This window comes from Cajanus cajan, chromosome 2 (genome assembly GCF_000230855.2).
Source record: "Cajanus cajan strain Asha chromosome 2, NIPB_CcT2T_4, whole genome shotgun sequence".
NCBI classification, from domain to species: Eukaryota; Viridiplantae; Streptophyta; class Magnoliopsida; order Fabales; family Fabaceae; genus Cajanus; species Cajanus cajan.
Window position 1 is genome coordinate 1207181 of NC_138518.1, and position 71698 is coordinate 1278878.

A 71698-nucleotide genomic window follows, 5' to 3' on the forward strand; every position below is an offset into this window, starting at 1 on the left:
ACAGAAACATTGTTTGTAGCCCGCGAAATACGGGCTGTGGCGGCTGTTCTGTCCCACCACTACAAAAATATGCTTTCATTTCTTAAATTTTAAAATTATTTAATTACATATTTAGTAACACATCTAAAACGTAATTTAAAATAAAAATTACATTTAAAACGTAAAATTTATAATTAATAATTTTTATTTTAATATAATTTACCACGTTTAAAATTTTAATCAAACACATACTAAGTAATCTTTTTCTTTCTTGTAAAATAGAAAATTTTATTTATTATTATTTTTTGTACATTTCGTTGTATGAGGTGTTATTTATTTTTAGAAAAAAAATAAGACGCTTTATGTCTTATTGTTATTTTGAAAGTAAAAATAATAAAATAAAAATGTATAATGTATTTTATAATAATAAAATAATTATAAATATTAGTTGAGAAGTAAAAAAAATAAAATTGTACTGCATATCTTTATTAATAGTTATAAACTCATTTCGCTCTCATAAGTCATATCCTCTCTGATTCTTATTCCTTTCCTTTCAGGATATTATGATCTTCATCTTTAGATATATATACATATAAAGTATATGTACGGCTTGCGAGTATTATTTTTATATTACTGTATTAAATAAGACTAAGTGCTTGAATAAGCATGTAGTATTTTTTTTTTATATATCTAAGTAAGAATTCTATTTTTTATGATTTAATAACTTTTTTATATGATGGTACATTTTTAACACTTACATAAGTTTAATTACTGAAAAAAATTAAATTTTTTACTTCTAAGTTAAAGTTTTAATGTATAACTCCTATAAAAAAATATTTTTGGATACTTATTAATAATAATAAAAATCAATTGAAATATAATATATTACAAAGTTTAATTTTTCATTGAATATTTTTAAATCTTTAACAAGTGTTTTGATTTATAAGAAAAACTTATGTAAAAAATAAAATTGATAAATACATAGTAATGGTATTAAATATAGTACTTTTTTATTCTGTTTCTAAATTCTTATTTTTTGAAAGAAAAAATAAAGTTGTCCAACCAGCTTAGAATATGCATTTGCGATAAATGGTATTGGTGGGGAGACCAAGCTTGCAAGTATTTTAATGTGTAAGAAAGAATTAAAGTTAGCATTGCATTAATTTAAAATTTATGAGGGTGTGGCAGAGACACAGAGGGCAATCATTATCATAGTATATAATGACACTAACAGCAACATGTCCTTCCTACACTCAACTCTCATCATTGTGACATGCCTTTCCCCTCACTTCCATGTAATAATAGATTAACATATTCATATTGTGTTTCTCTTAACTAAATTATTTTAATTCAAATTCTAATGATCTCCACTTTAAGTATAACATTGATGAATTAATAGTAAGAAATTGTTTCACTTAATCACCAATTTTCAATTCTTAACATATAATTATATTAAATATTTATAAAAAAAAAATATGTAATTTAGATATGTGATCAGGGTCATTGAATAAAATATACATATCCGATATTTGTGGTGGGTACTTCATTTTTATGCTTGAGTACCTCACACGTTGCTAGATTATTATTGTCTAGGTTCATGTAAAATTTTACCTAAAATATTAAATGAGAGAATTAAATAACATGCTAAAAATTTTACAAGCATTTTTTTTCCAAAGTTAACGTACACTTACATTATATATATGTCTTGTGGATATGTCATGGCAGTGTCTAGTGAGAGTACCAAAGCAGTTATGAGGGACCTATTGTATCAAAATATCAAAATGTATTGGCAATTCAATTCAATTCTAATCACACTAATTAGAAATATTTAATTTTAAGTAAGATTTTTATATCCACAGGGAAACTAAAACTATATAAGTTCGAGGTTTTTTATTTGGATGGTTTAGAGAAATTTGGGTCATAACCTTCCCAAAGCTAAAAATTAATTATGAAAACATGTATTATTCGAGTTAGGATAACCATTATCTTTTATTAAGTCACAGAAATGATCAAAATAATGGTTATTGCATACTACTAGATTTTTTTTTTAATTTAAGTTAATTAGGAAAACAAATGAGAGCATAAGCTAAACATTGTAAACATGTTGATGTTTTTTTCTTGAATAAAAAATTAAACTAGTTTTTTTTATCCACTCTAATTTTCTCTTTTTCCTGTCTGGACTGTTTGTTGTTTTTTGCTTATGCTGTAATCACAATTTATTTTTACTTTTATTTATTTTTTACTTATTCAAATTTCTTAACATTTACACTATATATTTATCATATTAGATGTGCCTCATACCTGGAGAAAAAAAACTCTTTATTCTTTAAAAACATTTCATTTCACAGTTATTACAAAATCTCAACCAAGTCAATCCAATTCATTTATGTTTTCTCCTACCCGATTGAAAACACTGAAAGGAGTAAAACATTAAAACAAAAAAATAAAAATTATTATTATTTTTTCATCTTAGTTGGTGGGCACGAGCATGTGTAACAGGGACACCCTTCATCTTTCTTCCCATCCATTGTAAAATTATTTTTTCAAGTTAAAATTTATTTTTAAAGTAATACATTTTAGTTTATTTTATTGGGTTATTTTGTTAATGGTGCAAAATGTCATCAACTTTTTAATGACAAGTCTTATATATAGTACGATAGTTATCTTTAGAAAAATTCAGTTATTGTCTAAGTTATGAATATTTAAGAGTCCTGGTATAGGTTGAGATCTTATTTTAAAGATAAAATCCTTAGTTTCACTAGTACACAATACATATTTTACGTCGATTATTAGAGAGTTTTTACGTCAGAAAAACGTTCGATATAGAAGCGGGAGACGTAAATTTACGTCGGGGCGCAAAAACCGACGTAAATTTACGTCGGACAACGTAAAAAAGTCATAAAAATTTAAAAGAAAAAAAGAAAAACAAGTGCAAGCAAAACGGGCCGTTCTGCTTAGAGAACGGGCCGTTCTGCTTGATAGACCCAGGCAGTGGGTTCTCCAAACCCGGACTTGGTCACTTCCTTCTGCAACTTCACAAACACGAAATGCAACACAAACATTATTACGAAAAAAACATCACAAAAAACACAAACTTGATAGAAGATGTTACCTCATAGAAAAACAGATGGATGTATGGTTAAGCCATTTCCATCAACACGCGAAGAAGAAATCAACGCAACTCCGAAAAAGAAAAACAGAAGAACGTGAAGATGATGAAGACAACCACGATTTGAGGAGGAGGCGGAGGGATGAGAAAGAAAAATCCACAACGCGCGGGAGAACGTGAAGATGAGGAAGAATGCCACGATTTGAAATCTATAGTGCGCGCACACCTTCATTTAAGGAGTTATTTACGTCGGACAAAGATGGGTCCGACGTAAATGAGATAATTTACGTCAGACAGCTAAAACAGCCGACGTAAATTATCTAATTTACGTTGAATAATTTCCGACATAAATGAAAAGACGTAATAGCTTCTTTTTCCACTAGTGTTTGTGTGATGATCGAATCACATGCAGTGCACTTGTTATTATGAGTATTAGTAATCTGACAAATGATGACATTTATAATGTGTTGTATGAATCATGAAAAATCCACAAGGTGATAAGTGGCAGCCAAACACTATTTTATTAGTGGAAATTGAGTAGGGACTCAAACAATGTTCAGCCTGCCTGAGGCTTAATATCAGAAGTATAAGAGAAGCTATTTGCTTGTAGGTTTGGTTGGTCAGAGCCAGTGTCATGCTTCATATCATAGTTGCACCCATAGATATGTTAGGTTACACTTTAAATATTTAGGCCAAATTTATTGTTTATTATAATTTTTTATACATGTTTAACATGATTTTTTTAAAACTTTGGTTTCATCTATAAATTGTTTAACATGTTTTTTTTTAAACTTTGGTTCTATCTATAAATTTATTTAAAAGTCTATTTTAGAGTAATGATATTAAATAAATAAATAAAATTATTTTTAAATAAACTAATAAATATATTTTAAGTATGTGGGCGTGATTTTTTTTAATTTAAGTGATAAAAACAAAAAAAAAAATTATTATTACAATTTAGAATTTAAAATAAAAATAAAAAATTAATGTAATATGAATGATTCATATATATATTCATACATATCTCGTAATGAAAGAAGATAAACTTATAACTTTTTCCTTCTTTTAAATATTGTATCTATTCTATTTGAAATAATTTAAATAATCAACCATTAAAATAAAACAAAAATATAATTATTAGAGTTTTTATTTTTGATCTTTTGATTTTGATGTGAACAAAGAATATAAAACATAATGAAGATGTTAAAATATTGATAATTTAATTTTTTGTATTATAAATTTATTTATTTAATTATATTGTTAATAATATAATATTTATATTTATTTTTTATTATATTATATAAATAAATAAATCATTTTATTAAATTTAAAAGATTTTTTATAAACTTAAACTTATTTTTTGTAAATAATTTTTTTAAAAAAATTTAAATCTGATTTTTTATCAAATAGATTAGACTTTAAATATAAATCTTTTTTCTTATATAACTTGATGTATTTTTATGAGAATTATTTTAGAGGTCAATATTTTTTTAGAGGCGTCTAATTTTATTTATTTATTTAATTTACTTTTTATTCATCATATTTTCTAATGTATTAAGTTTTAATATATATTTTAAAATAAATCAATAATAATTAAAATAACTTTTTGTCACATTATAAACTATTTATTTTATATTTAAAGTATAATATATATATATATATATATTTAAAAATATATTTTTATATAAATTTTAAATATAAATTAATTTTTATAATTAAATATAACATTCACATGTACTTATTATAAATTTTAATTATATAAAATAAATATTTAACCTGTAAAATATAAAGGCTACAATACCAGTTGTGCAATAAAAATTAAAAAATACAATAAAATATCAAGTATTCTTTTATAAAAATATAATTTATTATATTTCTTAATTTATATATAAATATCTTAAAAGAATACTCAATTTAACTTAAAACTAATATTTTAACCTGTGCATGTTTATTATATATAATATAATTAAAATTTATAATAAATTACATAGAAAAATATTATATTTAAATATATAAATTATATTTAAAATAAATATACATAAATATTTTTAAACATATAATTATATTTTAAAATTATAATAAATAATTTATATTATAATCTTTTTAACTATTTTTTAATAATTTATTTTAAAATATTAATATTTAATTAATAAGTAATTATAATAACTAAAAATATAAATAGATAAAAAATTATAAAAATTCTTATAAATCCTTTCATTAAAAAAAAAACATTTTTAAAAACACTTTCATACAAAATTAAGATTCATACTTAATATATAAATATTTATAAATAAATTTTAAATTTTAAATTTTAAATTAAACTAAACATATAAATATTTCTCAGTATGGAGTGTGATAATCGATAACAAAACATTATCAGCGAGAATCAAATCAAACTTTGCAAGTAAAGAACAAGAGAATAAAATGAATATAAAAAAAAAATAAAAAATGACGTTATGAGGTGCAAAACGAAGTCGTATCGCTTCCCTTTCATTCAGCGCTGGTATTTGTGCCCAAACAACACCACTCCCTAGAAACTAATTTAATAAATTAAAAAAAAAACTAAAATCAGGAAAATAAAAGGGGCAAAAGAGGAAATTCACCTGAAAAATCGAAAGGCGGGAAAAAGAGCCGTTGCTGGCCAAACCAACCAAACTTTGGCGCCAAAAGCACGCAGGTTCTCTGCCCGTAAAACCCCGGTCACCCCTTTCTTTCTCTCTCACTCCTTTCTTTCTTCTCCCCAAAACAAATACCCTTTTCTCATATTCCCTCTTCCTCCTCTCCTTCTTCCATTCCCACCAAAAAGTTCAAACCTTTTTCCCATTTCCTTCTTTTTTTTCAACATGGGCTTCTCCCACTCCGACCTCGAACCCGATTCCAAGAAGTGGGTCATCGCCGGAATCGCTCTCCGCCCGCTCAAGCCCATAAACACCAAGCGCGTTGGCGGCGAAGACGGCGACAACGGAGAGGCGCGCTCCACCACGCCCACGGCCAAGGAAGCCAGGATACCGGAGAAGCTGCCGTGCCCGCCGGCGCCCAGGAAGCGCCGCCCTTCGCGGTGCGGGAACACCGTCAGGGAGTTCTTCACTCCGCCGGATTTGGAAACGGTCTTCAAGTGCCATGTTCAGAAAGCCAAATGATTTCGCCTCATTCAGCTACCAAATGCATGTTAGAAGAAGAAAAGGGGTGTATAGTGTTTGCATTTGCTCATCAAATTTGACTTCTCTAAAGGAAGAGTTAGAAAAGGAGTAATTTCAGTTACTGATTAGTTACTCGTTTCAGCAGTGAGATACACAAGTACGAGGATGTGTTGGAGATGTTACATGCACATACATAGCAAATTATGTGTGTGTGTGTTTGTGTCAGGCCATGGAAATTACTTTGTTTATATTTTATTAGAGGAGTTGTGTTTTTGTTCTAAATGCTTGTTATTCCTCTTTCTTCTTTTCCTTGGATGAGGAACAAGAACTCGTGTATAAAGTTTCAAGGAAAAAAAATGATATTTAGAAGTTAGATAAGAGTATTAAGTAGTTTTTTTTTTAATATTTTTTTATTAGAGGTTATTATGTAGTTCTGTTTTTGGTTAATGAGAAGCTATGAGATGAATATTGAGATTTTGGCATATTTGGGTTACATGTACATGGCTGGTGTGTTGTTTCTGGGTTTGTGTGCTTTCTATGCGCTGTTTTCAGTTTTCACACTTTTGTGGTGCAATATTTAGCCTTTTGAAGAGGGTGTGGTTTTGTGCAGCTTTTGTTTCTGTTTTTGGGATGGGATGGTTGGTTTTCTACTTTTGTTGCTAAATCTACTTTTCGGTAATGGTGGTTGCGTTGAGGGAGAGAGAATGACTATACTATCTTGTTTCTTGTTAACTCAACTCTTCTCACAAGATAAAAATACATTGGCTACACAAACAAAATAGGGTAGATGATAAGATAAGCAAACCATATCCTACTGTTGAACTAAACAATTAATTACAACAGGATATGATAGTTATTCTGTTATATTCTAACATATCTTAGCCACCAACACAAGCTTTTAATTTCTTTTGAACCATGTTCACCCTTATGCCATTGGGAAATTTGGTGAACAGAAAAGTTGTTTAATCAATAAAGGCTGCATTGGATGGATTCTTCTCCTTCACCGGACATATGGATGTTTTTTTTTTTGTGTGTTGGATCTTTGTATTCAATCATGCAAGTGTCAAGCAATTCGGGTATTATTTGATAGAACATGTAATGGAATCCCTTCAGTATGTCATTTATTTGTAACACATGCCTTTTCTTTGTGATGTTTCTTCTAAGAGAGATCCTTCAACATTCTTAAGTCACATACTTGCCATATATGATTATTACCAAAATAGAGTATTGCACCTCTGAGAAGGGAGAAAATCCTTCTAAGATCGAGTTGCCTCTTTTTGTGAATACTCCTTGGTGGGTGAAAGGCAAGCTCACTTTTTCACTTTTCTTTTATACTTTTACCGCACACAAACTATTTCTTTTCTAGAATGATAGCAATATATTATGTATCATGATATTGATTTATGGCACTTGCTCAATGGCTTCTGTTCTCTTGCATTTCAGCTGTTGGTTATGATGTATTTGTGGACTTGTTGGAATATATTTCTCCAACACATGTAGTTAAGATAAGTATATCCTGGGAAAGTAAGAATATACCTTATGCATCAAGCATAAAGATTCAACATGTTGAAAAATATTTCACTGTCCTTATGAAGTTACCATGCAAGCATAAAGATTCGACATCATTGTGAGGTTGGTTTATATTTTACTTGTTACCTGTTCTGATTATGAGTCACACCTCAGTGCAATAATATGGTTTCTTGCTACCTTGTGATTTAATGGTTTAGAAGTTATAGTTGCATACATCTAACCCTTCCCAAGAACCACCACAGTAGAGTCTTATGACTGAGTTGCCCTTAATATGTTTGGTTTTCATGCATTTTATCCATTTTCAAATCTTTTTCATATAAATACGAATATTAAATGGCTGTTTTCTTGTTGGGAATCTGAACAATATTTCATTTATCTATTTGATTTATATTAATCTAAGGGGAACAATATTTTGGTCTACCCTTATCTTTGTAGGTCTCAAACTCTGAAATATTCTTCACTTTAATGCTACCATTGTTGGCTTAGCAGTTGATTCTAAAGGACCTGAAAATACTACTGAATTCTGAAATGTCTCATTATGCCTTGCTCTGAAAAAGGGCCATTTCCTGAAATATTTGGCGAAAGTGAAGTTTCAAATTTAAAAAGGAGACATTGTAATTCACATATATTGGTTAAGGCTGAGTTAAAGATTTTTTTAGAAGAAAAATTCAATATATTTTACCAACTATTTTTTTATGAAAATTAATTGTCAATAAAATTAACATGACATTAAAAAATTAAAATACATTGTATTACAAATGCGACAAAACGATACCCATAATAAGTCAAGTAAAGCCCAAGGGCCCAAACTATGTGATCACGTTGGGTATGAATGATCGTAGTTATGCTCCCTTGATGGGCTTGGTTGGTTTCCCAAAGAAACTAAAAAATTACTACAGATTTTTTTCTTTTATAAAAAAATTAGTAACAAAATTTAGTGAAAATAATATGCAAATTATTTTTTGTTGTAGTGAAGAAGGGTTGGATAGATTTCGTTCATTTATTACTCATAATAAAAAGGGTGAGCAAGGAAGTTTGTGAGGGGCCATATGTCTATCTAACCTCACTCTAGATTTTGACCCCAATAATTCACTAGATTTTGACTCATATTATAATTGTAATTTGCTATAAATTAAAAATTAAACATTATTTCTGAGTTCAATATTTGCATTAATTTTTTGTCATTTAAGCCTCATCCCTATCCAAATTTCCATTCTTAAGAAAATCTTCTTAAGGAAAAATGTTTATAAGAATTAAATTAAAAACTTGAGTTAATCTTTTGTATAACAATCGATCTATAATGTCCAATAACTATTGCTACATCAATAAATTTCTTTAATGTAAAAATAAAAGTTATAATATATACATTGAGTGAAAATTTACTTTTATGAAACAAATAATTATATATGCATATATTATACATTTTTATAGATAATATATATTATACATATTATATAATATTATTATTATTAATATTGATAAATTAAAATAAATAATATTATAAGTATATTAATATATTATTAATTTAAAAAATATTCTATAATTATATAATTATTGACCAAATTAAATTATATGAATTGAAAATTTCATTCATGTGTAAAAATATATTTATTATTATTAAATAAATAAAACTTAAATATAATACTAGTATTAGTATTGTTATTGATTATTGATAATTAATATCAATAACATTATTGAATATTTATAAAAAAAATAACAATTTAATAAATATAAATCAATATATATTCATATATTTTAAAAATATAAATATGTCATATATGATATTGTTTATATATGGTTATATTAAAATTGTAACGACCCGTCTTTGCCGTCATACTACGGAGAAACAACTAAAATTAATTGAAAATATATACTAAATAGTATACTATCAATCAATATAAGTAAAACTACAATCATCCAACAGTAATGACTCAACAGGCCATAAAATATATACAACTGTCTATAAAATAAATTCTACCACTAAGGGTAGTCAACAAAAATATAACTCTCCAACTCTTGCCATCAAGTGACCTCCATCATCTAACACCAATCTATTTGTCTTGCTCCCATACATCGTATGATCATTGCAGTCCAAACTACATGGAAACATGTAAGGATAAGCTAGTAAAAATAAACAACTCATATATATGAAATATACAACACAGGCAATTTTGCATCATTGTCATCATCTTCCTCAACTTGTTCAACATATAACACATAATACTTAAACAACATATGAATATAAAAGCAACCTGCAACACAACATCACTATCAACAATAACAACTTATTCATCATGCAACACACAACACATAGACAACACACAACTTTATAACAACTTCACAACATATCAACACATACAACTTATCAACACATATGCGTCGTCACACATTTCAACTCGGGGATCTCCTACAACACAGGATAAACAGTCTAAGTGGCTAGCTCCTACCAAACCGACAACACAAAACCTTTTTGGGCTTGTTAGGTAAACAACAAATTTGGATAAAAATCCACAACACGATAACGGTTTCCTAGACTTTGCCACTTAAATAAGGAAGTATAATACTATGTCAGGATATGACAGCTGGGTTTAGGCCTACCACGGCATTAGCTAGCTCAACTAAGCCACATATGGGATTAGCCTACTAACTATCCTCCAAATACTATAACTCTCCGATACTCGGTTAGGAACTAAGTTCCTGACTTCGTACTTTACTCGAATTGGCCGCTTGTAATCGGTATAGTTTGACCTGACCCCTATATTGTGGTCGCTTCATACACTTGTGCCTCAACCTTGCCCACACACGGGATCAACTAAGTCTTAGAGGAGAACAACACATCATCCACTCTAAGGGACAACTTTCCAAGGAGGGTTTTTCAATAAATTTGGCTCTTAGAGCACCACAACTATCTCAATCCACACAATGGGATGAACAAATTCGAAAACATCTCCTCTAATCCTAGTGATCAACAACTCATCATCACAGCACAATCAATGCAGTTTTTAACTTATTATCTCAACCAACTTTCAACTTGAACAACACAGTCAACTCACAACTATGTTTACTCATCATATTACAACATTCATCATTTTTCAACATTTTATCATATATATCAATACACAACAATTTCATCACATAATACAACTCATACTACATATTTTCAACGCATTTATCAAGCCAACTTACACATATAAACAACATACATCAACCTAAACACCAAAAACAACTTTCAACTTAACCAAATCACTTAGTGTGAAATGACAACCTTCACAAAAAATATCATAAATGAAGTTATACTACTCCTATCATTCTCATCCTTAGCTCAAATGAAAGATAATAAAATTTTATACAACTCTCATGAAGACATCAAGTCCTAATTCCATCATCTACTTTGTTAAAAAGTTTAAAAACCGCAACAACTACAACCAATGCTGACAGCTTGACCTATGTTCACTAAAATATCCATATTTGGAGTTATACTACTCCTATAATGCTAATCCTTATCTCATATGAAATATAAGAAGATTTCCTACAACTCTTATGAAGACATAAAGTCCTAATTATATCATCTAATTTGTTAAAAATTTTAAAAACCGCAACAACTAGCTTACATCCTGACAGCTTTACCTTTACTCACTAAAAAGGTCATAACTGAAGTTCCAGACCTCTTTTTTGGGTGATTTTTGTGCCATTGGAAAGATAACATCCAAGGCTACAACTTTCATGAAGACCCTAAGACCAAATTCAGTCATCTAGCCCCAGCACTGCAGCGCTCAATTCAGTGCTCCAGATTAAACTTTCTGCCCTTCCATGGCTTCCCACATGTTTTTCACTCAAAATCCATCAAAACTTGCAACCCAAAGGGACCCAACACCTGCACTTGCAAGAAAACAATTTTACCATCAACATGCAATTCATAAAACATCACAAACCCCACGTGCAACAAGAATCCTACCGAATCCATTAAATTTTTCAAACAACTCAAAACCCCTCTTTCTAATTCCACACAATCCAATTTAATCAACATGCAACCAGAAATTTGCTGCAATAATACAATATTTTATCCCAAAATAACAAATTCTAGCTTCCCTTATCTCGGAGGGAGAAGAATTTCGATTTCGAACTCCCAGGGAGGAGAAAAAGAAGAAGAAAAGAAATGAAATTACTTCGGGGAGGAAGATTAACTTTGTTGCTCTTCTTGATTCTCAACAGCTTCACCTTCCAAATCAAACACCAACACCCATGTTTCAGCCAAGAAAGGAAATGAGAAGAGAGTAATGGAAGGAAGGGAAAAAAATGAGAGAGAGAGACTATAACCTATTAAATATAAAATAAAGTTAAGTAAAGTATATTATATAATTCTTTCGACCTATAACCTATTAATTATGCATACTAAATATAAATTGTTATTGAAGTGATTTGTAAGAATTCTTTTAATTTTTATTTAATTTAATTTAATTTATTATAATTATTTATAGATTATGCATTAATATTTAAAAATAAATTATTAATAAACAAAAATAATTTTATACTATCCTATAAATTATTTATTATAAATTTAAAATATAATTTATATATTTAAAATATCTATTTATTTAAATTTTAAATATAATTTATATATTTAAATATAATATTTATTTATATTTAATTTACTATATATAATAAACAGGTTTGTATATTATACAAGACTAAACTATTAGTTCTATAAAATTGAAAATATATGATGTAAATATAATTTTGTTAAGTATTATATTTTGTTCTTTTCCTTCAAAAAAATATTTTGTTCTTTTAAAACCCAAACGACGGTGTTTTAGTTTGAAAATTAAAAAAAGAAAAAAAATTGAACGGTGAGAGAATGAAGCGAAGAAGCTTCGAGTCGCGTCCACAACATCTGTTAGCCACGAACGAAGGCCTCCGCCACACGCCGACGGCGTTCCACCTCCGCAGCCGCACAGCAGGTCAGTGCTTGATTCCGTTATAAATCTTTAATTTCCGTTGTAAATTACAAATTTTTAATCCTAGCTTGTTCATTTGTTGTTGTTGCCCTGTTGAGACAAACAAATCATGGACTTCTGTAGAACTTGTTTCATTTTTTGTTTAAAACTTACTAACAGGATTTCTATTTGGATGTTGAGTGACTTATTAGTTTAATTATTGGTTGAACCAAAATATGACAAATTAATTAGCTATACAGAAGTTTATTTCATTTTTTTGTTTTATTTTTTCTCTTCAACAAGTGCTTATGAAAAAATTTATCCAAACTAGCCTAATTTTATAACACGTTATATAATTGACAATTGGAACCAAATTTGTTTCTTGTGTATATTATTATTTATTTTGATTTTAATTAATTTAAAGAAAATAGAGATGGGTCATTGCTATTTGAGTGGGGATGCAGTTTTGTGTCCCACTGTCCCCTTCTTTTAATAGATTCTTGTAGTCATTGGCACGATACTCATTTGCAGGACTTGCATTTTCTTATATCAATTGGTGGAAACTATTTGTTTTTGGTTAGAGTTGGATAGGAACAGAGCATAAAACAACTATAGTACCCCGTCTCTCTTGGAAGTAGTAGAACTGTTGTTGGCTTTCTCGTGATCAATGGTGCCGATGAAGTCTCTCTCACTTCATTCTCATGCCTTGTCAAGGTAGATACTTCATGTTTAAATTCTCAATTAAGTTTTTGGGTACCATTTTTCTTTCTCATTGTATACTCAATTTCAAAATTTCTCCTTATTTTTTTCCTCTTATTAGTGTTTTCTTGTTGCTGTTACAGTTTTTCCGTAAGTGAAATTGGAACAAACCCAAGATGGGCGCCCTTCAAGTCCTCAAATTTTCTCTGTTGTTCCTCCAAGCCTCAAAGTTTAAGCAGATTTGTGTGTCTGAGTAGTCAAAACGGTGGCTTTAGAGAAAACTCTGGTGAAGTTGGTCGTGGAGATGCAGTGATAATTGTGGATCATGGTTCGCGTCGTAAAGAGTCCAATCTCTTGCTTAGTAAGCTAAACCCACCTGTTACAGCTCTGATTACGTTACTTGTGTATTGTTGATGCTTAGTAAGCTAAACCACTGTCATTGTGTTAACTTGGAACATGAATTTTTTTGGGGCATTGGGGGGAGGGTGTTTACTGAAATTGTTCAAGTACTAAGGAATCTTTTTATTTGATGTCTAAAACTTGTCTTATTTTGAATGTCAGATGACTTTGTGGAGATGTTTAAGCATAAAACCGGGTATGAGATTGTGGAGCCTGCTCATATGGTAATTTTCTGTAATCTGTTGAGTTTTTCATCATGTCAAGGACCGAAAGACCATATGAAGATAAAAAATGAAATCTGAATGATAGTAGATAGATAATTGAGCTGCTGTAGCCTATAAGCTAATTGACTATTTGTCATTTGACTCATTTCTTGCCTCAGTTTAAGGATATAGCTTCCTTGATCTTAAAAAAGCACCTGTGAGCATGAGAGCTAGTCTGGCATTATTTTAGCATTCTTAGAATTTTCCTTGGTTTGTTTAGCATGAACAATAAAAGCATGCTTATGATTTGCCTTCTTGAGGAAATATGGCCAAGCTTCTTACACTTTCTTTCACAATCTGACCTGGAATCTAGATTTGGCTGGTAGAGATAAGAGTAGTGACACAATTTTCTTTGTGCATCTGCCCATGTCTTTGCCTTTTCATTTCATGACTAAGTTGTAGCCATGGAGCAAATTCTTGATGCTTCGTAATTGTATTATACATTTGCAGGAATTAGCAGAACCATCAATAAGTGATGCTTTTCAATCTTGTGTTAAACAAGGTGCAAACCGTGTTATTATCAGTCCCTTTTTTCTCTCTCCTGGAAGGCATTGGAATCAGGTAGGTCTGCATTGAACACTGTCCTACTTTTCTATGAATTGTCAAAATGATTCTCTGACTTGATGAAGGTAGAAAGTAGGCAAAAATTTTAAACATCATTTTATGCAGGATATTCCTTCCTTAAGTGCAGAGGCAGCGAAGGAGCACCCAGGTGTGTCGTACATTGTAACTGCACCCCTTGGGTTACATGAGCTACTTGTGGTATGAATTCTATTACATTTGTTTAAACACTCACTAAAAGTTGTTCCATTTCCAAATTTCAAGTTTGATTGTATTTTTGTTGTCGTCAACTTTGGTTAGACTTATTATTCCTTAAAGATTAGTGAGACATGGATTTAAATCCCTTTGGATAAAGATTATTTCTTAAAGATTAATTTAACCTATGCCAAGTGCTCTGTAGGGGGCTGATTTTTTTATTTATTAACTCAAGCTTGGTGGGTCGGATTTTCTCAAGTTATAATATAACCCATGAATATGATAGTCGTCACATATTTGAAATGAAGGAAATAGCTGACTACACTAATTGAATGAGGATCTTAACTATCTCGTCTTTACATAGCTGTGGCTATAGGCTATAGCAATGGTTCATGTAGTTTTTTCCACTAGAAGCTTTTCGCATGCTGCTCATCCTCTACAACCATTCTCTCCTTTTTTTGGGGTGGCCAGTGGGAATCTGTCAATGTTTGTTCCATAGTTTTTACTGTGTTCATTCAAATCATTCCAATGTGTTTTAAGTGTAAAAGAATTATATGTGAAAGTGTGTTCATTGAAATCATACCAGATAATGGATCTATTTTGCATTGTAATTATGTGTATCACTTTGAAGTTTAATGATCTTTTGCCCACAGAATGTTGTGAATGATAGGATCAAACATTGCTTAAAGCATGTAGCTGGAGATGCAGAAGAGTGTTCAGTTTGTGCTGGGACTGGAAAATGCAGGCTCTATTAATGTGTGAAGTTAGGTTGTTTTGAATGCTGTTCCTACAAGGTAGATGAGGCTGAAAGTTAAAGGAATCTGTAAATTGAGTTGCAACTGTTCTGAAGTTGTGATTTCAGATTGTATATTATGGACTCTTGTTGATCAAATTTTGCTGTTTCAGGAGCCACTGCTAGTGGGAAGATTTAGAGTGTCCAATGTCACCAGTGGCACATGAAATTGATCGTTCAACCAGATTCTTCTCGTTTGTGAGCAAATGTATTCTTATTCACTATGCCATGCTTCCCAAATGTGGTTAAGTTGAATTTGTTTAACAAAATAATTTGCAATGACAAATTATCGTTTATGCAGATCATGTTGTAACGATATGTTATATTTAATATTTATTCTGATGCACGTAAACTTGGTCTCTTCATTGGTCCATCATGACTTTGAGGAGTTTTTTTTTTCTTCCTCCAAGTTGTATCAGTATTTAACATTAATGTAAAGGTTTCTCTTACCCAGTTCCAAATCCATCAAGAAACTACCCATATTTCTCTCAGTTATTTCTGGTTTGTGCCAAAAATAAATGAATAAAATGAGAATATCCCTTATTGCTTGCGATTGCAAATAGATTGACTTGTATGCACTATCATAAGTATTGGTGCCGATGTTTTTCAATTAGAATTATGTAATATACGTGACAAAAAGATTTTATTAAATGTCAATTCAATGTGTAGTATTAAGATAAAAATTTAATTATGATCGTAAAATATTACTAATATCTATAATAATATATTTAAGTATTGTCTGTTGGATAACAATAACACGATTTGTAGATGATTAAATTTTTTGCTTGTTTAAGTAGATGGGATTCAACCAAGTTAAATGATACACATATCATCTTATGCTTAAATTATTTTTATTATCTAATTACTTATAATTAGAAAAATGCTAATTAGTGGCCGGGCACAAGTTAAAAAATCAAATGTAGACATTTTATTTTATGAATTAATCACTTATATACTGTCAGTGTAAAATTTTTTTACACTGACAACTAATTATATCTTTTAATTGTACCATATCATTATAAGCACATTTACTTTTAACAGTGACATGACACAATTAAAAGATATAATTGGTTCTCAGTGTAAAGTGTATAAGTAATTAACTCTTATTTTATTATTAAAAGTTTAACCGCTAACTTTCTCGTATAACTTTTATTATTCATTAACTGGTGTCCCAATATAATTAAACTTAACTTATTTTCAAGTTTATGGCTTACCTTGTACTGGCTATACCTTAATTCTGCGGGTAGCAAATAAGACACACCTGACCTGGATGAGTAAGGGTCGTTTACTTAAAAGGTCAGGCTTTTGTTAAAATACTTTTTTAATTTTTATAGTTTTACTTAATTTATCTTTTAGTCTTTTATATTTTCAAATAATTTTTTTAATTCATATACTTTTTAATCATTTTTAGTTCCTATGGTTTTATATAAATTCTTTTAGTCTCTATATTTGTAATTTTTTAACTATTTAAATTTCTGTCATTAATATTTTTTGTATTAATTCAATTTTGTATTATAATATGAATTAAAAAGATTAAAATATTAAAAATATAGACACTAAAAAGATCTATATGAAATTATAGGGGCCAAAAAAGATTAAGAAAGATAGTTATAGAAACTAAAAATGTTTATTTTAAATTATATGAACTAGATCTATATGAAATTATAGGGGCCAAAAAAGATTAAGAAAGATAGATATAGAAACTAAAAATGTTTATTTTAAATTATATGAACTAGAAGGTAAAGTAAGTGAAATTATAAATATTAAAAAATATTTTAACTTATTTTTAATTATATAGAGTGGGTTTAGATATAATTTAAAAGTTTCTAATTATTTTTTTACCAAAAATAAATAATATTTTCTAGTAGAAAAGTTCTAAAAGCTCATTCTAGACTTATATTTTACTTAATATAATTAATTTCTATAAAAGTTATTTTTACTTAATTTCTCTAAAAATCAAAGTGTATAAATTAATTTAAGCGTACAAGAAAATTCAGTAAATTTTGTTTTTGTATTTTTTTTATTCATTGAGTTTGACAAATTTTTATGAATAAAGATCCTTTTTATTTTTTTTCTCTCTTCATTTTTTTTGTTACTAAAATTTTAAAAATATAAATGTCACATTTCGTAAAATATACATAAACTTTATTATATTATTTTTTTCTCAAAAAAATTAGAAAATGAAAGAAATAGAGAGAGAGAAAAAATAAAAAGTCATCCATTATAATTTTTTTTATTGAGTTTTTCCAATTTAAAAAGCAATAATCAGTGAAAGTTTTATGAACAATTACGTGAGAGAGATTTATTAATTATAGTAAAATATATAAATAATACTTTATATTTAATATTTAACTTTTTTATGAATATCTGTGAATTAGAAGGTAAATAAGAGGGTTGATGATGAAGCGTAGGTAGGGTGAAGGAGGGAACAAAATGAAGGGTGCAAACTTGTTTAACCTATTCCGATTTTCCGCTTCAAATTCAATCTCGCGCTTCACTCTCACTGCAGGTACCTTTCTTCTTCTTCTTCGATTTCAACTCTCTCTTTTCTCTCATCATTTTCTTCTCTCAATTTTTGATTCAGATTACAGCAAATTCAAATTCGCTTCCATAAGAACTCTACTCAAACCGAACAACCTCCAACTCTCACTTTCCCCTCTTCAACTTGCCGCTAACTACCTCCGTACTTCCCGATTATATGGTGATTAACCGATTAGCTTCCTTTCATTTCTCTTTCTTTTTCTATGCATGTAATATTTAATTCTATGACTTGTAAGATGATTATTTGAAGAAAAAAAAGGAAGAGAAAATTGGCTATGAATGCAGGAGTGTAATGTAGTTTTAAATAATCATTCAATTACAATGACTTTGGTGACTTTTAGGATAGCTATTTATCATACATGTTGGATTAGATGACACATGACACATGATCATGTAAAATTCTATATAGTGTGTATATATATATATATATATATATTTTGAGTGCATAAAAGTTTAGATGAGTTGGGTACCGGGGGTTATTTATCCATGAGAAAAAAAGGCTATGCATTGTTTACGCTGTTATCTAATCAGAAATCACTATGTTTGGTATGTTTGTTGAGTTTTATAATAATTGCCTAAAATTCATACCAATGATGATTTTTAATTGGTTGATAGAGTAATTTTTTTACACAGGACATGACCATTAAATTCTTTATTCATTTGGTTCTCGTTGACTTGTTTGTGCCACTCTTTAATTTCCACGCATTTACGGTGTAAAAGTTAACTAATCAGAAATCGTGTTACTGATGTCAGAGATTATTTTTGAGGTAGTTATTGTAAAAACGATATAGGGTTATCATATATGGTAATTTTTGAAAACACTGTCTGTGCATGTACTGTTTACTCTACTTATTTTTTTATTTTTCTATCAATGCTGCACTGCACTAGCTGCATATTCTAAGAAAATCCCTATGAAAATGTAGGGTTGCTTATACAAAAGTTTTGGTGGGCTAATATTGAATGTGATTCATTATTTTCTATTAGAAATTTGGAAGTTTCTGGGGAGAGGGAATATTGAATAGAATTTGTACAATGCAAAATCCATTAGCTAGAGTAGAGATGAGGTTTTCTTTGCTTATTATTAGGTTTTTAATTTTCATTCAAGCTTAGTTTTGTATCATTTCAATTTGGCAGTGACAGGGTTGTTACTTTAGGATGAGATGTATGTGATGGTTTTAATTTGAGTAGTTTATAGTGTGTGGTGATGTAGCCTGGTGCTTGAAATGTTGGGAAACTAAAAGTTTGCTTTATTTGATTTTAAGTGATGCCCAAAAGAAATATGCTAAACTTGAATGATTAATCTGCGAGTATTGTCAATTTTTATGTTGCACGATGGGGTCGTTGGTGCATATTCCAGGCGGTTACATATGCAGTGGAAGCATTTTAGGTGTGTCAATTGCATCTGCACCAATTATAGCTTATGCCATGGATGGTGAGCTGCATATCTGATTGGTATTATGTACTTTAGCTTTTCTGTTTGTTTTTTTTAGTAACTGTCCCCCGTACTCTCTATTCCTCTTTTTCTTTCAATGAAAAGAGTTTTTTATCTGAAACATGTAGCTGGGGATGCATTGGTGGGTGATCATGAATCACAGGACGTTTCAGAGGAGGAAGAAAATGTGCATCACTGGTGGAGATTGGCTAGGAAATTTTGGCTTCCTGTTTTTTTCTTTCTTACAGTGTTGACTAACTTGGATGACTCAATTACAATACTATTCATTAAGCTTACTTTGTTCCTCCTCAGCACAAAGCCCAACCCTTTCTCTGTATATGTATTTGTTGATCAGGTTAGATACTGCATTAATAATTTGACAGTTTAAACTACAGAATGTAGCTGAATTGTCTTTGTTCTTTTCCCCCCAAACTCCAACCACCTTAAGACTTTTCTACTTGGTTTTTCTCAACACATTTCATTGGGTAACACAAGCTTTTGTCACAAGACAAAATAATTTTTGTAAGAATTTTCATGGCCTTATTCTTGTCCCAATGCCTCTACTATTTTAAATAACTATATTGTTTTGAACACTGATAGTGTTTATGCGATTTTATTTTATTTGACAATTTGTTGATTATAATTTCTTCTTATATTGCAGTTGTGCCAACAATTTATGCGCCAAGAAACAAGATTTCTTAAAGTAAAGGTACATGGCCTTCTCATATATTTGGTTATGTTTCTAGTATGAAAATCTAATAAACTATTTCAGTTTTTTCCACTTCTATTGTAATATCATTTCATGATAAACTGATGGAATAATTGAATTTCCTTTATGGTCCCTGTAGCATTTAATCATATATTGTTTAGAAACCAGCATTTTTTCTTATCTCCAGCCTTCTGAAAGCAAATTTGGGAACCTATAGTTTTGTATGTTCCAGCAAACTTACTTGCAAGTTCATTGATACTTTAGTCAGATATTCAGAAGTTATAATGTATGCATTGGTATAGTTGATCTGCCGTGTTAGTAAAACAAATATCATAATTTGACTCTGAATTCTTTATGTGTTTATTAAGGTCAAAATACAGGACATTTAGGCCTTGATTGTTTACTGTTTTCAATTTTTTTTTTCCTTTTTCTAAAATTTGTTTTTCCCCTAAACACATTTGGTAGATAGTTTTTGTCCCTTGATCACATGTCTGTTTTCTATAAGTTTTTCCCCTGAGCCAAAAATCTCCCGAGCCAAAGCACTTGAACACAGCATTTGAAAAAAAAGTCAAAACAGGATGAGAAAACATCTATCAGCTGTTTCTGCATTTTGGTTTTTAAAACATTTATTTTGGAAACAATTTTTAAACTTAATAGATTGTGGATGAGGAATTTATTGCTGAGTAGTGTGGAATTGTTTTAAAAAACAATTTCTAAAGAAAAAAAATAAATAAGGGGGGAATCAAGCAAACCTTTACTATCTTACTCATGCTCTGAATTTCACTGATCCCCACAACTAGGAGCACTTTTGTTGAGTGACTATTGCCTCTGACATCTGGTGATATTTTATCTACAGTCACTATACGCCAGCAAAGTTGAAGTGCAGGACTATAAGCTTCTTTGCTTGGCCGATGTTGAAGTAAGAGATCAAAAGTTCACTTTGGTTGGAATTCTTGGTAGTTGGTGGACTTTGCCGCATTTGCCATTTTGGGAAGCACTCTCTTATGTTAGAAATAGAATTGAAAGCATCTTGGTGAAAACAACTTAACAAGGTAGCCTGCTAATTTAAATTTAGCACTCCTTCTATGTTGCCCCTTTCCCAAATCTTCTTATTGTGAGCAAGTTAATCATTCTGATTTTAGGGAGTTGGGCCTCTGTTGGTTTTGCCCCTTTTGTATATTTAACAAAACCATGTTATTCATTGAAGAAGAAAACAAGGGGCAGGGAGGGTAGATGAATGATGAATCAGACATGATTGTGCGTGCTTGGATTAATGGTGAATTGAACTCACCATGGTTTTTGAAAACAACAAATTGATAAAATCATGGTGCGTTCAAATCACCACCAATCTAGACACGCTAATTATTACTTCCAATTAAAGTATCCTGTCAAATATAACTGCCTAGGCTAGATTGTCATCCCCCTCTTGTTGCTTGATACCTTTCTCATGCAAATATTTATATCTTTGTATGATTGCGACATGTCAAAATTTTGTTGCAGCCCTATTCTTCCTCTGCCACTTTTGATATTTTCAAGTGATTGTTAGTTTTGAAGTTTTTATTTGTTTGAAAGTGTAAAGCAATAGAAGCCTTGGACCTATAAATAACTACGACATTCGGTTTCTTTGATAGACTTCTATTGTTTTGACAACTTTTTTCTTCGATTCACTTTGAAATTTTTTCAGATTTAGGAAGTTCATATTATTTTAAGAATTATATTAAACACTTTAATATTAAAAATGACCTGTATTTCGTGTCTTCTGAGTTCGGACTGTTGGGAAACCGTTGATAGATGTTAACAAATGTTTATCAATTTAGAATTAGGATATATAAGTGTATTACCATTTGCTTATGAGCATCAATGAAAAATCTGAGAATGTTTATTTTATCCTTTTTTTTAAACCCTTTAATGATAGAGAATAGTAGTAGCTTGGTATTTTCACTCTAAAAAATATTTATAGTTAATAATTTAAATTGTTAACTATAAAGAGGTTTAAAACCCTGAATTCCTTTGTCTTCCATTAGGCTTTTTAATTCTTCAATCCACTTCATGCACAGTGGTCAATCGTCCACGAGTCACGTGCTTGATCGGTGCTATTTATCTAATTAGATTATCGTATTAGGACCTATTTATCGCATTGCAGTTGGCTATCACTATTAGGACCTATTTATTTGATTAAATTATTAGAAAAGCTGTCAACATGTCTCCGCTCTGACTTTCTCAACAATGAATATTGCATATTTAATATTTTAAAAATATTTGGACAGGCAAAGCACAACACATGTTCCGAATTTCAATAATGTAATAATGTGATTGCAATTGGACATTTAATCTTATGTTATTGTTGGTTTTTATTTTACTTTGCTATTTGTTGGATAAAAGAAAGCAGAAAAACTTAAAAATCTTTTCAAATATAATAGCATATTTTTGCGAGGGATGTGAGGTGGTGATATATTGTTAATGTGTCTATTAAAAAAGCTGCAAGATACTTAAGTGTAAATTTGGACAAATCTTATATACAATTCTTTTTTGATGTTGATATTGTATTTTACTGGTCTATGCTGACTTTTATTATGTGAATTATGGAGATAAAATTCTAATTTTGATTGGATAATTGTGTTAAAAATACTAATAAATTGCATCTAGGATTTATACTATAAGTTTGCTTGAAAACCAAATTTCTAAACATGTCCAGGCTCTTGACCCAGAAGAGAATCCATTCAGCAAACCTAGAACCTAGTCGTTGAATAAAATTTGAACACATTCTGATTTGGCGTGAGACTTGCAGTGCATGATGCCAATAGCCAGGTGAAGGGGCACTGAAAAAGAACAGAGTTGCTGTGGATCAAGCAATCTCAACAGGAGAAATTTTTTCTATATGCTTTCAGCTTTTTGCCAAGTGACAATCTCGCATGGATCCTTTAATTTGTTTCACGTGCTTGATATCGATATTCTTAAATACTTGATACATATTTGTAACGTATCCTACTCATTAAAGAATATTATGAAAATTTAGTACAACTAGCCATTATCAGACATAGAAACGTATATAATATAGAAATAGAAGCAGGTCCCTTGATGAACCAATTTTTCTTCTTTTTTTTCTCTTTATAGATGATTGATTTCAAGAAAGCAAAAAGATTGATATTATTTGTATTTGTATATAATAGGAAGTGGTTTATGATGATAATGATTTCTGATTTTTATTGTTTTTAGTAATGTCCAATAAGCATATTATTAATTTGAATTTGTAAAATTGTAATTATATATTTATTATGTTTTATAATTTTTTTTATATACATTATGTTACATGTATGTGCATCATAGATTTCAATGGAGTCTTACCCAAAAATAAATAAATATCAACACGGTTTGGACCTGTTAGAAATTGCAATTATACATCTTTATTGTTATATTATTTATTCAATAATCCCCCTTAATATTATAAGAAAATTACAAAGATAAATTACATTTTTGTCCTCTTATAATATCTATCATGTAATTTTGATCCATAAATATTTAATTCTCCAAGTTTTATCTATTAAATGTATATCCATTAACCATTAAAATTGTATAATTGATCATGACTTGATGTTAAGTAATCATTAATATTTAATATGTAAGTTATATTTCACTTTTAATTCTTATATTTACTCCATAAAAGTGGTTAAAGAAAATGAAAATCCAAACGAAAAAAATATTTATGCTATCTACTTAATATTAGATTACAATAAATGTTAGAAATTTTAATAATTACCTAATGAACATTTAATAAATATATTAAAATTACTGATTTTATAAAATTAAAAATAAAATTATGAAATTAAAAATTATAAGATCAAAATACATTTCAAGTGTTATAAAAATATCAAAAGTGCAATTTACCCGAATAGCAAACATTATAAAAATAAATTAAAGTGATTTCATCGTAAGGGTGGTTGGTTAGATATTGCTTATAGAAAATTGTGATAATAAATAACAAGTAAACTCAGCAGTTATTCAACTCTTTAAAGTTGAAACTTGTTACATCACAGTCAATTTGAAAGTCAGCCACCGCAGCCAAATCATGTTTCACATCAATATCAGAAAAATAATGGTATATGACCCACTCGTATTATTAAAGAGGCAACTGGGGCTTGAAAAAATGACATGTTGAATGCATGACATTTTTCAAGTACATTCATATTAATAACCACATTTTTAAATTTTTTTTTATTCATATAACTTTAACATCTTTAAGCAAATTTGAAAAGTAAACTCATCTTTTAACAGTTATAATTACTAGTCATGACACTGTAGCAAGGTGATGGACAATCTATAAATAATTAAGGATATATGATAAGTAGCGGTTAAGCATCAATTTAAGTGTTTACATGTGGAGTATACATATAAATATGAGGTCATAAATACCTTCTACAAAGACAATTATGTTTGAGCTGAAAACATCCTTTGTTAAAGTATATACTTGATGTCAAGTTCATGTCATTAGAATTTTACTTGTCTATCTATTCTATTGAAAAAGTCACATTGCTTGCCTCTATTACTGTTGCAAAGTCTCATGTCTTTCTAGAAATATGTTGGAGCTAAGTTCACTTAAGGTTAATTGATTTTGAGATAAAATGTAACATACTCTATCCTTCTTTTTGGTTGGTTGGTTAGGAAACCTCCCAAAAACATGGAGTTATTGGGAATCAAGCTTCCATAATTTTTTCTTCACTTCTTGATGGCCTAATTAAGCTGCGTGTACTAGAGGACTCAAAGGAGCTGTTGGACACACCAACCTTAAATGCATTTGATGAGGAGATGTCTGTGCTAAATCCTAATGGAGGTGTTTGATCTAGCAATTTAGAGTTCAAAAATGGGGGTTGTTTTGGTATAGGGACGTCTAAATTTGAATTACTTAACATGCAAACAACTTGAGTCATGGATGGCCTCAGGGAAGGAGAAGCTTGTGTGCATAGTAATCCAATTTGAAAAACCCTAGATGCTTCTGCTGCTGGAAAATCATCTTCCAAGCAAGGATCAACAGCTTCAGCCAATCTTTTTGATTGGTATAGTTTCCAAACCTGGTTCCACAAGTACAATTTTCTACATTATCACAAACATCAAGTATTTAGTATGCAATTAGAAGAGCTTATTTACTATTAGTACCTATTTTGATTTATCTTATAAGTACAACACTTGTATAATGTTTAAGTGTCTTTTTATAGAAACTAATCATGTTATTGATACGAAATTTTTATTGACATTATGATAACTAATTTCTCTTAAGAACTTGATGTGGGATCTCTTAAAATCGATCTAAGCATAAGGCCAATAAGACCTTACCTTGAATTTCCTTTAATTTTTTTTTGGTATTATTATTTATATAATTTTTTTCAAAACTTATAACTAAAAAGTCACTTTTTATATTCTTAAAAGTTCATTCCAAAAAGTCCATTTCTAAAAAATATACAAAAATAATTATTTTTTATGAGACCCATTTCTAAAATATTTTTATTTTCTTATTAAAGGATATTATTAATTTTTAAAAAAATTTACTTTAAGATTTGCTTTAGATCTAACAATGTGTTAGGCTGACCCTTAGATCTCGCCAAAACTCAGATCATGTTTACTAGACCAAGTCCAATTCTACTTGAAGTGTTTGAAAGAACTTGTCAAAATAACTTACAATATGCCCATAAGTTAATTTCTGCTTATTTTTAATAAATGTAACTTATGAAAATAACTTGCATGAAAACTATTTAACCATATTTTTTCTTTAAATATATAAGTGCATAAAAACTGATTCAATAAACTATACTGGTTCCAAGTTTAGGGAAAATTAGGCACTGGACTTACTGTTTGCAAAAGGGAACCAGAATCCTCACGGAAGACATTATTCTTCCAGCCACATACAATTTCTAGAACAAGTACTCCAAAACTATAGACATCATCTTTATCTGTAAGTTGTCCTTGAATGAGATACTCAGGAGCCATGTAACCTCTGCTCCAAGAAATGAAACGGCTAGTGTCATTTAGAACTATGAAGCTTGTTAACAAAATATACAAAAAATGCACAATTTTAATTACCAGCTCATGCTTTTGTCTTGAATGGTTTCTTTATATGACATCAGTGCCTTTTGAAAATAGGGTGTGTAAATTTGAATTGAAAAAATTATTGTTGATCCTTCACTTCAAAGCATTAAACTTAATGCAATGCATTTGTGTAAGACAGCATGTTATTGATATAGAAATGAAGCAAAGCTTTACTTTGGTTTTTTAACTAAATAGTGTCACATTTTAGCTTGTTGAAAAGCTAATAGATTACATAACAGAAATTGATTACATAATTTATTAACTTGCAATCTTGCATGCATAATGTCGTGTGCTAAAAATCAAAGACTTACAGTGTTCCAGCAATTCCAGTGCTTAGATGAGTTTTATCAGTACCAAAGCACCTGGCAAGACCAAAATCTGCAATCTTGGGATTGAGATTCTCATCAAGAAGAACATTGCTACTTTTGATGTCTCTATGGATGATTCTTGTTTCAGAGCCTCCATGAAGATATGCAAGCCCTTCTGCAGTTCCAAGAATTATATCAAACCGCTGCTTCCATTTTAGAATCCTTGTTTTGTCCTTTTCTGCAAAGCAGATTAATTTGTCAATATCACCTTCCTGAAACTACATATAAGCATTTTATATCTCTTGCCCTTCCTTCACTATTTTCATGTTGGTTGGTTAACTTTATGAAATTAAGAAGGGTTAAATTTGTATTTATTCTTTTGTAAATAGGGTAATGTTCGCTTTTAGTCCCTAAAGAATAAATCAACTGCATTTGGTTCCTCATTTATGGAAATAAGAATTATGAAAATGTGTCATTTGCTTCTTATTTTCATAAGGTCTTGCAATTGAAATTGGACAAGGAATCAATATATAGAGAATTTTTATCCCAAACTACAAAAAAGTCACAAAAGAATATGCAGATACATTTTTCAATAAAAACTTTATACTTTCGATTCCTTAATCAGTGCCCTAAGGATACTAATTAGCATTTTTCATTTCATAAACGAGAGATCAAAAACAAACATTTTTTGTGGAGGACAAAAGTCACATCTGACACATTTTATAAATGAAAGACTAAAAGGAAAAGAATTATTTTTTGTGGGATAAAAATGAACTTTATCTTAATTGCAAGGACTAAAATCATGTTTAATGCAATTAGAATATTTATTGGAAATATAGTACAATTTTTCAATTGGAGTTATTATGAGAGAAAGGGAACATACCAAAAATGAATTGATCTAAGCTCTTGTTAGGTAGGTACTCATACATAATGAGGCTCTCAGGGCCTTCAATGCTACAACCCAATAGTTTGACAAGGTTTTTGTGTTGCATTCCACTAATTAAATTCACTTCATTGAAGAATTCATCCACCCATTGCCTATTATTGAAGACTAATCTCTTAACAGCAACATCTTTACCATTTGGTAGAGTTCCTTTGAATACAGAACCAGCTCCTCCTTGGCCTATTTTTCTTGAAGAGCTGAAATAATCTGTGGCCTTCTCAAGAGTTTCATATTTGTAAGTCAAGCTAGAATTCTTTAAGGAAGAGGGAATCTCAATGAAATTGTTTTCTGAGTGATTCAGGAGAAAATGAAATATATCATCAGAAAAATTAACAAATAATCATTCCAAATTTATATTATTGGTATGACAATAGTGTCTTTCAGAACATTACTTTTTCTCTTTGATAATTTGGTGAAGGCCGCGAGAGAGAGCACTACAATTGCTGCAGCCAAAACTAACACTGCTGCTATGATGGTTCGTTTTCTAGAAGAATCTAAAAAAAAATGAAAACATGGACAATTGCATCAACATGTATATAAACTAAATGAATAACATGAATCTGTGCCAGCTATGGACTAAAATCTAGGAATCTATTTAGGACAAGGTTTAGACACCAACTAACCATAGAGTTATAGCAGTGTAGGAAAGTTAAAGTTGAAAAACAGCATTTCAGTTACAATAACAGAATAACAAATTCATCCCCTATCTTCTTTTCCTCTTCATCTGTCATATATTCTATAAACACCAGAAGGAATTTGAAAGTGCATGGTAAAAAATAACAATTGAAATTCCCAGTTGAGCTTCAGTTTCCAAATTCCAACCACAAGTTAAGATAAACTTCTCGATAATAAAAAGCAAAATGAATCAAACTTATTTCTTAAGTTAAAATCAACTCATGCACCTCAGCTTTTGAAGATAAATGAGATGATTTCTATAAAAATTGAACCGCGTAAACTGATTTTAACTTGTGGAAGAAGTTTAATTCATATCACTTTCTTATTTTTACTCTTTTAAGTATTTTTTGAAAAGTTTATCCAAAAAACAAGGCCATAGTAATTGAATCGAGATACAATTTATGTATCACAAAAGCCTATTTTGAATCATGAATCGAATCATGAGATTCATAATCAATAAAAACATAGCATATAAATATATAAGTTCAGAAGTGTTCCTTCAATTCCTTTTTATTTAACAATTTAAGCTTGAATGACTTTTCAAATTTTCATGAAAAATGGTGAAAGGAAGGTTAGGAAAAAAAAGAAAGAATAGTTGAATCGTATGATTTGTATTGATAATACAAAATAGCATAGATTTATTCATGTATCATGAAATACAAAATCATTTTAGATTCATCTTGAGATACAAAGTTGCCAAATTGTATAGAATCGTAGGATTCTGATAACTATGAACAGGACTGAGAAAACAAATGAAGAAAATGAAAACTTCAAAGAAGAGCAACACTCTTACCATCCCCTTCACCATCATGACCTCCTTGATTGTAGAACTTAACAGTTGAATATCTCAAATAACACCCTGAATTCAAGGCCCTTCCTTCCCTCCGAGGCAAGCACCCCCTTACCTCATTTCCAGCTTTTCTCAAGCAATGATCACACCCTTTCCCCTCAACACTTTTCCAGCACTGTGCCAAGGCATAAACTCCCTCACCTTCTCCCACTGCAAACCCTCCTCCCTCATTCACTGCCTCCCTCACCACACTCTCAACCACTTCACCAACACTCTCATTAAACACCAACTTTTCAGCATCACCAACCACAGCACCATTCTGAGAGGTGCAGTTCACTGTGTCCCTCAAAGGGTCAGTGTCCTCAGTGTAGAAACTGTAGTTATCATAGCGAAGGAAGCAACCATCAAGGTAAATGCGAGCAGAAACTGAAGGGAGGCAGCGAGGAAGCTTGGTGCGGCTTTCAGCAAAGCACTGAAGGCAATCAGTGTGGGAAAGGTCTTGGAAGCATTGTGCCAAACCATACATGGGAGTGGTTGAAGACATGTTCTCAGAGTGAACACCCCACTTGTGTTTTGTCACAAGATCTTGAAGCCTTTCCATTTCATTGATGAAAATGTGGAAGTAGTTGTCACTTGGTTGTGCCTTGTGTGTGCCACAGTAGTGCCCCACTTCTGAGATTCTTGGATCAGATAGTGCTGAGTGGGAGAAACACAAGAGGGTGGCCACTGAGAACAAAACAACAACAAATGATGGATTGTTGTAGTTGTAGTTGTAGTAGTAGTGGTTGTTTTGATATTTGGAAGCCATACTTGTTATCAAAGGTTTAGGCCTCATGGTGGCAGTTTCGTTGTGATCCTTGATACTGCTAATACTGATTGACTAATGTGGATGATGTTGGCGAAATTGGCTGAGCACAACAAGAACAAGGCGGTGTAAACAACTAGAGCAACAAACAGTATCAAAACTTTGACCTAGTGGATGAAATTGCAAAAAATATGAATGACTAATGTAAATGATGCAGTCACAGTTGAGATAATAATGTAATTGACGACTCCAAAAATCTTCTTGACCTTTTGACCAAAATGATGAATTGGTTTTTAATAAAAGCTTGTTTGTTATGCTAAAAATGAATGACTAATGTGGATGATGCAGCTACAATTTTGGTTGTGATGTAGTTAGAAATTCTAAAAATATTGACATTGAGGCTGATGGACATGTTTTTAAAAGCTTGTTTGTGATGTTGGCTCTTTTGTTCTTAAGATTTCTCTATTTCTCTCTTTATGTAATGCAAGAAAGAGTCTTAAGTCTCATTTTTTTTTTTGTGTTTTGTGAGTTTGAGTGGAAGATGGTGATGGAATGGGCAACGGGGACAGAGTTTGCGTGGTTAGCACCTTAGACTTTTCATTCTACTTGTTGCTGTCATGCTCGTGTCTAACATCATTACTTTTGAACATAATTTGAAAATTTGGAATGTTTAAACCAAGTACATGCACGATTCAATATTTATCCATTTTTTTAATATTTAATATTTATTGATAAATTTAACTAGCTATCTATAATGAGATTTTTTTTTCTTTCTAATTACATTTTTTATTTAAACACGAGACTTTCCTTAACACAATTGAAATGACTTGTTTAAAATCTAATGGATATCTTCGCTCTTTAATTGTAAAATTTCTTTACACGTTAATCAAAACTTGTTATATATATATATGATTAGTGAGTTGAAAAAAGTGTAAGTTATTTTACACGAATAATGCATACATTTTTTTTTTCTCATTTGTTATACATAATTGAATTAATGATATTTTATCATCTCTTTACTATGATATCCCTCTAGTTTGTATGTCAATGAAATAAAATAAGAGAATTTGTACATTCATAGAATTCTTTGATTAAAACAATAGTAAAGTGTATATGCCTTATTTTAATCAAAACTAAAAGTATATATACCAAAATATTTTTATAAGGTGATATACAGATTTTATATAACATGAATTAAGAATTATAATTAAGTGGTATTTCTCATTTATTGTTAGTTCAAAATGTTCAGTTTTGATCATAATTATATATAAGTCCAGAATAAAAAGCGTAGCTTATTTAAATCTCACACACACATATATATATATATATATATATATATATATATATATATATATATATATATATATTATATTATATTATGTATGCTTTCTTTTTTAGTCAAAGCTAAGTGCAATCGACAAATTAAATTTACTTTTTTTTTTCTTTTTAAAGAAAATTCCTTTAAGTGTTTTGGACTTCTGTGACTTTTGTTTTTCAACAAAGACTTTTATGATTATGAACAGAAAAATGTATGATTTTAAGAAAATGAAATTTAGTTTGATAAATTTCTTGTGACATAAGTTAAATATTAATTTTTAATAAAATATTTAAACAAGTTAAGTTTCAAAAGTTAACTAGAGTCATCATAAATTTCAAAGTTCTATAAACATTTAAAAAAGTATTTATAAATTATTCATTAATAAGATCTTTATATTAGTAGAGATAATCAAATTCATGTTTTTTAAAATATAAATATATTTTTTATTGATTAGATCAACTTTTGTTGATTATATTAAACAATATGATACATTTCGTAAAAAATGAGATCAACCCTTTAGTCAACACCTTATGAGAATTATAATTTTTATTGACCAAATTGCATGTTTTCTAGAAGGGATGGATAGACACCACTTTCAGAGTCAAGTTCCAAAATCAAAACAATATTTCCATTTTATGCCAAAAATATAATTGGATGTTAAATGAATCTTTTCTTTTGAGGCTAACTTTGGGTTTGGATTACACAATGAATATGTCTCGCAAGTTATTCAATTTAATTTACCTAAAAATGACCCTAGAATGTAAGTATTGAAGCATGATCAAAGTCATAGACGGCATGTTTGACTTGTATACTAAAATAATAATTAAAATAACACTAAAGTTAAGATAACATGATAATGATATATAGAGAGAGAGACAGTATTAATTGTGAGGTGAGAGAAATTAATGTCCACTTTCCTAAATACGTCTCCATAACTATATCTGTCAATGAATGAGGAATAAGATTTCATAAAAATAAACATTGAAATAAATAACTAAAATATAATTCATGGTTCAAGACCACGACGTTGTATAAAAAGAAAAAACAAAAATAAGAAACTCTAATTCACAATTATTACCATATAGTTTCTTAAACTTATATTACTTGAGTAATTAATTTAAAAGTTATGTCATGTGAATAATTTTAAAGAGTAATTACACTAGGAAAATTCATTTGGTAATTTTCTTTTTTTAAAAGTCCTCCATCTAAATCTAATGACCAAATTACTGGTAGTTTTTAATACAGCAGGAAAGCGATTATGAGGGTCTTAGGCATAAAAATCTTAATATAGCTTTGAGGTTATTACTACTAGATTTAAAAAAAAAAAAAAAAAAAATCTTAATAAGTGGTTTGGTTTCTAAATCGAACCAATTTGAAATCAAGTTTTCAAGTATTTCAAAACCGTTTTATTTTTGTTAATTGGTTTGTATGAATTAAGCCTGTTATTTTAGTCTTAATGATCATAGTGGCAAATAGGGTTGTAAAAAAATTAATTTTAATGATCATAGTAAAAAAAATTGTAATCGTTTCTTTTATATATATATATATTTTTAATTAGATCTTTAGAGTTAATAAAACCGTGTATGTATGATATAAAAATTTGTAAACTCAACTTATATATTAGGAACTATTAATTTAAAAGTTAAATTGTTGAAATTTGATGTAAAATATAAGTTATTGAGTGAAATAAGCCTATCAAAACTTATTTTTTTAGAATAAGTGAATATATATATATATATATATATATATATATATATATATATATATATAAAGAGTGAAAAGAATAAATATTAAACCTTAAATCTTATCATGATGAATCAAAATTAAAACATAAAAACTATATGACTTTAAATAATCTCCATTTTTGAGAGTATGATTTTACAACAAATTTTTTTTGTTAAACTTTTGTATAAAATATCTTTTTCACAATACATAACATTCCCATACATGAAGTAATATATAAGGGAAATACTCGTTTTTCTGTTCACTTTTTAAAATAAGATTATTCTTCTGTATTATATTTTAAGTTTTTACTATTATATATTTAAGGATAAATAGAATATATATATATATGTATATATATATATATATATATATGTTGTTTACTTAAAAAATAATAACTATCCTTTTTTTTGGAAACACTAATTTATTTTATTTTTTCCACAAGACACAGTGCCTTTTTTCTTGCTAGTCATAAATAAGGAATATACATGACTGACTTTCAACTACAATGTACAAAATTCAAAAGTGATATTTAGACATCCTACAAATTCTATTATTGATCCTTTAAAGTTAAAATGAAGTTGATCTCAAATAAAATTATGATAAAATTTAAGTACAGTTTTTTAGGTGTACTAGAGATATAAAGTTTTATTTTGATATTACATACTTATATTTAATATAAATCTCATTAATATATATTTATATATAATATTAAGATAAATTTTAACTCTAATTAAAAACCAACATCACTCTAAGTTTTATCGTAATATTATAACATATTTGGTAGCTTTTAGCTTTTTCCCCTGATAATTACATTTGTTATGTCAAGGAGTTGCCCTTGTTCTTCTTCACTCATGCATTAGCTTCGAATCACCTCCCTCACTTTCATCGATTCCATAACTAACAAGTCGAAATAATCACTTTCTCACTCACCCATCAATAGCAAAAAACAACGTAAATATTGCTATTTACTGCCTATAGTAAACTACATTAATCACTTATTAGTTGAGAATGGCTCTAAAAAATTCAGAAATCATCACTCCTGCAAAATGAGCATGTCCTCCATTCATTATTTTAAAATCAAAATAATTATTTCTTCTCTATGCTACTAAAAACTGTATGAACTCAGTAAGCTTATTAAAGTCTTGCACACAAACACAGGAATCTTTTCCATCAAGATCACTATGGCAGAAATTCAAGTTATAAGTTATTACAAAGGATTAAATATGTTTTTCCCTCTAAATTGATTTTATTTGGTTTTAGTCCTTTAAAAAAGAATTCTTAATTTTAGTCCTCTAAATTTATATAATGTATATTTTTAATCCTCTTTTTTTTAAAATACTGTTAACTTTTGTTGTTAAAAATAGGTCACTTCAACTTTCAAATCACTATAAGTTTTATTGACATGAAATATTTTTAATTTAAAATATTAATTATTTAAGTGTTAAATTAAGTTTTAGGATAAAAACTAATTTTACATTTAATTTTTTTTACTATTCACTATCAATGCAAGTATAGAGGTTCTAGTAATTTCTTTTTTACTTGAACAAAAAGTTTTCCACTAAATTGTACTAAAATCTTCTCACAAACTTAAAATAAGGTTTTTTTTTCTCCACCATCATCACTGTGTCCATAAATGTTTAGTTTCACATTTTTGTCTAAGCTCCAAATTCTCAATTTTCAACAATATCATTTCACTCTAAACCTCAAAGTGTTAATTACTCTAAACAATATTCATTTTTCTCCCTCCCAAAATTTCAAGATGTTCTCTTTCTAAAACAAGAAACCTTTGACTTTCTCCGGGTGAAAGCAAAATATAGAAACATAGAAAAATAAAACATTTTTAGAATCCACATGTCTAGATCCAAGAGTGAATAGTAAAAAGTTTTAAATGTAAAATTAACTTTTACCCTAAATCTTAGCTTAATCATAAAATAATATTTTTAATTAAAAAAAAATCATGTCCATAAAACTAATGATGATTTTGGTACTAAGATAATCTATTTTGACAACAAAAGTTAACAAGGTTTAAAATAAGATTAAAAGTAAGTATTATGCATATTTTATGGACTAAAATCAAGATTTTTTATTTTGAGAGACTAAAATCAAATAGAGTCAATTTTAAAAAATCAAAAACATATTTAGCCCTAAGTTACATGTTAGACACTACATTTTAAAAAACGCTACTCATTTTGAATTATTTTGATCTGTTTTATATTTGCAGTATATTTTCAACTATCACATGTTTTCTTCTATGGGTAGTTCTTTCTTTTTTAACTGCAACAATCTTTTTTTTTTTTTTTTGTGATATACGATGCTTCTTGTCAATGTATAGAAAACACAATTCCAAGAATAAGGAAAACAGGAAAATTCAGGGTAACTGGGAATAATACACATGTTCAAAATTAAAAGGCTTAGACGAGCCGTACTTGCCGATTAAGACAATATGATGACAAAGCCAAATCATCACTTAACCAAATAATTAAGTGTTCAATGTCCTTCAGTGTAAGTACTAGTATTGTCAGCACTCTTGAGCTACTTGGCCTCACAAAAGTGGCCAACCATTTAATCAACTTGGGCGTCAAAACCCAACATAAATCAATCAAGAATAACCCTAGATACTACGGATAATTAACAACTAAATATCAGCCGATTGCATGGTCGTTCACCACTCAACTTTTTATTGTGAAATGGCAATCATGATGGCAAACTTGTATCAAGCATAAACACCCATTTTCCAACAGCTTTCTCAAGCTTCATACAGCAAATCTAAGAACACAGCAGCGCAACAGTTCCCAAAGTCCATTACTGCATTCCCAGAAGCTCAACAACTATTAAGCATCATCCGGACAGGGCAAGTTATATATGGATCAAATTGACGTTATTGGGCTCTATCAAAAACCAGATTTCCAAGAAAACCATTGTGCTTCTTACACTGCTGGAAGAGTTCTTTCCTCAAATCATGGCAGTATAAATCCATGAGTTTGGCAATAAAACCATTGGTGTTGCTTACCACTAGGAAGTAATTTATTCATCATCCACAAAAGACAATACAGGAATTCCCTTGCTAGAGAAGCTGGAGCACACAACTCGCATCTCATCACCTATTTTAAAGTCCTTTTTGTTATTTTCCTGCATGACAAAACAAGAATAGGTTAGCAAGTGAATTATATGGTTCATGAAGCAAACGAGAATTGATTGACCGATGATACATCATCAAATGAAGAGAATAATACAATTTAATAATAGTGGTGTGGGTATTAGAAGTTAAAGGAATTCTTGAGCTTATATGCGAAGTGATACTACAATGAAAGAGATCAATTGTTGCAGAAATGGAAAGGAAGAAGAAAGACAACAATTAGTGTGTTAACTTGTGGGTATGAATAATCAGCAAAGCTATTTCGTTGATAAACAGATAATGTACCATATATGCATTATTATTATGGCCCCTAAAAGACACATAGTATGATTGACAAAAAGAATGCCAAATGACCAGAGAATATATCCTCAACATGATATCATGAGAAAAGAGGATACAAAGATGACTCATACCTCAAACCGGTACATTCCTCGAATTCCTCCACCCAAATCCAACACTAATCCATGTGCACGAATTTGATCTACCTTGGCAGTTACTTTTGTTCCGAGTTTCAGATCTTTTGCAGATTCAGACGACTCCTTATCTTTAGGTTCTTGCTCATCCTCCTCTGGTCTTTGATGATCAGATTTGGACTCTTTCATCATCGAAAGTTTTGTCTTCTTAACATTTTTATATGGCAAGGGACCTGAATGAGAAGATGGAGAATCAATAACAACTTGAGATCTGCGAGATTTTAACTTAGGTGGAGAATCATTCACATTTTGAGATCGACGAGATTTTGACTTGCGATCCAATTCAACCTCATTATCCACGTGAGAACCTTTTGAAGATAGATTCAAGCTAGAAGATTTCTCCTCTTCATCACACTCTGCAGCACTACGTATTAAAATTACTGGGACTTGCGAGGTTTGGGAGGTTTGTGATTTTGCTTCACCCAACTCAAGATTGCCTAGAGACGACTCAGAAACAGAATTTTGTTGTTCTTGTGTACTAGACACATTCCCAACTGGTGCCCAAATGTTGGCTGTTTCTTTTGCAGATGCAACAGATCCTTCAACTACATCATTAGTCTCCATTCCTCCGCGACGAGGCAAAGTTGCTTTAAGGGATAGTTTAATGTTACCATGAACATCTTGGCCTATGCACATCAAAGAAAGCTTCTGGCCAACAGAGACAACCTCTGAAACTCGGGAAACCTAAGGATGCACAGTTATTAATGACAATTATCACATACAAATTGCTATGCCTGTTAATAGCAGACCTAACACGACTCTTAATGATAAGCAATTAAAAATAGTTAAAATCAGACATACCGGTTCATGTGACAACTCAGAAATGTGAAGTAGGCCCTGCTGGCCACCATTAAACTCCACAAAAGCTCCATATTCTTTTATAGTGGCAACTATACCGGTGTAGATACCTCCAACTTCAATTTCACGGCCCACAATAAAATCAATCTGACAAACAAGGTTGTACTTCAGAATGACAGCCACAAGGAAAAAGATGAGGGTAGATATTTCACCATTCACCATTAATATATACACAAATTAGCATGTATATGAACAAATAATGAACTTAACAGACGGCTCAGTGTGCAAGGCTCCCACCAAGTGGGGTCTGGGAAGGGTAGATATATAGCAGTCTCCACAGGCGGAGTTTGTTCCCACTTTCCAGTATATAAACAAATGGATAAAATAAAATGGTTTACAAGAGAACTCTTAATTCTTAATGATAACATTACTGCATGATATTATCAGCACAATATCAATTCCTGATATTAGGACAGACAATTATCTCACTTATGACTACGTGAATGAATTTCCAAACAAAAAGCACAAATGGATAAAAATTAATTGTTCAACAGAATGGAAGAACTACCTTTTCCAGTACTTTGTCCATTACAGATTGATTCTTAGCAACTATTGTAAGTGTTCCATCACCTACAGACATACGTGCACCTGATTGTAGTACATAATAACATGTTAAGTAAATGTGTTCTGTTCCTCAAAGTATACGTAATACAGCAAGCAAAAATGCTGTTAAAAGCATGCTCATATTTAGAAGCCAGAGAAAGGACAATATTTTAATATATATTTTTAAGAGAACTTAGATATAAATATTGCAATTAATGAAAAAACAAGATCAAGAAGGATCAGAACTAGCAAGCCCAAAAAAGGTGAACAAATAAATCCTTCTTCGTCAAAAAGGATATCCGGAAGTATAAGACAACTTCATAATACAGTCTAAATGGCAGGGGAAGCGGATTCAAATAATTAGAACAAGGGTACAATTAGTTAAGAATAGTATGCAAAATTTCATTTATTTGTGAGACAACCGGGTATCATTTGACTCGATAAACTATTTAGTATTTAATGAGATTTTGAGATATAAGAAACTGTCAAATGAGTGAAGAATGAACACTTTGGTTCCTATATATACGAATAAGGGAGACAATCAAAAAATGAGTTAATTACAAAGGGATAAGAGTCACACTATGAAATAACGGGAATATGTTAGAGCATAAATTATTAGGGACATGAAAAAGATTATCCCTAAATAGATGAGTTTTGATTGAAGAATCAACAAAGTGGTTAACTCTAAACTTGAGGTTTGGAGATAGACATTGCAAATTTACCAAGAAATAAGAGGAAAATGAGTTGGAAGTAAAAAATTGAAGATTTTATACCGTAGGGGGATCAATATTATAAAATGATGGGGAAATTAAAGAAAACGCCACAAGAATTATACAATTTGGTTGATTAAAAAGAAAAAAAGGCATCCGAGATTATTAGTGACCCAAAGTACCTCTCAAGCTCAAAGAAAAGTTTTTATCATACTGTTATACAATGAACTATACTCTACTGCAGTGTATGTTGGGCTCTAAAGAGATGAGAAGAAAAAAAATGGGAGTAGCGTAATTGAATGTTACAATGAATGTGGGGCCACATAAGAAAGAACAAGATGCAAAATGATTGTACACGAGGAGATATTAGTGTGACACCTATCAAGGAAAAGATGATAGAAAATTAATTAAGGTGATCTGGACACATGAAAAGAAAGCTATTGTAAACACCAGCGCCAGAGGTGAGGAAAGTAGATCACATGGTTTTTAACAAAGTGAAAACAGGTAGAGGGGAATCAGGGGCATTGGAGGGTATTATTAAAAGGAATTTCATAGTGAGTAATATCCCTGAAAATTTGGTTTTAAACCAAGTTCAATGGCATCGTGTGATCCATGTTGCTGTCCTTACTTAGTGGGATAAGGCCATTGTTATTGTCATGACTCATGAGGCGCAAGGAAATATTAAAGGAACCCTTTATTTTTTTCAAGAAAAATTTGGAAGGGGAAGGCCACTCTATTCCAAGGTCAAGGCACCTGGGCAAGATCATACCACAATATTTAACATCTTTTACCAAGGGAATTTTTAGAAACAGGAATCAAACCCAGGCCTTTCAACTTTCAAGCAAAGTACTTTGATTCTAACTGTTGAACAAACCCCCTTGGTAAACTGCATATCCCTTTCACAGTTTTACATTATTAATTAAATGAAAAAAAATGCAATTTTCCAATGACTACGTGCATTGATGAAGATCAACCACAATATTATATCAGAGCAAAAACTGTTTTAGTAAAATAAAAGTGAACCTCAAACATGCATTTATTGGCAAAACATTGACAGAATAGAAATTTTTTAAGGCACTTTTGGAGAAACTTGAAATTTAAGTTGACCTGTTTCCTCTTCCATTTTTCTCTTAAGAGCACCCATTGGTCCAATTAGGCGACGGAGAGCATCATTGTTGTACTTTAAGGTGGCTGCACCATCAATAATAAATTTCAAACTTCAGGTATCAGACATTATCAAGGAACCTAACTTGAAACAAAAACAGAAATGAACTAAAATAAGTTAAAAATCTTAACCTAGTCGTGGAGAAGTACTGTCATTCTTGTTACGAGGTACATTAATTTCTTGATCCATGTGATCAAGAATTTGAACACGGGCTTTGCGCCCAGGTTCTAAACATTCACATATGATATCCAGAGGAATTCCAGCTGGTTTCATATCCAATTGAATAGCAGTAACTCCATTTCGACTCCCAGCAATCTTGAAGTCTATGTCACCCAGATGGTCTTCCAAGCCCTTCGAAAAATTAAAATTAATACTTTTGCATGAAATACATCATTTCTTTTCTGTTCAACATCTTACTCTTTGCTTAGTAATATAGAATCACTGGAACACATAAGGATACCATGAAAGGCAGAGGTAATTGCAAATATGTAATATTATTTAAATACATATTTGATAGTCAAAAGGAAGTAAACTTGAGTATCACAATGTAACTACTAAATCATATATTCTCAACAAATATGCAAACAAAGTTCATTATTTTGTTTACTTTAAATATAATTTTTTATGTAATTTAAAATTATAATATTTCATTATAAATTATAAATATAGAAATCATTCAAAAATATTGACATAAGTTTTTATTCAAAAAGATCATAAAATACCCTAAGTAATGACTTGAATGTAAGTAGTCGATAAATTAGTAGAAAAATATAAATTTTAATTGAATATTATTATATTACTCAAACAAAAATCATATTAAATGATATAACCATACAAGTTCTGGAATATACCAGAATATCGGTCAATATACGATAATCTGTTATTTCGCCAGTGGATGGATCAAGCTCACTAACAAGACCCACAGAAACCCCAGCAACATGTTCACGCACAGGAATGCCAGCATCCATCAAGGCCATACTACCTACAACACAGAAAGGTTCATAGTGAATTTTTTCTCTATTTTATTAAATTTCACCCATCTATTCTCCTGTTTGTGCACCTTATTACGAGTAACAACTTACATCATACTTTTTTTTTACTATTTTTTTTGTAACAAAAATTCTTTTATTAAAAAAAAAGGATAGTTATGTCACCATCTAAATCAATTGGCGTGTGTTTGATTTGGTGTTAAAAACACCTAACCGCCCAACACCTTTGTTGCTTCTCAATTCTTACATTGGAAAGTGAGAAATTACAGTTCCGTTTAAAAAAAATGCATACCCAAACATGCTGTTAGAAGTTAAAACTTAAAACTTCATCAGCAAGAAAGATATTAAAAAAGAAATTAAATTTTCCAAAGCTTAAATGTGAATTAAGAACATCAAATGGCATCACAAATGCTTTAATTGTGGGTTGAAAGAGTACCTCCACATACAGTTGCCATTGATGTTGAGCCATCAGAAGCCATGACTTCAGAGTTCACACGAACAGTGTAAGGAAAATCTTCTTCAGGAGGCAAAACAGCGAGAAGGGCTTTCTCAGCAAGTGTTCCTACAAAAGTTAAACAACAAATCAGCCAAGCTCTTTAATTAATGAACTTTAGATTGGTAAAGCCAAATACAATTACTTAGGATTATTAAGAACACCATTTCTTTCTGGTTTCCAAAATAAATATCCTTATTTGACCATCTGTTTATTATCTTTTATATAGCTGGGGCTTACAATAAAACAAGTCGAAAGCTAGAGAAATCAATTGTTGAAAAGTAACTTTGTTCTTTCATATAAATTATTTTATGTAATTCCTATCAATTTATAATTTTAGAGTCACTGCCAACATAGAATGATAGATCAAAGTTGTGTTATTCACCACTTTTCAAGCCTTTTACAATCCTATTGAGTTTATACCCGACACTTTCATATAATAAGAGACATCAAATTTCATTACACAATACACAGCCTTTAGATAATCATTTATTTTTATTATAAAGAAAACAATTAATTTTGATTTTTAATATTGCGTATAATCTTGTTAACATTAATTTATTCTCTCCCCATACCAATTATTACTCAACTTTCTACTGTCATTCACTCCATCCAAAAAGCATTAGAAGCATCTATCATAAAGAACAGAAAGGGATGGATCTGCAGCTAAAGTCAATCTCTCAGATGATAGGAGATCCAGCTTTCGTAGATTTCCCATGTTCCTCCTCAAATAGCAATAGCCCAAGCTTCCGCAACAAAACTCCCAGATTAGCTAATTAATTAAATGTCCAAATAGATAAAATCTTCTACTCCTGTTCTAGGGCCAAAATACTCATTTTTTGATAATGAGGAAGCACTCCAACAATAATGTCTTAAACTAAGGATGCATTAGCATATGATTTTTTTTATTAAAAATGCTTTTATGAAGTACTCCTCTGTTTCTTTTTATTTGTCCACTTTTGGTGGGAAAGATTCCAATTTATTTGTCCATTTAGAAGTTAAAGATAACATTAATTGCCTTCTTTTCAATTATACCTTTCTCCATCTAATTCTTAAATATTTTGCACACTAATCTTGGGGGAAATAATAGTGGAAATCATTCATTAATTTGTATACTATCTTTCAAAGTACCAGATGAAATAAACAGAGACAATATAGAGAGAGAGATTTTTAATCAAAAGCTGTTATTTTTAACTTCTGAGAAAATTCACTTAATTTTTAATTTTTTTATTTTTCAACAAACCTATCTAATTTATTATAATTTTTCAAACTTTTTTTCATTAAAACAACATTTTTTCCTTTTGGAAAATAAAAACAGCTTCTAATTTGTTATGAATCATAACTGGGGAGGTTTTGGCGATTTTGCAAATATGGGAGATCTCCATAAGTTGTGGATAGTCATAGTGAGTTACTCATTTACCATGACCAACTTCACGCCTGTTCAGACCACCGCGTTTACCAACTTCATTTATGCAGAAGGGAGGAAAACTGTAGTGTAGCATAAATCGCTTTGTCGGAGGACCGACTACAGACTCCAGGCGTTGAGCATCTGTAGGTGCTCCAAGCGTTACTGTACATAAGACCTGTCCATGCAATCAACATATATCACTGCAAATGGAAGTGAAACCACTCAAAATAAAATTATTATTTCACATCATTGCGATTATTTAACTTTCAACAAACAATAGCAAAAAAACATAAATATATCTGACCTGTGTTTCTCCACGGGAAAATAGTGCAGATCCGTGCAACATGGATAAATATCCAGCTTCACAATACAAAGGTCTTACTTCATCTAGCTGTCTTCCATCAAGTCTGTATCCTTCTGCAATAATTCTTTTACGGACCACCTATAATGTGTGAAAGTATAAACACCACTCTTCAACAAGTAAATTTGAAATCAACATGACAAGTACACACACACATGAAATAATTGTTAAGAATTAAATATATAGAGATAACATTATCAGTAATAACTCTTAAAAAAAGATAGCCAATCACCAATTTTTCTTTTCGTGCCAAGTGAATAATAATTATATAAAACAAAATCAGAATAATATAGCTACAAGCTACACCAGATTAGAGAGAGAGAGAGAGGAGGGAAGATTTTTACCAAGTGCAAATAAAGTCTTCCTTCTATATTCCTTTTCAAGTTTAGCACAAAATATTTTATGGCAAAGAAGTTTTTCTTTTCTTTAGAAACTTTAGATGATGATGAATTAGACCCATATCCCACTGGAAGAAATATTGAATTACACCAATTTTTTTATTACTTTCTATTTTACTCCAACAATAACCAAAGTGAATATCCTTCAATATGTGACCCCTACTAATAATCTTACAGTGAAATATTTATTCCTCCAAACCTATGGGGACATATAGAATTTATAGTCATCCAACATTTCATATTGTTAGATTTCATCTTAAAACCAATTGACATTAAGTGAAGTTGTCAAACAAATATATAAACCACACACAAAGAGGTAGGTGGTGTAAGACTTTCCAATACTCTCCGCCTATCAAACCAGGCGATGCCTACCAAAATAGGCAAACTAAGAAGATGGATTCTAAACTTTGATGATAGATTTCATTTTAAAACCAATTGACATTAAGTAAAGTTTTCCAACAGATATATAAACCGCACCTGGAGAATTAAGGCAAATAATATGGGCCTTCCCAACACATGTAACAAGGTAAAACTTTCAGAGTTATTAATTAAGGATAACACCCTCTTCCTCAATGGAAAAAATAAGCACATTAGTCTCTAAATTTCTAATAAACTTGTCACAATGCTCCATACCTTCTTCCTCACTGTATCTACAGCCTTTGACAAGACTTTTAAGCTTTCTTCATCACCTTCTTCTTCGAGCACTTTCTTTACATCTTGTGTAATATTTTCTAATGCTTCTCCACGTTCAAACTAGAAGAAAATATATAACAATCCAAAAGTATAATAAGTGAGAAAAGAATTTAGCTTTTGCAAAACACAAAAGGCAAGAAAACAAGAGAGAAAGAACAGAACACCTTTCCATAGGAAGGATCAGTAAAAACAGCTTCAATCGGTGCCTCTGCGATATTACCAACTTTCTCCAGTGTTTTGTCCGATAGCATAGACAATTTGTATTCCTTCTTAGATTTACCAGCTTTAGCAGCAAGTCTGATTTGAGGTTCAATATACTTAACTGCCTGAACAATTATAGTAACTCATCTCAATAACATTCAATTACCGAAAGAGTAAAACAAGTAACAAAGTTCAAAGTCACCTCCGGGTGAGCCATTCTTAACCCAGCTTCTAGGTCTTTCTCAGATATCTCACGAGCTTGCACATCGATCATCAAAGTTTTGTCCTTCGTACAGGCATAGATCAAGTTAAGATCACTTAACTTAAGCTGCAACACCACAACTAGAACCAGTAAGAGAACAAAAATAATGCAATTTAAAAAACCTAGTAAACCAAGTTCCAACAACAAACAAAAATACAATAATCACTTTATACGATGTAGCTCATTCAATATTACCTCATCCATGGTCGGATTTACAATAAACTGCCCACATATCCTGCCAATTCGAACCATTCCAATGGGACCGCCCCACGGAATATCTGATAACATAAGAGCAGCTGAAGTCGCATTAGCCGATAACACATCCGGATCTTGTTTTCCATCAGAAGAAAGAACACTTGCCGTTACCTAAAAGTGAGCCATTCCTTTTTTATTAGAAAAAAAAAACATCGCAAACAAAAATTGAACAAAAAACTAAAGAATTTAACTAGAATGTACTTTCAATGTAAAAGCTTTTTCCTTGTCCAATTACAATTTATCATGCATGGTAAGTTTATTAACTTCTACACCAACTATTTTAAAAGTCATACATAAAATGATTTCTGATTGATTTACCGTGTAAAATTCTTTAGACAATGCTTAGAAATTAAACTAAATAATAAATGAAAAGTAAATAGTCTATGCAATATCAACCGAGATCGCTACGGGATGACACAATGTATACAGTTTTTATGTTTGGCATAAAATTAAGATATTTTCAGATAAATTTCTCCACAAGAGTAGAAAAAAAATGAAATAAGTTTCTCTTATTCTTCATAAACTAAACTTAACTTGTGCATAAGCTAATTTGTAGAAATTTTCTCATATTAACTTTTTCAAAACTTATTTTTAACTTGAGCATAAGCTAAACTAGTATAGAGAAACTCATTTCATCCTTTCTTTTTACAACAACTACTTAAAAAATCATACCTACGATTTCTAATTAGTTAGTGTAAAAAATCTGTACATCGGTGCATAAAAATTAAACTCATAGATGAATCAGATAAACAACAGCGACATAACATACCTGAACCTCGTGGTAAAATCCCGGTGGAAACAACGGTCGAATCGGACGGTCAATGATTCGACCACACAGGAGTTCGCGTTCCTTCGGAGCACCTTCTCTCCGCATGAACGACGTCGGAATCACGCCTTGCACGAATTGCTTCTCCTGATAATCGACCTGCGATCACCAACGGCATTTTCACCGCACCGTCTATGCACAGACTTCACAGAAGAAGGTCACGAGAGAAGCAGAGGCACTTACGGTGAGAGGCAAGAAATCGCGAACGGCGTCGCCCTTAGCGGAGGTGACGGTAGAGAGGACGCTGGTGTTCTCCATGGCCAAAACGACGGCGCCGTTTGCGAAGCGAGCGATCTTACCTGTCTCGAGCGTGATGAGGCGCGAGCCGACTTCGAACTGCTCCGTGAAGGATTCGAGGTGCTTGACGGAGCCGGCGGCGAGGGCGTGGCGGCCGGAGCAAATGGTGCGGAAGCGGAAGGCGCGCCATGTGAGAAAGTGCGGCAGCGTGCGGAGGAGTGGCTTCGACCTTCTCATTCGCTTCTACGGTGAAAGAAATGAAGGAAAAGCTCGGTGATGGGGACGGTGCCACACAGGGTACAACACTAGTGTTACTTACCACCTTCAACTTCGTGTAAGGAATCTCGATGTAGGGTTTAGGGTTTAACGAGTAAAATTAAAAATAAATATAAATATGCATTTTTTAACTTAGCAACATAATTGTATTTCACGAAGAAAAATAATGTATTTTTCTTTTTTTTACAGTTTTGTGAGTGTTTATTAATTATTAATTTTCATTAAAAAAAATTGATTCATCACCTTTGCTACCGTGTCAATGATTTTTTTTTATTTTAATAAAAGTGTCTATGATTTTATATAAATATATTTTTTTAAATATGCATATTGAAGTTATGAGTTCACATCTACAAGGGAAATATAAATTAATGAATGTCAAAGAATATTAAAATAATCATGAAAATATTTATATATCGAGATGGAGTTATCAAAATATTAAATTAATGAAAATATTTAATGGATAGAAGGATGGAGTTAAAAAATTTATTTGATTAAGAGATGAATAAGGATTAATTATTTTCTTATTTAGTTTATAAGAAAAAATAAATTTTAAAAGTTAATTTATTTTTTTATCTTTATGATTTTAAATTTAATAATATAAATAATAATATTTTGAATATTATTAAAAATATTTTAAAATTTATCAACTCTCTCCCAAATCTTCTAATATTGGAGAAGAAATAAAATAGAGTTGGGAGGGATTTTGTTTTTCTTCCTTTCTATAAATTTAATTAGAGAATTTTTTTTTTTTTAATATCTCTTCCCTTACTTCCATTTTCCATCAATGGATATTATGTATTTTGAAGTCTTTTATGTTTCAAGAAAAAAAAATTTATCTTGTATGTAAGAGACTAAAAAAAAGTCTAAGATGAAATATATATCACGTGTATTTACCTCGTTAGATATATTATTAAAATATTTAATAATTGAGGTTTATTATGATAAATTTAAATATTTTCATATATAAATCTATTTTAACACTAAATTAATACCTTAATATGTTTATTTTTCTTAACTTTTACATCTATATTTAATGATAGTTCATTCATGTACCACATTACATAATATTTTAAAATGATAGTTTATCAACACAAAATTTAACCGATCATTTTATATTGTAATTTATTTCAATTACATGCATATGTAAATGTCTTGATCATAATATATATCTCATTTGTCAAGTTTGTTGATAGTGTATTGATTTTATTATTTAATGCATATGTTTTATGGTTAATGTTTATATTTTAAAGACTAATAATGGCCGCGAACCAAAAAGATTAAAGAATTAGGGATGAGAAAAAGAAAGATATTAAATTTTTCAAACTAAACTTTTATACTTACAAATGTGTTGAATTATAGTAAATATACCACTTGTAATGAACAAATGAGTCCATACTTTCATAATTTTGCAAGAAAGAATATCTTGGAATCAAATATTATGGATTTGCAATTTGAATATAGTGTTAGTAACACATTTTTCTTAATATTTTTTTGTTAGAAATTATTAAAAATTACAAAATCAATAAAATCATAAAATGGAGTATGATACTTATCAACTTTTATGTTTTTCAATAAATTAAAGATAATATATTTTTAAAAAATATGTTACTAAAATTTCTCAACAAATTAAAGAAAATATATTTTAAAATAATATGTTACTAAAATTTCTCAATATCAAATAGTGATGACTTATGACCCAAAATTAAAAATCACAATATTTGAGTAAAGTTACATGATTAGTTAACTATGTATGTATTTAGTAACAAGTTTATTATCACTTGACGTGGTAGGAATAAGTAACTATTATATACTTTTTCGTCAAAATTGACACGATTGATGCTTAAATATGAATAGTAGACGGTAATCGAAACATTGCTATAACAAGTTTAAAGTACTGAAAATTAAGTTTGACATTTTTTTTTCTATTTCTCATTCACTTATTTCCAACTTTTTTTCTCCTTATTCGTTATTATCAAAAAGAATGTAATGATGTGTTTAGATAAAGAATTTTACAAATTCAAGGAATTTTAAATTCTTGGTATTTGAATTACTTTGATTTTAATTTCTATCATTCTTAAATATTTTGTTTGGATAAGTCAATTCAAATTTTTTAAATTTTAAATTGTTGAGTTGGATATGATAATTCGATTCTACCATGATAAAATTGATTTTAAAAATATATTTATATGTTGAGATTTTTAAATTAAATTTTATAAAAATAAATATTAGCTAATTTTTAAATATTTATAATAATTTTAAAATTTTATATTAGATAATATTAATAATTTTAAAAATATTTTTGAATATTAAATAATTAAAAACATGAAGAGATAAGAGATAAGAGATAAGATAAAATATATAAATGAAATAAGAAAAAAAAATATGAGGAATTTCAAAATCTTACTTTTTTGGGAGAATTTAAAATTCTACTATTTCAAGGAATTTCACAAATATTTGAATTTCAAATTCCTTATAAATTCTCCATTCAAACAAGGTATTTCACCTCAAAAAATTTAAAATTCTTCAAATAAATAAATTACTCCATTTAAATTTTCCATCCAAACACACTATAAAAGTTTTTCACCTCTCTCTATGTATATATAAATAAATTGTCATGAGGTAGAAAATTATCTTATTCTGTTTGTTTCAATCGAAATAGTAACCAAATATAATAATAATAATAAAAAAAATAAATAGTATAATAGAAATATTTTCGCGAATTTGATTGCAAGGAAAAACATTAGAATAGAAATAATTCTTGTGTATATTATTCAAAAATTATTTCTCACTCCTGATATGAAAAAAAGATGAATTAGTCTTCTCTCTCCAGCGATATTGATTTTAAGTATTATTTACTCACAATAATAAATATTAATTTTATTATAATATAATTTATTTCCTTTTCATTCATTAAAACTAAACAACTGTGAGACCCGGAGCTTACTCTTTTCTCCCTCTCAATTCTATTTTCACTCATTTCTCTTTTGAACTCTCTTCTTCCCCACAAACTCACTGAACCTTGTTGCTGATTTCATTTTTTCTAGTTGAAGTCGTGAGTGAACTAGGAGGTTCATTTTCTCAAACTTGAAGTCGTTTGGAGCTAGCCGTGTGCAGATTTTCTTCTTCTTCTTCTATTGTATTCTTCTTCCTGGAGCTCAGATTTCTTTACCCCGAGGTAAGGGAAGCTAGTTCTTGGTTGTATTGTGTGGAAAATGAGTTTAGAAACTCATTTGTGGTCTGATGTTTGATGATTTTGGCTAAGATTGAAGAAACTTCATTTTTTGGGATTTCGGGGTTTTGATGAAAATTTGGGGTTTTTGATGATTGATGGGTGCATGTTGAAAAAGCTGGGATTTTTGGGCTATTTGATGAAAATGTGGAGTTTTGGGCCGATTGCATGTGTCTGGGCTGTTGATTTTTGCATGTTTTTGAAGAAATTTTTAAACTTGGTGAGTTGCTGCTTGGTATCACGCTGGGCGCAGTTCTTGGCACCGGGCGCGTGACCACCAGAGGGCTCCATTGGGTAAGCCCGCGCGGGCGCAAAATTGTGTGCGCTGGGTGAGCTTGAGAATAGGAGCCTCTGGATGGCCCACGTTGGGCGTGGTTGGACCGTGCTGGGCGCGATATCAGTGAGTAACAAAGGTTTTGGGATTCTGGTGTGGTGCCGGCGTGACTATGTCTCGCCGGGCGTGGAGACTGCTTGGGAGTCTCTACTAAAGGTGGCACCAGGCGCAATTGAAATTGCGTTGGGTGTGAGACCTTGGGGAGGTCTCTGCCTACCGTACGCCGAGCGTGGGTTTGGCACGCCGGGCGTGTGAGGCTCTTTGGAGTCTCTGCCTCCTAACACGCCGGGTGCAATTGGTATTGCACCGGGCGCATTTGAGCCTTGGTACTCTCTGATTGGGCCACGCCGGGCGCGACCATGAGTGTGCCGGGCGCGGATGTGATCTTTGTTTATATGCTGATATGTGTTGAAAATGCTGATAGATGTAGATGTTTGTGGAGTCGAGCTGTGATTGATGAATGTTGAGCTGATTTATAATGCTGTTATGTCGTGGGTTGATTAAGTTGTGTTGTATAATGTTGAGTTGTACTATATGTTGTTATTGTTGTATTGTGTTGTGCTGCATGTTGATATAAAATGTAGGCCGTAAGACTGAGCTGTAGTAGGCCGTAAGGCTGAGCTGTTGTAGGCCGTAAGGTTGAGCTGTTGTAGGAGATCTCCGAGCTGATATGCGTGACGACGCATTGTGTGTTTACTGCTGTTATTGCTTAATGATATGAGATGTATGCTGTGATGAGTTGTATGCTGATGATTGCCAAACTATATGATGTGCTGATAGTTGTAATTGTTCATATTTCTTATATATATTTTTTATATGCTGATTCTTTTCACTAGCTTACCCTTTGTTGTTTCCATATGATTTGGACTGCAATGATTATACTATGTATTGGAGCAGAACAAGGATAGGTTGGTGTTGAGGCATGTCTGCAGCTGGTAGATGGAGTGAAGTTTATTCTTTTGTTGTTCTTAGCTACTTAGTGTAGCATTGTTGGATGTATTTTGTATACTATGATTTTCTTTAAGCCCCAGATTAGACCTTGTGTATATATTTTAGCTGTTTATATATATGCATGCTCTTCTCTGTGTGGTGTTGTGGTGTGTGGCGGCCAGGTGGGTTGTTACAACAACTATATAGTAATGTTTTTCTTTTATTTCTCATCTATTTTTCTTAAATCATACACACTAATTTCTATTCTATTTTTACTCACTTATTTCTCTCTTTAGTATTTTTTTTATTTTATTTCCTCCATTTTTTTTCATAGTCATTTTGTCAATATTTCGTTGATTTTTTTTCATTGTCACTTTTTTAAAACCAATGACTTATTAATTTTTTTTTCATTTTTATTATTGATAATTAATGTATATTTAGAGAATAATGTGTCCATTTATTTTTTAATGTAGTTATTTTTTTCTAACCTTTTGGTATAACAGGAAAATAAGTAATAAATATTTTAAAAAATTTAAAAAATTAACAATTTTTTTAATTCTCGTGGATAAACTTAAAGACATGTAAAAAAACGAGGGAATAATTTTTATGTATTTGTTTCCTCACGGTCAAACACTTTATAAGTTTACTTTGGGTGATCCGGTCACAGGTTGTTGTAATTGTAAGCTGCAGTGACACACAGTCCCAGCTCCCGAGTAACCCAACACTGTAGCGGATGGTTAGAGCAGCAGCGCTTCGATTAAGCGCCATGTTATCTTCAACCTCTCTCCCAAACCCTAACTTTCTCTTCGCTCCAACCCCAACCCTCTTCGACGCTCGCCTTCTTCGCTCCCACACGCTTTCCTTCTCCCATCGCCTCTCGCTTCGATGCTACGCTGCTCGCGCCGCCTTCCACCGAGTTCCCGTTCTCAATCCCATCGTCGAAATGGACGGTAACGTCTTCACGCTCTACTTTCATTTTTCGCTTCACACTTTCATTACTTTTCTTTGATGTTTAGGTGATGAAATGACGAGGATTATATGGACGATGATCAAGGATAAAGTATGACTGCCTCAATTTCGCACTGTTTATTTATTTATTTATTTATTATTATTATTAGAGTAATACGTCAAATTAATTAAGGATAAAACTTATGTGTAATGTTTTAAGTGCCTTTAGTGATGCTTTTGGATCAGGAATAATAGAGTTTCAACTCGTTAATTCATGTTTGAAGGCTTGCATGAATGGTCAGGTTAAGTTATTAAGGTGAAACTCCAATTCTGAACGGAAAATAGCGGCAAAAGCACTTAGGAGTTTGCATATAAGTTTTATTCTTCAATTAACAGCTGAAATTATAACTTCTGGTCAATTTAGTTTTTGAAATAACTGTTTTAGTTCACGATGTTGGCAAATGAGGACTAAAATGATTGACTTGCAATAATTTTAAGGATTAGTTTAGGGTATTTTGGTGGCTTTGGATTTGCTTTTAATAGGAACAAGTGGTTTTGTGCGCTGCAGCTTATATTTCCTTACCTGGATTTGGACATAAAGTATTTTGATTTGGGGCTTCAAAATCGTGATGCTACTGATGACAGAGTTACTGTGGAAAGTGCTGAAGCCACTCTCAAGTGAGTAATTTCAAATCAATGCAAGCGACAAAAAGCATGCATAGGAATTTAACTTTTTATGCTTGATTCTTGTTGTTATTGAGAGTGGATGTTATGGCATAGTTTGGTCTCTTAAAAGGGAGGTATAAAGAAAGATTAAACTAGCATATAAAGTTTTTGGACCTGGTAAGAATTTGATAGCCAAGTAATGTGATAGGTAACCCTGGTTAGTTACTTAGTTAATGAGTCACTTTGTGAGTCAAGTGGGTTTATATTAGAAACATGGGGGATCAGCCTGCAATTAGTTGGACCCATTTAGGATATTTTCTTCTGTTACATTCTGTTAATGAGTTACTTCCTATAAGAGGGTGGTATCTGTATGATATCTACAGACTTTTGGAGAGTTAGAAAGTTTAGAGGAGTGGATCCAGACCTCTTGAAATCTCTGGAGCAGTCTATCTTTCGTAAGGAAATCTTGCCTAATTATTCTCAATAAAATTCATTCTTTTTCACTGTTTTGTACCAGTTCTATCATAATGGCACTTGTTTAAAAGAAAATAGTTTACACGTAAGACAACCACTTGCTGTTTGTGTTTGCCTTATTTGAATTTCCATCTAGATGGTTGAAGTCTAAGTATGTGTTCAGACAATTTGTTTGGGGCCAACTAAAACTCTATAAGCTTTGCACTTGTCTTCCTACTTTAGCAGTTTTATGGTTGTTGAGGTTTAAAAATTTGTTTTACCTTTTACCCAACAGAGGAAAATATTTTTTGGCAGTGGTATTGTTCAGTTCATGCAATTCTGTGGTACATTTGGTTGGAGTGAAACACTTGCATATTAAAGGGGGTTTCTCTGCCTTTAACTTACATCTGTGTAGGATCATACTTTTGGTCTCTCTGTGGTGCTCTGCCAGATTCTGGTTCAAGTAATGTGCCATCAGTTACAGTCTAAAGACTTGTATAGGATTGTACCACCTTGCTGGATTTTTTTAATTTCTTTTCACTTGATTGTACTTTTCTTCTTGCTTTAGTGACTTTCTTCTGCTGCTTTCAATCATCATTCTCTGTCTTTGTTCTAATAACACTACATTTTATAAAGAAATTTTGGAACTCCTTCCCATTTGTTTATTGAGGCTTCTGTTTGCTGCAGGTACAATGTTGCTGTGAAATGTGCAACAATAACTCCTGGTTAGTTGTACTTGGATTTAAATTGACCAAATATTGTATATCAAGATTCATAAATTAATGGACAACTTTGTTCCATGATGACAAGTTTTGCTACATGTAGTGTACTAGCATGTTCATGTTACCTAGTGGACAGTAGTGTATTACTTTGATATATTTACCATTTTTGCAAGAATGATATCATCTTAACTCTTCCAAATTTTCAGATGAGACCCGGGTGAAAGAATTTGGACTGAAGTCTATGTGGAGAAGTCCCAATGGCACAATTAGGAATATTTTAAATGGTTTGTAACATGCTCATTGTATTGATTACAGACATCAAATTTATGTTATCCATTGACTTTACCCAGTTACTGCAAAAATGGCTCTTTTCCTTGCATGTTTCCTTATTGTGTATTGAATTTAAACGACCATGTATAAAGGATATTAGTTTGCATAGGGGAATATTGTCTTTTTATGTGAGACGTTTTATCTCTGATAGTTGCAGAATTTCAATATTTGAATACTTAATTTGGTAACATATACAAGTAAATGTTAAATTTGTCATACAATTTCTATATGTTATGCTGCAGTTATTCAATACTTTTGATAAATGTGCTGATGTTGACATAATCCAATTATTTATTTGTTTTAACATATTTGTCTTTAGCTTGTAATTTTAGTTTTTCTTGTCAATCGTCTTGAAGCATGTCTATATTTTCTAGTTCATTTTTTTGTTAATATCTGATCGTAAGTCATAACTGTATTGTTGCTTCACTTGCTTGCCTTGTTAGTAGCACTGAATTTGTCACGATTCATGAATTTTCCAACATTAATAAACTTCTTCATATGTTGATATTCCTAGATGATTGAGAACATGACGTCGTAAATGATTTTTTTTGTTTCTTTTATATACATCAATTTTCCTCATCATAAATAGTTTGCTACGGGTTGTGCACATTCTAAAATTAATATTATATGTTCACATTGTCTGTTATTAATTGTCAAGGGAGGGAAATCCTAGGCTGTGAAAATAAAGGTTAGGAATCTGGTTCTTGGGTTGTTTTACAGGTATAAATTTCTGGTAGTTTATTTTAGCTGCATCTTTTATGACACTATGTGAATCCTAGCAATCAAAATGTATTGTGTTTGAAGTTACTTAATAACAAATGTTCTGAACTCAAGTGAATTAAGCTTTTGTTCTTTGTCTGTTTAAAATTTTTCTTCTGTTCCAAAACTTTTTCAAAATTTTCTTTGTGATATTTTTCTTTTTTCTTTCTTTCTAGGTACTGTTTTCCGTGAACCCATAATATGTCGCAACATACCCAGAATTGTTTCTGGTAATGCCTCAACTCTAGTTTGATCTTAATGGAGTTGAAATACAGCTAAGCACCATTTAGAACTTATTTTTTAGTTTACAGGATGGAAAAAACCCATTTGTATTGGTAGGCATGCTTTTGGTGACCAGTATAGGGCCACTGATGCAATAATAAGCAGACCAGGGAAGCTTAAGTTGGTATTTGGTATGTTAATTTCCAAAGCCCCGCTTTCAATGGAATTGAAATTTTTAATTTATTCATTAGAATATCAAACATGTTGTTTACAAACTTGTGTTTATGTCTAACTTAGTCCCAGAAGATGGTGATGCTCCAACGGAGCTTGATGTTTACAATTTCAAAGGCCCAGGTGTAGCACTTGCTATGTATAATGTTGATGAGGTTTGCTTCATTTCATTTTTTTTCCTTATGTAAAATCTGCAGTATGTTTTAATTAAATATTCAAAGAAATTGCTTTTGTTGTTTTGATTGTATTTTAACAATAGCTTTCATAATGTGTCAGTCTATTCGAGCATTTGCGGAATCATCAATGTCACTGGCATTTGCAAAGAAATGGCCACTTTACTTGAGCACCAAAAACACAATTCTAAAGAAATACGATGGCAGGTGATTATTATTAAATGGTTGGATTTTTTTCTTCATTTTTGTCAGGTGCTTGTCCCTAGTATCAGCAGTTAGTTTGAGCAGACTCCATTACAGTTCTGATTGTATCAACAGTTGGTTAGTAGTTAGACAGTCAACAGCATTAAGAATCGGAGGGAAACAATTGTGGAGAGGTTTTAGAGTTTGAGTAGGGATTGGGTGGGGAGAACAAAGACTCTCAAATTTCATGGGATTTTGAGATATTCAGTTATGTACTATATCTTCCCTCTAGGTTCTTGCAATCAGCCCTGATTCAGTTTAGGAATAAGAATGATATCCAATAAAGCTCATCTTTTACTTTTTTTTCTTCCTAGTCTTGAAGTGTCACCTTTGTATGATAAACTTCTCTGTAATTCAGACAGACTTTTTTGTTTGTTTTGTTGCTATTGGAAATGATTTGCTGTTTGTCATTATTACAGATTTAAGGACATATTCCAGGAGGTGTATGAAGAAAGGTGGAAGCAAAAGTTTGAAGAACACTCAATATGGTTTGTTTTGATGTTTGTGAATCAATTTGATTTGACGCGATACATATACAAAGATGGTTGACAATTTTAAGTGACTTCAGGTATGAGCATAGGCTAATTGATGACATGGTGGCGTATGCACTCAAGAGTGAAGGTGGATATGTTTGGGCTTGCAAGAATTATGATGGTGATGTTCAAAGTGATTTACTTGCTCAAGGTAATATAGACTGGAGAACTTATCTTTTATGTCCAAAATGTGAACATGGTTGGTAAGTATGATGATAGTATGTTTGATGTCAGCAAGCAGTAATTGGTTGATTAACCAGAGCCCTGCCTCACACTTCTGATTATCCAAAGGTGGTCATAAGTTTCTTCAATACAAAAAAAATAGTATCCTAGTCCAGTAGTCCTAGTCATTTGGCTCAATTATCATATAAATCAGGATACTTGAAAATTGAAATTGGGACCATAAGTACAGGCTATGCGAGCTCTTTTCATTATTGAGGACCCTAAATGTAGAGATGATAACATCATAATTTGCTTTGATCGGATCTTCTAATTATTACTAGATAATATTATCAAATAGATTAACTTTGCTAAGATTGTAGTTATGAAAATTTTGGTTATCGCCGGCTTACTAAACCTTTATAAATTACACAAGAGAATGACCTTAAGGAAAATATTTATTGGAAAAATAAGCAATTACCAAACGTTGTTATAAAATGCCAAGTTTTGCAAACAAACAACACGCACTATCTCTTGCTTTATATTAATTTAACTGATCCTGAAAATATGTATCCATTCTGGTTTGGTTGTAATTTCATTTTTTTGTTCATGTCTTTATGGAATGTGAAAGAGAGCATTTGAAATTTGGTGAAATGAATACTTTTAACATGCTAGGAGGCATCTTTTAAATAAAGTTTATTAAATTGTGTGCAGGATTTGGCTCATTGGGTCTCATGACTTCTGTGCTGGTGCGAATTAGAATATTAATATTTCAGCATTTTTTCATCAACATTGTTATCTTTATTTTGGTTATTGGAACTCATACTTCATTTTACATCCAAAATTTTGCAGTTATCTTCTGATGGCAAGACATTGGAAGCTGAGGCAGCTCATGGAACTGTAACTCGACATTTTCGGTTTCATCAAAAGGGACAAGAAACTAGTACGAACAGTATTGCTTCCATATTTGCATGGACACGAGGACTGCAACATAGGTACGTTGTTTCTTGATTCAAGCTGGTGCAATTTGATGTTCTTTGAAAGTTTTCCTTTGTTAATCTCATTTCCAAGTATGTGCAGACACTTCAATGTTTTAGCATAAGTTTTAAATTGCAGTAAGTAATATAATTGGATAAACTGTAATCTGTTTCTAATGCATACACATGAAAGTGGCTAGTGGCTACCATTTTTTGATGTTACTGAATTAGGAAATGGCCTTCCATATTTATGTGGCCTTCCTCTTTTCAGCTAAGTTTTTTTCCCAGACTAACGTTGAACACATGATATGCCATTTTGGAAGTCTACTATGAAAATGTGGTCTAACTATTTTTGAGGTTGACAGTTTTTCTCATCGTGTTTTCCATATGGTGTGATAACTATAATACGTCATCATCTCTGTTGTGGCGTTGTTTTTATGGTGATTAGGATGCCATTTTGATTGTGAGTAAAACTATTTTTATGGACAAGTGCCATTGGGTGTTCTTATAACTGGCAGAATGTGGAAAGCTGGAACTGGAAGAACAGATAGCAGATACTTATATGCTGATTTTAGAAAGACCTAGATGAGGATTGAACATGTTATCTAGTCAAAAAAGAGCAATTTGTCAAGGAAATGGGATTGAAGCTCTCCTTCTGGGAGGTGCCATTTCACTTGCTACTTGGGGGGGCTGGGGGGAATTGCACCCAAGTTTCACCCCCTTTTTTTTCCTGAGCTCGCCTGTGCTGTGTGGGTCCTTTTGCTCATGATTTTTGTACATCAGATGGAAAGGTATCTCTTATTGTTTACTGGTTTTAAGGCAAAGAGCCCAATGTATTCCATACTGTAGTTTAGTTCATAGGTTAGCCGGGCTGACTTCCATCAGGCAACAGACAAAACATGTTTCTCTTTATACTCTCCATTTAAGATGTACTTAGCCGTCTAATTTTGGTTGATGGACTCATTTTGAATTATCTACGAGAGGACATGCGGTGATGTGTTATGTTTCTGCAAGTAAAACACACTTTTACTAAATCTGAAATATCAACAAGATGAAATCCAAACATAGTCAGTTTGACCAAACAAGGGATACAGGACAGAGAAGGAGAATCACAGATTCCACACATCCTCCCTGCTCTACTCACTGCCTAAATATATCCATCACTAATTTTCTTCCGTTGCCTTAAATTTCCATGTTTTCTTTTTCACATGAGAACCATGCCTCACGCTACATGCTGCCACTGCCTCATCAGTCGGATTAATTGCCCACATGTCCTTGCGCTTGGTTTAATTCTGTCATATTTATGTTCTTGTATAAACTGATTTATTTATTTTTCCCTCTTTCATGTTCTCCCTTCCTTATTCTTTCCCTTTTCTCTGAACTTGTTATTGACATGATTCTGTTATTATTTACAAGAGCCAAGCTAGATAATAATGAAAAATTACGGGATTTTACTCATAAGCTGGAAGCTGCATGTGTTGAGACAGTGGAGTCAGGAAAGATGACTAAAGATCTTGCAATTCTAATTCATGGACCAAAGTAAGTGGATCTTCTTCTCCTCTATGCTTATTCTCTCTTGAATATTTTAGTATTACAAATATCTTTAAAAATCTTGTATTACAATTTGTAGTTAAGTTCCCTATTCTTGTCTCCGGCCTTGAAACATTTCTAAGAATTTGTTATTTAATGAAATATTTGGATCTTTGGAAATTTTTTTTGATAAAATTCTAACATTGTTAAAACCAGTTTATTTGTTATTTGATTCTATCCCCCCCCCCCCCCGCCCCCCGCGTAAAATTAACACGAGATTAATTGCGTGTTTATAGCCTTTGTAATTTTTACTGGTTTGTGGCATGCATCTTGTTGGACACTTGACCATGGGATATTAACCAAGTTGAGTGCTATTAACATATTTAATAATATACCAAGTTTTAACACTTTCTCAGTTATTGGTTAATTTTTTTTAAACTATAAAATCATGAGATTCGTTAAATAAAAAAGTGATATCAGAAAATTGTGATTTTTAATAAATTTTAGCTTATAATAGACTGTCGCAGGAATTCGTCATTAACAATATATTACTGTATGTCTAATTGTTTTGGACATCTGAATTATGTGTAGGGTATCACGAGAATTTTACTTGAACACGGAGGAATTTATTGATGCTGTGGCACACAATCTTGAGACAAAGCTCCGAGAGCCCGCAGTGTCTAGGCACTAGTTTTGCTGAGGAAAGGAGGAACAAAAATTGGAAAAGCTGAACAGTGGTTTGTGGGTGGCTACTCTTTTGACCATTGATATTACTGTTATTGGTTGAAATCACGGTGCCCTACAATGTCACGAAAACTTTAATCGTTGGGGGGTTCTGACAATTTCATCTTTGATTCTTGAGACTTTTGGCCACTGGCTTTCCCATTCTAACACGCCACCATCATAGTTTTATAAATGGTAAAATCCGTGGCCATGAACCAGCGGAATTTGGAAAGTACAAAATTTTGATGAGAATAAAGCAAATGGCGGATTATGATTTTTGTCAATTTGATTTATTTTCTTTGATGAACCATTTATGTGGCTTTTTCTATTCGTGGGTAAAACAGGCACCTGGGATGAACTCAGTATTTTAGCCAATTTTCAAATATCTATCTGTTTCACCCAATTTTCACCGTTACACCTCATGGTTTCACAATATTTTATGGAAGTTTTTAAATATCCATCTGGCTTATCCGGTTTTGTCAACCGGGAAACTAAAGTTTGTTCATGCATGATTCAAATATATTACATCAACTAGAATGAAAATTAAAACAATAACTAATAAAGTCAATTACTAAATTACACCAAATACTAATAACTAATGTTACTAACTTACGCCATTGATATGGGATATATCTAATTAAGCTAATTAAATTTAGTATTAGTTAACTCTAATTACTTTTTAATTTGACAACTTATATTATGAATAAGGTACCTAAATAAAATAAAAAATCTTTAATTTAATTACTAATTTTTTTACCTAAAGTATTATGCATATTACTTACACTAACTTGGGTACATTGCTAAGACTAACCTAGGTACATTACTAATTAACTTGGGTACATTACACACTACTTAGACTAACTTAACACATTACTGTAAAGCTAATCTAATTAATTGCATTGAAATAAACCAGAAACGAGCCATAACAAAGGAAGAAACATACTTAATAGCTAGGAACAGTTGTTGTAACAACCCGCCACGGTCTCTACACTTAGTAGAATCGTACTACAACTAGTTAACTAAAAGAATATTAAACTGGATAACACATACATACATGCATAAATATAAAGATCAAAATAATTAAGTTTCTGTATATAAAATATAACACCATATATGTACAGTCATCCCAAAATATTCCTTAGTTCCGGTCAAGCACTGACAAAAAGAATGTTACCCAAAATGGTAACTCAAAACACGAGACTCAGCTCCTCATCTCGCAACGATCACTTCTACTCCCAAGCTATCCCTGACCTGCTCCCATACCAAGTATGATCATCGCAGTTCCACCACATGGAAAACAAAAGGGTAAGCTAGAATTCAAAAATCAATAATACAAGTACAAAATAAAAATCTATACTACACATGCATCCCAAATCCTGTCCTTAAGGAACCTTTCATCTCAATCAATCATTCATTCATCAAACATGAAGTCAAACACCACACTTCATCATGTCAATAATCATGCAGTAAATGCATCTCATGACAGATATCAATGCATATCAATCATCAAATGCGTCGTCACGCATACACCTAGGAGATCTCCATAACAATAGAGCTGTATAAGTGACATTCCATCCTACCGAAACCACCCCAACCGTTTTCACGCCCAAAGCGCTCGCTCAGTCACAGCTAAACAGGATATAATTTTCCCTCGGGTTTACTCGGATGATGTCACTTACACACTTGGAAGTCCAGATCCACCGTCAGGTATAGCACAGCTGGGTACGGGCTTACCACGACCTTGGCATGCATTAACCAAGTCAATTGTGGAGTTCGCCCACCGACTATCCGCAAGGATCCACGCACCTTCCCGAGTACTTAGTTAAGGGAATAACCCTCGACCTCATACCCCGCTCCAATACTAGCTAAGGACTTAGAGGAGACTCACCCAACCTAGTGGCCTATCTGAGCACCACTCTCCCAAATCCAGTGGCCTCCCAGAGCACCACTCTCATATATCAGTGGCCTATCCAAGCACCACTCTCAAGAGACTCTATGTGAGCTCTTCCAGTTCGAAAATATTTTTCTTCTCCTCAAGTCCTAGGCTAGACTCATGCCATAGGCATTACATGCAATCATGCATCATACATCATAATGGTCTGCCCACCATCATGATCAACAATCATACACATGTCATAAGACATCACATGCAATAATGAATCATTCATCATAAATGATCTATCCATCATTATGATCAATAAACATACTCATATTCAAACATTCATACGTATCATTACAAACATACATATGAATCATATCGCACCATACATACATATATGATCTAAAACTTTAACTTTAAACATGCATAAGCATCAATTTAAAACAATTATTTATAAATATAATTACGCTTGGTGCAGTCAGCTCGCACCTAGCCTAACACCAATCTAAGAGCTCTAAGCTCTTCCACGCCTGGCACACTCAAATTGCGCCCGGCCTAATCCCATTGAGTATGTAAACTCACATACATCCTAAATAACAAACATTCTAGCTTTCCTTACCTGAAGATTGACTCAGATAGCCAAAGACTGAACAAAAGTAGAATTTCCCCTCGAGGCTCAACTCGGAACTTCAGTCCTCCCAAAACAAGCTTTCTAATCTGAATTTCAAGAAAAGACAGAAGGAGTTATTGATCTAGAGGAGAAAAGGAGTTAAACAGAGAAATTTGGGAGAGGAAGGAGCTCACTGACCCAGAGACTTTCTCTCTAAAACTTCTCTCTAGAACCTCTACTTCTCCTCACGGCCCCCCCTCACCCCTATTTATAGGTAATCCGGAGTGACCAGAACGGCCCGTACCGATACCGGAACGGCCCGTTCTGAACTCCCAGATCACGCACAAAATCCACGCCTAGAACGGTCCGTTCTGAAATCAGAACGGCCCATTCCGGGACTCATCCGGAACGGCCCGTTCTCCCTCCGGAACGGCTCGTTCTCCTTCCCAGAATGGCCCGTTCTCAACTACAATATGTGGTTTAATTCAGTAGCTTGGAACGGCCCGTTCCAGTTTGGGAACGGCCCGTTCTAGGCTACTGAATCAACCTTTTTTTTTTCTTTTTTTTTTTTCCTTTTTTTCCTCTTTTTTTTAACAATGTTACAATACTCCCCAGCAATTAGGAATTTTCGTCCCCGAAAATAGGCTTACCTGAAAAAAAGAATGGATACTGTTCCTTGAACTGACTCTCTTCTTCCCAAGTTGCCTCACCAGTAGCTGCATCCCAAAGAATCTTCACCAAGCTAATGGACTTGCCACGAAGCTCTTTCAACTTGTGATCAATCACAGCTACCAGTCTCTTCTCGTAGGTCAAGTTCTCTCTAACTTGCACCTCATCCATCTCTATCACGTGACTCGGGTCTCTGATGTACTTCCTCAACTGTGAAACATGAAACACATCATGCAGGTTGGACAGAATCGGAGGTAACGCCAACTGATAAGCTACCGGACCTACACGACGAAGGATCTGATAAGGACCAATGAACTTCGGTGTGAGTTTCTTGGCCCTTACAGCCCTTCCCACTCCAGTAATAGGTGTCACCCTGAGAAACACGTGCTCTCCCTCCTCAAACTCTAGAGGTCTCCTCCTCTTATCAGCATAAGACTTTTGTCGACTCTGAGTAGCTCTCAACCTCTTCTGAATCTGTCTCACCATCTCAGTAGTTTGAAGAATTAACTCTGGACCAATCACTACTGACTCACCATCCTGATACCAACATAATGGAGTCCTACACCTCCTGCCATATAAAGCCTCAAAAGGTGCCATGCCAATACTCGCATGATAACTGTTATTGTAAGTAAACTCTACCAATGGTAACACCTCCTTCCAGCTACCCAGATGATCCAACACACAAGCTCTCAGAAGATCCTCTAGTGATTGAATTGTCCTTTCCGATTGACCATCTGTCTGTGGATGATAGGCGAAACTCAACCTCAATCTCGTCCCCAACGCCTGATGTAGAGTCTGCCAAAACCTTGAAGTAAACCTTGGATCTCTGTCAGAAATAATACTGGAAGACACTCCATGCAGCCGTACTATTTCTCGGATCTATAACTGTGTAAGCCTCTCCAAGGACCACCTCTTGTTGACAGGAAGAAAGTGAGCACACTTTGTCAACCTATCAACAATCACCCAGATAGAGTCACTGTTCCTAACTGTCCTAGGCAATCCAACCACAAAGTCCATAGTGACACTATCCCACTTCCACTCAGGAATCTCCATCAACTGTAAAACCCCTCCGGGCCTCTGATGCTCAATCTTCGCCTTCTGACAAGTCAGACAAGCGACTACAAACTCTGCTATCTCCTTCTTCATACCAGGCCACCAAAAACTTTTCTTGATATCTTGATACATCTTAGTCATACCAGGATGTATGCTAAGACGACTCATGTGTCCCTCCTCTAGAACAACTCTCCTCAACTCTGAATCACAAGGCAAACAAATCCGACCTCTGAATCTCAGAATCCCATCAGTACCAAGCTCAAAACCAACTGTCCTCTCAGTACCAAGCAATCCCAAAATCCTCAACAATTCTGGGTCATGTAACTGTTTAGTTCCCACCTGCTTCAAGAACTCATTAGTTATGGTGATCATACCACAACTAATGTGATCCTGAATAACCTCCACCTCTAGTCTCAAATCTCGGAACTGCTCGATCAACTCCAACTCCCTAATCATCATAGCCGACATGTGAATAGATTTCTTACTCAATGCATCAGCTACCACATTCGCCTTTCTAGGATGATACATCAACTGGAAATCGAAGTCCTTTAGAAATTCCATCCACCTCCTCTGCCTCATATTCAACTCTTTCTGATCAAACAGATATTTCAAACTCTTGTGATCACTGTATACACTGAATCTCGCACCATATAGATAGTGCCTCCACGACTTCAAGGCAAACACCATAGCTGCAAGCTCAAAATCATGAGTAGGATAATTTCTTTCATGGGTCTTCAGTTGCCTCGAAGCATATGCCACTACTCTCCCTCCCTGCATCAACACACAACCTAATCCCTGGTGAGAAGCATCACATAACACATCAAAATGCTCACCAGTGTTAGGTAACACCAAAACTGGAGAAGTGGTCAATCGTTTCTTTAGCTCCTGAAAACTCTGCTCACAAGCGTCCGTCCAAACAAAAGGCTGATCTTTTCGAGTCAGTTGAGTCAAAGGCATTACTATTCGAGAAAAACCCTCAATGAACCTCCGATAGTAACCCGCCAACCCAATAAAACTCCTAATCTCTGTAGCAGTCATCGGACGCTCCCACTGAATCACAGCCTCCACCTTGGCTGGATCTACTGCAATCCCCTCTGCCGATATCACATGTCCCAAAAATTTTACCTCAGACAACCAAAACTCACACTTAGACAGTTTGGCATACAACTGTCTCTCCCTCAACACCTCCAAAACCGACCTCAAATGCTCACGGTGATCCTCCAATGATCTAGAATACACCAAAATATCATCAATGAAGACCACCACAAATCTGTCCAAGAACGGTCTAAAGATCCTGTTCATGTAATCCATGAACACTGCTGGAGCATTAGTGACACCAAAAGGCATCACCACATACTCATAGTGACCATACCTAGTCCTGAAAGCAGTCTTCGGTATGTCACTCTCCTTCACCCTGATCTGATGGTATCCGGATCTCAAATCAATCTTTGAAAACACTGAAGCTCCCCTCAGCTGATCCATCAAATCATCAATCCTCGGAAGTGGATACTTATTCTTTATCATTAATTTATTCAACTGCCGATAATCAACACACAAACGGGCCCTACCATCTTTCTTCTTCACTAACAGTACCGGAGCACCCCAAGGAGAAACACTGGGCCTCACCATCTGTTTCTCCAACAAATCCTCAATCTGTTTCTTCAACTCTACTAACTCAGCTGGAGCCATCCTATAAGGAGCCACTGATACCGGTCCTGCACCTGGTACCAGATCAATGCTAAACTCAACATCACGCCTGGGTGGCAATCCTGGCACATCATCTGGAAACACCTCAGGAAATTCATTGACAATCTTGATCCCAACAATAGCTCTCTCTGTCTCAATACTCAAAGCTGCAAACAACATGAAGCACTCAGCTCCATCCCTCATCAACTGCTCAGCCTGACCCGCTGATACCAACGCCTCATCCTCCAACTGAGGAAACATCAACTCTCTCCGAGCACAATCTATAAGGATGTGATGGGCAGATAACCAATCCATCCCTAAGATTATGTCGATATCCACCATGGGCAACACAATCAGGTTCACTCGGAACCTCCTACCAGACACCTCTATCGGGCATCTCACACACATCTCCGACGTCACCACAGAAACTGAAGCCGGAGTAGACACAGAAAAATCAACATGCAAGGAAGATACTGACAAACCCAATCTCTTCACACAATCAACAGAAATGAAAGAATGCGTGGCACCAGAATCGAACAAAAATAAAACATCCTCACCTGCTGCCTTCCCCTTTCCCTTCACCAAGTCTGATGAAGTGGAAGCCTCTGCACCTGACAATGCAAACACTCTCCCCGCAGCTGTAGGTCTGGGTGGCCTCGGGGCACTCCCAGATGAAGTCGGCGGTGTTTGACAATCTCTAGAGATGTGGCCTGGCCTACCACATCTGAAGCAAACATTTCCCGGAAGGGAACAATCTCTAACCATATGTGCTCCTCCACATCGGTAGCACCGCACCGACTGTGCTCCGCCCTGAGGAGTAGCAGGTCGAGGTCCCCTACTAACAGCTCCTCTCTGAGACTGTACAGGTCTGTCATAGGGTCCCCTCTGCTGACCTTCCCTCCTGGACCCAGATGATCCCTCCTGAACTTTAGTAGCCTTACCGCTGCTACCACCACTCTCCAAACTCTCAACAGTCTTTGCCTTCTCAACCAAGGTAGGAAACTCCACTATGGCCATGGGGACTATGACCCTCTTCAGCTCATGCCTCAATCCCTCTGCAAACTTTCTACATCTCCAAGCCTCAGATATGGCCTGAGAGTAGAAACGAGCTAGATGCTCAAACCTCATAGCATACTCAGAAATAGATAAGCTCCCCTGATGTAATCTCATGAACTCTGCCTCCTTAGCGTATCTAACGCTATCCGGGAAATTATTCTCCAAAAAGACCCTCTTGAAGCAATCCCAATCAACAGGCACACCCCTGCTCTCTAACATCTGTCTGGTGCCTCTCCACCAGTACTCAGCCTCGCCCCCCAGCATGTAAACTGCATAAGCTAACTTTCTCTCATCAGAAGATCCCAAAACACTAAAGATCTTTTCCATATCCCTCAACCACTGATCCGCCACATCAGGATCTGAATCCCCTCTGAACTGAGGAGGCTGACATCCCCTGAACTCTGCTAAATCTCTCCCCTCTTGAGAGACCACCAGTCTAGCTGCCTCAGCCGCAGCTCTAGCTGCCTCAGCTGCAGCTCTATCTGCCTCCATATGAGCAAAGTGAGCACTCTGCTGCTGCATCGCCATGACTATCATCTCCATGGCCCTAGCAATCTGGTCATACTGGGGTCTCGCCATACTACAAGAATTCAAACATCCTATTAGTAACATAATACCCCCACAATTCACCAAAGGCTAACACATATCAGAGATACGACACAACAGAAACCTAGAAGGATCACTCCCCACAAAGTATCCTAAAAGACTCGACCGGCTCTGATACCATAAAAGTGTAACGACCCGCCACGGTCTCTACACTTAGTGGAATCGCACTACAACTAGTTAACTAAAAGAATATTAAACTGGATAAAACATACATACAGGCATAAATATAAAGATCAAAATAATTAAGTTTCTGTATATAAAATATAGCACCATATATGTACAGTCATCCCAAAATATTCCTTAGTGCCGGTCAAGCACTGACAAAAAGAATGTTACCCAAAATGGTAACTCAAAACACGAGACTCAGCTCCTCGTCTCACAATGATCACCTCTACTCCCAAGCTATCACTGACCTGCTCCCATACCAAGTATGATCATCGCAGTTCCACCACATGGAAAAAAAAGGGTAAGCTAGAATTCAAAAATCAATAATACAAGTACAGAATAAAAATCTATACTACACATGCATCCCAAATCCTGTCCTTAAGGAACCTTTCATCTCAATCAATCATTCATTCATCAAACATGAAGTCAAACACCACACTTCATCATGTCAATAATCATGCAGTAAATGCATCTCATGACAGATATCAATGCATATCAATCATCAAATGCGTCGTCACGCATACACCTAGGAGATCTCCATAACAATAGAGCTGTATAAGTGACATTCCATCCTACCGAAACCACCCCAACCGTTTTCACGCCCAAAGCGCCCGCTCAGTCACAGCTAAACAGGATATAATCCTCCCTCGGGTTTACTCGGATGATGTCACTTACACATTTGGAAGTCCAGATCCACCGTCAGGTATAGCACAGCTGGGTACGGGCTTACCACGACCTTGGCATGCATTAACCAAGTCAATTGTGGAGTTCGCCCACCGACTATCCGCAAGGATCCACGCACCTTCCCGAGTACTTGGTTAAGGGAATAACCCTCGACCTCATACCCCGCTCCAACACTAGCTAAGGACTTAGAGGAGACTCACCCAACCCAGTGGCCTCCCAGAGCACCACTCTCATATATCAGTGGCCTATCCAAGCACCACTCTCAAGAGACTCTATGTGAGCTCTTCCAGTTCGAAAATATTTTTCCTCTCCTCAAGTCCTAGGCTAGACTCATGCCATAGGCATCACATGCAATCATGCATCATACATCATAATGGTCTGCCCACCATCATGATCAACAATCATACACATGTCATAAGACATCACATGCAATAATGCATCATTCATCATAAATGATCTATCCATCATTATGATCAATAAACATACTCATATTCAAACATTCATACGTATCATTACAAACATACATATGAATCATATCGCACCATACATACATATATGATCTAAAACTTTAACTTTAAACATGCATAAGCATCAATTTAAAACAATTATTTATAAATATAATTACGCTTGGCGCAGTCAGCTCGCACCTAGCCTAACACCAATCCAAGAGCTCTGAGCTCTTCCACGCCTGGCACACTCAACCTGTGCCCGGCCTAATCCCATTGAGTATGTAAACTCACATACATCCTAAATAACAAACATTCTAGCTTCCCTTACTTGAAGATTGGCTCAGATAGCCAAAGACTGAACAAAAGTAGAATTTCCCCTCGAGGCTCAACTCGGAACTTCAGTCCCCCCAAAACAAGCTTTCTAATCTGAATTTCAAGAAAAGACAGAAGGAGTTATTGATCTAGAGGAGAAAAGGAGTTAAACAGAGAAATTTGGGAGAGAAAGGAGCTCACTGACCCAGAGACCTTCTCTCTAAAACTTCTCTCTAGAACCTCTACTTCTCCTCACGGCCCCCCCTCACCCCTATTTATAGGTAATCCGGAGTGACCAGAACGGCCCGTACCGATACCGGAATGGCCCGTTCTGAACTCCCAGATCACGCACAAAATCCACGCCCAGAACGACCCGTTTTGAAATCAGAACGGCTCATTCTGGGACTCATCCGGAACGGCCCGTTCTCCCTCCGAAACGGCCCGTTCTCCCTCCGGAACGGCCCGTTCTCCTTCCCAGAACGGCCCGTTCTCAACTACAATATGTGGTTTAATTCAGTAGCTTGGAACGGCCCGTTCCAGTTTGAGAACGACCCGTTCTGGGCTACTGAATCAACCCCTTTTTTTTTTCTTCCTTTTTTCCCTTTTTTTTTTTTTAACAATGTTACAGTTGTAGCAGTGGAAGGGCACAAAATGCCTTTGAAATGGTGGAGTCGGTACTAGAAAAGAGATGTGGAGGGCTCAGCGGTGCCAAAAGTAATGTCATAAACTTAATTTAATTTAAGAATTCATCGAATTAAATAGTTTAACTAATAATTTTATTTAACATCACTCCTAATTTAAGGTTAATTTTTCTCCTACTAACGAGTAATGAGTGACTTAAATTGTTAACCAACTAATGAAGACATCAACTTACATGAACTCAAGGAGAATCAATAATTAACAAGACCGACCACCAAAATTAATTTTTATAAAATAAAAATATTACATATATAAAAAAAATCACGTGTTAACAAAAAGACAACATATTCTTTTATTTAAAGAAAAAATTTTCTCCCAATTTTTTTTTAGACTTGATGAGCCGAACCAAATAATTAACATATTTCTTCATTTCTTATATAAAGTATCGTATATAGTGCCTTATACGCATGGCCCACAAGTGAAGTAGAAAGGAAAGCGTCATGTCCATTTTATTGATGAAACCTAATACATACAAATACTTGCAAGTTCGCAACTAAAAAATTTAGGTTCTCTAATTCATCTATACAAGCATTGCATTGCATTGTTGCTTTCTCAAATCATTTTCAATCAGTGACCTCTACAGCATTATGGAGTGGTTATTCTGAATATCTACTATCACAGCTACAAATAATTGTACATGAAACTAAATCCAAATTTGCATAATTGGTGGTCCTTGTTGGTCTTTTCTATGGGACGATATCAACCTTGAATTAAATCTCTCGCATTCTTTCAACCCTAACTTAGTAACGCTGAAAGCGAGTGGAACGTGGTCCATTTGTACTATTATTATTATTTTATTTAATTTTCACTTCATTTCTTTTCCTCTTTTATCAATTTATGAGGTCGTGGGTGTTTTTTGTCTACACAAATCTATCCTCTACCATAAGTATTTCAGTTCGAATCCGGTAAGATTATAATCTATACTTGGAATACCCTTTTTTAGTAATTACCTTCGTCTCCACTTTTCTTGATCATTATGCCTTTTTATTTTAAAAATTTTATACTAATATATAAAGGAAATACCCTTTTTGGTAATCACCTTGGTCTCCACTTTTCTTGATCATTATGTCCTTTTATTTTAAAAAATTATAATTTTTTTTAATTAAATTTAAGAACTTGAAACTAATGAATTTATACTTCTATGCTAATATATAAATGGGATATCATTTTCAATAACTACTTTTGGTTTCTATCTTTACATTAATCATTTTATTCTTTATTTATTTTTTAATAACTACCTTTTTTATGAGTAACTTCTTATTTTTTTTAATATAATGCAGGTACGAAATGTCTTTTTCCTGCTTAGTACATAATAAAGTTTTTCTTTCGAATATTTATCACAACTATGTATTTAGACTTAAATTTAAAATTATTGGTTAAGCTGAAACAATCACTCACCATCGTGGGTGCTTTTGTGTTAAAATATGTAAGCGATTTTTTTTTTTGTTTACCAAATTGGCCTTCTTCACTTTTTAATATGAATAATTGACTTTTCTTTGAAATAATATACGAAATTGACCTTTATTCATTGTTAAATTGTGAATTTGGGATTACAAAACCCGAATTCACACTTCTCTGTCGTTTGATATATGCATCATCTACATTTGGAATTCGGGATTTCAAAATCCGAATTCTGAACGAGATTTTAAAAAATTGATTTATTATAATTTAAATAATTTTTAAATATTTATTTTAATATTTTAAATGATAACATAAATTATATTGTTATCTCAAGAAAAATAAGAATATTATATTTATATGTTAAAATGTATATTTTGTCTATTTAATTTAATACCATTAATATAAATTATATTTTTAAAAAATGTAAGTATTATATTATCATTCAATCATCACTTTATATGTTAAATTGTGGGTTGTTTAAAAAAAATATAATAGTTTAATTAATATTTATTTTTATATTTATTGGAATTATTTTCTTATAATTGCTTTAATTAATTAAATAGGTTTTATAAAATATTTTAGAATTTTTTAATAATTATGATTATTTTAATTAAATAATAAATATTTATAAAAATTATTTTGTATAATATTTATTAGAATTTTTATGATATTTTGTTATAATAAGTATTTAGAAAAAAATATGTATTTTTATTGTAATTGTTTATATATTTTATTTTAATTATGATTGTGTTAGAAGAAATAGATTTATTTTATATATTATATATTTGTTAATTATTAATTATTGTATTTTGTTATAATTATTTGGATTGGAAGAAATATTTTTATTTGATATTATTTATTTATAAGTTTTAATATTTGAGGAAAAGAAAAAGATAACCATAATTAACGTATTTCTACTAAAAGGTGTGGATTAAGTTTTTAAAAAGGAGTTACAATAATTTTTTTTTTATACTTCTCATTTTTTGTGGTTCTAAAGAATGGGAAGGAGAACCAAAGCTCGTAGGAGAACACCTTAGAGATTTACGTCGTTCATCAA

The 71698-nt window shown here is 32.4% G+C and overlaps 6 protein-coding genes and 1 long non-coding RNA gene across 11 annotated transcripts; 4 read left to right on the plus strand and 3 right to left on the minus strand.

Annotated features, from left to right (window-relative positions):
• The first annotated feature begins 5761 nt into the window (after positions 1-5761).
• On the plus strand, positions 5762-6710 carry LOC109809750 (cyclin-dependent protein kinase inhibitor SMR6). The gene has a single exon (XM_020373139.3). It carries the CDS (start codon positions 5932-5934, stop codon positions 6226-6228), a length of 297 nt encoding a protein of 98 aa, XP_020228728.1. The 5' UTR covers positions 5762-5931; the 3' UTR covers positions 6229-6710.
• Positions 6711-9618: 2908 nt separating this feature from the next.
• Positions 9619-12082, minus strand: LOC109807471 (uncharacterized). Its single transcript, XR_014431867.1, has 3 exons — positions 11925-12082; positions 11386-11632; positions 9619-9854 (listed from the first exon to the last, which is right to left on the minus strand). It is a non-coding gene; the product is annotated as an uncharacterized LOC109807471 (long non-coding RNA).
• Positions 12083-12572: 490 nt separating this feature from the next.
• On the plus strand, positions 12573-15954 carry SIRB (sirohydrochlorin ferrochelatase B). Of its 2 annotated transcripts, XR_014431257.1 has the most exons (7): positions 12573-13406; positions 13535-13752; positions 13953-14014; positions 14504-14614; positions 14723-14815; positions 15480-15707; positions 15751-15954. XR_014431257.1 is itself a non-coding variant. In XM_083067776.1 (6 exons), exons 1-6 carry the CDS (start codon positions 13360-13362, stop codon positions 15562-15564), a joined length of 633 nt encoding a protein of 210 aa, XP_082923902.1. In that variant the 5' UTR covers positions 12575-13359; the 3' UTR covers positions 15565-15705. The 2 variants fall into 2 exon arrangements, 1 of the variants encoding a protein (XP_082923902.1); XM_083067776.1 differs by lacking the exon at positions 15751-15954 and having other exon boundaries at positions 12575-13406; positions 15463-15705.
• Positions 15955-17963: 2009 nt separating this feature from the next.
• LOC109806812 (uncharacterized) lies at positions 17964-23132 on the plus strand. Of its 3 annotated transcripts, XM_020369311.3 has the most exons (7): positions 17964-18111; positions 18187-18303; positions 19501-19575; positions 19704-19930; positions 20237-20284; positions 21141-21336; positions 23073-23132. In XM_020369311.3, exons 1-6 carry the CDS (start codon positions 18036-18038, stop codon positions 21330-21332), a joined length of 735 nt encoding a protein of 244 aa, XP_020224900.2. In that variant the 5' UTR covers positions 17964-18035; the 3' UTR covers positions 21333-21336; positions 23073-23132. The 3 variants fall into 3 exon arrangements, with proteins under 3 accessions (XP_020224900.2, XP_082923903.1, XP_082923904.1); XM_083067777.1 differs by lacking the exon at positions 23073-23132 and having other exon boundaries at positions 21141-21914; XM_083067778.1 differs by lacking the exons at positions 19501-19575; positions 23073-23132 and having other exon boundaries at positions 21141-21914.
• Positions 23133-24652: 1520 nt separating this feature from the next.
• LOC109806953 (cysteine-rich receptor-like protein kinase 42) lies at positions 24653-30515 on the minus strand. Its single transcript, XM_083067736.1, has 6 exons — positions 29082-30515; positions 27968-28107; positions 27554-27896; positions 26674-26908; positions 26126-26270; positions 24653-25350 (listed from the first exon to the last, which is right to left on the minus strand). The coding sequence occupies exons 1-6, from the start codon at positions 29911-29913 to the stop codon at positions 24976-24978; spliced, it is 2070 nt and encodes a 689-aa protein (XP_082923862.1). The 5' UTR covers positions 29914-30515; the 3' UTR covers positions 24653-24975.
• A 4813-nt stretch (positions 30516-35328) lies between these two features.
• On the minus strand, positions 35329-46289 carry LOC109809666 (polyribonucleotide nucleotidyltransferase). The gene is made up of 16 exons (XM_020373039.3): positions 45881-46289; positions 45641-45796; positions 44812-44982; positions 44557-44682; positions 44318-44479; positions 44094-44213; positions 43006-43143; positions 42714-42876; positions 41237-41362; positions 40663-40793; positions 39943-40162; positions 39754-39837; positions 37902-37981; positions 37337-37480; positions 36476-37219; positions 35329-36055 (listed from the first exon to the last, which is right to left on the minus strand). Exons 1-16 carry the CDS (start codon positions 46169-46171, stop codon positions 35951-35953), a joined length of 2961 nt encoding a protein of 986 aa, XP_020228628.2. The 5' UTR covers positions 46172-46289; the 3' UTR covers positions 35329-35950.
• A 5066-nt stretch (positions 46290-51355) lies between these two features.
• On the plus strand, positions 51356-59656 carry LOC109807897 (Isocitrate/isopropylmalate dehydrogenase family protein). Of its 2 annotated transcripts, XM_083067780.1 has the most exons (15): positions 51360-51653; positions 51720-51763; positions 52220-52329; positions 53458-53495; positions 53699-53776; positions 54758-54811; positions 54893-54994; positions 55101-55189; positions 55311-55414; positions 55870-55938; positions 56019-56134; positions 56857-56891; positions 56995-57137; positions 58536-58658; positions 59241-59656. In XM_083067780.1, the coding sequence occupies exons 1-15, from the start codon at positions 51437-51439 to the stop codon at positions 59338-59340; spliced, it is 1422 nt and encodes a 473-aa protein (XP_082923906.1). In that variant the 5' UTR covers positions 51360-51436; the 3' UTR covers positions 59341-59656. The 2 variants fall into 2 exon arrangements, with proteins under 2 accessions (XP_082923907.1, XP_082923906.1); XM_083067781.1 differs by lacking the exons at positions 58536-58658; positions 59241-59656 and adding an exon at positions 57638-58522 and having other exon boundaries at positions 51356-51653.
• The last annotated feature ends 12042 nt before the right edge of the window (positions 59657-71698 follow it).

Excerpts from the sequence above, each read along its gene's own strand:
- LOC109809750 (XM_020373139.3), top strand. The coding sequence starts at position 5,932 with ATGGGCTTCTCCCACTCCGACCTCGAACCCGATTCCAAGAAGTGGGTC.
- SIRB (XM_083067776.1), top strand. The coding sequence starts at position 13,360 with ATGGTGCCGATGAAGTCTCTCTCACTTCATTCTCATGCCTTGTCAAG. Across the intron at positions 14,015-14,503 it reads TTGTGGAGCCTGCTCATATG|GAATTAGCAGAACCATCAAT; the intron begins GTAATTTTCTGT and ends ATACATTTGCAG. Across the intron at positions 14,615-14,722 it reads CTGGAAGGCATTGGAATCAG|GATATTCCTTCCTTAAGTGC; the intron begins GTAGGTCTGCAT and ends CATTTTATGCAG.
- LOC109809666 (XM_020373039.3), bottom strand. The coding sequence starts at position 46,171 with ATGAGAAGGTCGAAGCCACTCCTCCGCACGCTGCCGCACTTTCTCACA. Across the intron at positions 45,797-45,880 it reads GCGATTTCTTGCCTCTCACC|GTCGATTATCAGGAGAAGCA; the intron begins GTAAGTGCCTCT and ends TGGTGATCGCAG. Across the intron at positions 42,877-43,005 it reads TTTCCCGTGGAGAAACACAG|GTCTTATGTACAGTAACGCT; the intron begins GTCAGATATATT and ends TTGCATGGACAG.
- LOC109806953 (XM_083067736.1), bottom strand. The coding sequence starts at position 29,913 with ATGAGGCCTAAACCTTTGATAACAAGTATGGCTTCCAAATATCAAAAC. Across the intron at positions 28,108-29,081 it reads TCATGATGGTGAAGGGGATG|ATTCTTCTAGAAAACGAACC; the intron begins GTAAGAGTGTTG and ends ATTTTTTTTTAG. Across the intron at positions 25,351-26,125 it reads CTGGTTCCCTTTTGCAAACA|GTTTGGAAACTATACCAATC; the intron begins GTAAGTCCAGTG and ends TTGTGGAACCAG.
- LOC109806812 (XM_020369311.3), top strand. The coding sequence starts at position 18,036 with ATGAAGGGTGCAAACTTGTTTAACCTATTCCGATTTTCCGCTTCAAAT. Across the intron at positions 18,112-18,186 it reads GCGCTTCACTCTCACTGCAG|ATTACAGCAAATTCAAATTC; the intron begins GTACCTTTCTTC and ends TTTTTGATTCAG. Across the intron at positions 19,576-19,703 it reads TATAGCTTATGCCATGGATG|CTGGGGATGCATTGGTGGGT; the intron begins GTGAGCTGCATA and ends TGAAACATGTAG.
- LOC109807897 (XM_083067780.1), top strand. The coding sequence starts at position 51,437 with ATGGTTAGAGCAGCAGCGCTTCGATTAAGCGCCATGTTATCTTCAACC. Across the intron at positions 51,764-52,219 it reads GGACGATGATCAAGGATAAA|CTTATATTTCCTTACCTGGA; the intron begins GTATGACTGCCT and ends TGTGCGCTGCAG. Across the intron at positions 54,995-55,100 it reads GAAGCTTAAGTTGGTATTTG|TCCCAGAAGATGGTGATGCT; the intron begins GTATGTTAATTT and ends TGTCTAACTTAG.